At 43.0% G+C, this 72,089-nt stretch overlaps 1 protein-coding gene and 1 pseudogene across 2 annotated transcripts; one reads left to right on the top strand and one right to left on the bottom strand.

Annotated features, from left to right (window-relative positions):
• The first annotated feature begins 19,683 nt into the window (after positions 1 to 19,683).
• LOC307247627 (bcl-2-like protein 1) lies at positions 19,684 to 38,843 on the top strand (annotated as a pseudogene). The gene is made up of 2 exons: positions 19,684 to 20,087; positions 38,808 to 38,843. The product of its transcript is annotated as a bcl-2-like protein 1 (transcript).
• Positions 38,844 to 57,886: 19,043 nt separating this feature from the next.
• On the bottom strand, positions 57,887 to 58,262 carry LOC307247626 (histone H2B 1/2-like; the record flags this gene model as incomplete). Its single annotated transcript, XM_080024666.1, has 2 exons — positions 57,887 to 58,124; positions 58,159 to 58,262. 2 exons carry the CDS (start codon positions 58,260 to 58,262, stop codon positions 57,887 to 57,889), a joined length of 342 nt encoding a protein of 113 aa, XP_079880792.1.
• Between the last annotated feature and the right edge of the window lie 13,827 nt (positions 58,263 to 72,089).

The following is a 72,089-nucleotide window of genomic DNA, read 5'->3' as shown; positions in this document are numbered from 1 at the left end:
GGCAGTGCATCAACCCACCCCAACGGTCTCACACATCTCACCACATATAGACACACCTACTTCCTGTATCCGGCAGGACGGGTGAGCTCGACTACAGGCTGCGTCCTGCGATTCGCTCTCTCCCTCTCCTCTCATTGCAATGACTAACTCTTTTCCTCTAAAATAAATATACACGCAAAACAAATAATTTGTTCACGATCCTTTATTACAGAAATTACCACGACAACAGGTTTGTAATGTTCAAACAACAACAGTAACATTTCTCTTGTAAAATACAAGGATCGCCCAATATAACTATAATTGGGTTAAAGGAAATTAAGAGGAGAGACAGGCAGAACATAGGTTCAGTGTAGGAATAAAAATTAAGTGGAATTTGTATGAGACACAACCATTGTTGATCTTCAGAACTTGTAATTTCCAACCATGGCAGTGGAGGGATTTGAACCCACGCCCCCGAAGAGACTGGAGCCTTAATCGAGCGCCTTCGACCACTCGGCCACTCTACCACAACTTGTTTGTTTTGGATCACAGATGAGAGATGGGATGGGAGAGCAGCGTTCAATATATCATGCATAATTATATATCGTTCATTCCAATCTAAAAAGGCTTTAGCAAAATCTTTCTTGGCTCACAAGTACACATTTAAGGCTTCCACTGTTCGTTTGTCCAGCGGAATAATTCTTACTTTGGGTTCGAGAGGTCCCGGGTCCAAATCCGGATGAGCCCAAAGACTAAAATTGTGAAGCTTGTGAAGCTGTTAATTAAATTCCATGATACTTCTAATAACAGAGGAGACTTGTCATCATTGTTAGCTACACTTGCCTCTTAACAATCGCATGAATGATATTTGAGGCTTGTTGGTCTCTGCATGTGATTCACGCTTTGCGCTGGAACGGTCCCAGGTTCAAATCACAGATGAGCTCTCAGAGTAAATTTGTATCCTTCCTGGGCAGTGTTCATTGTCCAGATGGAAGTCACAGAATTTGTTCATGGCCATATACCATAACCTGATAGACACAAATGTAACACCAACTTTCTTGCGTTTATGGTAGGTTACAATGAACCTTGATTTAACCAAAGCCATCTTTGGTAGCATTCTGATCTTAACCGAGGCATCCGTAGAGACTGGAGCAAAAATACAGCGCCTTATGCCACTCTACCTACATTTAAAGACTTAATATGACAAATGTGAAGCTGGTGCTTGCCATGCATGGTTCTTCTAATAACAGAGGAGACAGACAAGGTGACAGGTCATGGTTTGTTACCTGCACTGGCTGGCTTGCTAATCAGCATTGTTGAACTAGGGGTTTAGGGCTTTGTTGGGCTAGACATATAATTCTCATTTTGGGTGTGAGAGGGCCTGGTTCAAACGCTGGATAGACCCACAAGCTTTGATCAGAGTTCTTCTGGACCGGTTTGTAATGTTTGAACAACAACAGTAACATTTCTCTTGTGAAATATATGGACTGCCAATATAGCTATAATTCTTCGAATGGAAATCAACACCACTTCATTGCTGTTTGAGTAAGATGTCTCCTTGGCAGAGATAACATGACGGAGGCCGCCACTGAAAGCTCGGATGATGTTGAGGGCAGCTTGGTGTTGTAACATATTACGCGTGGCTGTCATCAAGGGAGTGAGAGTGGAGAAGATGTTAGTGACAAGTACAGTGAGGTTCTCTCAACGCATGTCAAGAGCGTCGATGTTGTGGCCGTTATTGACTGCACCCCACCAAGGGAGGACTCCGGATAAGTATTTTGCGGTGCCTGACGTCAGTTCTCGTCTGGCGCTACGGTGGCCGATGTCTCCTTGGCAGAGCACCAGTACAACTTAAGTGGAAATTGTATGAGAGACCATGACCACCACCGCTGCTGATCTTCTGACATTGACAAACTCATATTCTAGGTTAGAAGCAGCAGTTGTATGTAAGCTTACAAACAGCATTATCAACCTTTGCAGTGGTGGGATTTGAACCCATTCCCCTGAAGAGACTGGAGCTTAAATCTAGCGCCTTGGGCCACTCGGCCACACTACCACATTTTGCTGACCTTGAACGACAGATGAGGAGTTAAATAAGCAAGATGACAAGTCAAAATTTGTAAACTGTCACTGGAGAGCAGAGTTCAATATAACATGTATAATTATAGATCCTTCATAAAAATCAAATGAGTTGTTGCACTTAACTTTGACGTCACTCTCACCCTACTGGCTCCCTGGACTAACCGCCACATTGTACTTTAGCGTTAGACGTTTTTACATGTCACAAAGTTGAATGACTGTCATTGTTCGCTACAACTATAGTCCATTGTAACCTAGCATAGCTTGAATTAGACTGAGGAGTCAAGAAGAGCAATGTAGGCATACTTGAGAACCTGCAGATTATTTAAAGTGTTTAAGAAATCCATCAGCAAGGAGAAATTTTAGTCTTTGGGCTCATCCGGATTTGGACCTAGGACTTCTCGCACCCAAAGCAAAAATCATTCCGCTGGACGGACATGAAATATATATAGATATATGTATGTATATAACGATAACAATAAAGATATATTTACATCTTTATTGTTATTATAACGGTTTTCATAAGATGTTTGTTTCCCAGTCTAATTCTATTTGAGATATAATTCTTAGGAGATCTTTGTCCTACAAATTGTATTGCATTGAGGTAATTTTGTGATCCCTTTGCCTCAATTATATGATATATTTTTATTAGTGTATTTTTCTTTTGTATTGTTCCACTGGGAACAAAAGGAGGGTGTGGTAGAAAAATGCTCATGAATGATATTACTTCACAACCAATTGATGTCTAAATGCTGAGTCGCATGTGTTTTGTTTGGTGATTACCTCAGGTCTTTATTGGGAAATCTCACATCACACAACTGGCACAACTGTTTTAATCCTTATCTGTGTTTTTCTAGCTCATAAAAGGACCGTTTGTGTAAAAACTCAATTTTTTTTAACTCAATTTAACCACATGTGTTTCATGTTTCTGTGTTAAAACAGTCCTCAGGTGTAACTGAAGGCAACAGCAAATCAAATGGCTGGTCTCAAGATCGGTCTAACTTTTCCTCTGCAAAAAAAGCTAGCTTCTTCAAATCTACAACTACGATATTCACTGTTTTTAAAGTGCATCTGAATCTTTCTCTTTATTCTGCGGAATAAATATCTTTTATACCCTCAGATATGGAGCTCAGATATATATATAGTCCCTTCTGCGCTCGTGCTGTGTGCTGGTTTGTCCATGGCAGTTGTCACGTGACCGTGATTCATGAAAGTTTCGCCAAAACATTTTGAATGGTTGACGTTTTTTATTAGTTTATGGAGTTATTTTCAATAAACACTGATGATAAATTTACATGTTAAATATGTGTCATGGAGTAGAGAACAATATGCATTATAATATAATGTCATTTTAAAAATATATATATGAAGTGAAATATTATACTATCACATCAACTTAAATAGCTGAAATGAATAATTAAATGAATGAACATTTAATTTTTATTTTACAGTTTATAAATATATTTTATATAAAAACGTTTTTTTTATTTTATATATATATATATATATATATAAGAATATAATTGATATTATTGTTATGTATTAGCAGTGGAATATGATTATTATGAATAATAACTGTCAAGTATTATTATATTATAATTATTTAGATGATTCTCTGTACCGGCTCCACGTCACTGTTGAGCCAACAATGAGTGTTATTTTCTTTTGAATATGGATTTATTATGATTATTGTTTCTAAAATGCCAATTTTTCCATCGATAGTTGTCGAAGAAGTGCTCTCTATGAGGGTGTGGGAGCCTCTACAAAAAGAGCCTTTGTGGGTTCAACGCAGGGGTGGGCAAACTTTTTGGCTCAGGGGCCACATTGAATTTGAAAATTTGACAGACGGGCCGGGTCAGCACAAGATGCAAACATATCAAACATAAACAGAAAAAAATCATGACAGTGTTAATACACTTACCTTTTAATGGGAATGGTGTTGTTATTCACCCATTTTTGCCAGTGCATCCAAGTCTGGTGTTAATTTTGTTGTGGCAATTCTCAGAACAGATCTGAGGTGTTCATCACTCAACTGGGATCTGTGGGGTGCTTTGTTTGTGTTAATCACACTAAAAGTCTGTTCACGCACATACGTAGAGCCAAACAACACCAGCATCCTCTGTGCCATCTTCTGGATGTTTGGAAATTTGGCTGCGCTTAATGAAGCATAAAACTCATCCAGTTTAAGAGAGTTGAACTTCTCCTTTAAGACGGTGTCACATTGGAGATCAATCAGTTCCAACTGCAACTCCTGTGTCGCTGTTTCAGGGTCTTGTGAGAAGGGACATGACACCAGCTGAAGTGACTTGTCAATTTTTCCAAAATCAGAGAACCGACGGCAGAATTCTTCATGCAGGTCATCCAGTGATTTCCTGTATTTTTTCACATGTTGAGGGGCCTCTTTCAACGTAGCCAGTGTGGGGAAATGAGCCAATGACTTGTTTGACATTTGATTTTGAGAATAAAGCTTGCTTGGTTTTGAAGGCTCTGACATTTGTATGCATTTCATACACAAACTGGTCTTTCCCTTGTAGCCTCACGTTCAGCTCATTCATGTGTGTCAGTATGTCCACAGCAGTATGTCCAGCGGATATCAGAATGGTAAAGCAAGTCCCTGTGATCAGCGTCAGTTTCTTCAAGAAACGTAATAAACTGACGATGGGGAAGTGCCCTTGCTCGAATAAAGTTAACAAGTTTTACAACTGGCTTCACCACATGGTCAAGCTGCAATACGGATTTACACAGTGCTTCCTGGTGAATTATGCAGTGTAGGAAAATGACCTCCTGCTCAGGGTTGTCCTCTTTCACCCTCTCCTGGATTCTTTTGAGCAGTCCGACTTTTTTTCCCGTCAGATTTGGCGATCCATCTGTGGTAACGTTGGCGAGCGTACTCCAAGGTAGCTTGTGCCTCTTAATGACCGCCGACACAATGTCATACAAGTCCTCTCCCCGTGTTTTCCCTTTTAGGGATTCCATGGCCAAAAACTCCTCAGTTTTCTAGAAATTGTTATTAATCCCTCTGATAAAAATTAAAAGCTGAGCGGTGTCCTTTATGTCTGTACTTTCGTCCAGTGCCAAAGAATATAATGTAAATTACTCCGCTTTTTTGTTTAGCTTGCTAGCTAGGTCTTCGTCAATTAGTTCAACAGGGCGAGTCACTGTCCTGCGTGGTAAGCACATTTTTTCAAACTTGTTCTTGCTCCCAGGACACAAGATACCTGCTGTCTCTACCATGCACTCTTTGAGAAACTCCCTTTCAGAGAAAGGCTTGCTGGCTTTTGCCAATTTGAATGCCAGCAAATAACTTGCCTTCGTCCTTGGTTCTTGGATGGGAGTTTGTCGGATAAAGGTTTTTTGTTGAGCCTGCAAGCCAGCTGCCAACCTCTGAGCGGTAGCCGTCCGATATGCGTTGATCGGTTGTTAGCATTATTAGCATGCTTGGTAGAAAAGTGAGGGCTGATGTATTCCTTTAAAACCGCCATCGTTTCTTGGCAATTAAGACATGCAGCCTTTGACCAGACCTAGGTAAAAAAGTATTTAGTTGTCCATTCCTTATTAAACACTCGACACTCACTGTGGACTTTTCTTTTCTTGGCCCACTCGTTGTTGCAGATGGGTTCAGAGTAGTAGCAGAGTAATAACAGAGAGTAGCTCGGGCTCCACAAAATCAAGTCACCGCGCCTAATGCGGCACCTGGTGAAACGCCAGGCATTACAGGTCAAGGTGAAATGAATGCAGTCATAATTATGAATTCTGTACCAATCTTTGGCGGGCCGCATAAAAAAGACCAACGGGCCGGATGTGGCCCGAGGGCCGTAGTTTTCCCACCCCTGGTCCAACGGGATGGAATTAATTTATTTCTTCTTTGGAGCTGTCTTCTTGGCTGCTTTGGGCTTTGGTCTTTGGACTTTGGTTTTTGGGCTTCGGGCTTTGGGCTGCTTTGGGCTTAGCGGCCTTAGCGGAACTTGGGATGGGATAAGGGGCCTGGCAGAGCAATTGGATAAAACTAGTTTGATGACGTGGCAAAATCGAATGGCATTGGATATTTTGCTGGCTAAAGATGGTGGTGTTTGTAAGATGTTTGGCGACGTATGTTGTACTTTCATCCCAAACAACACCGCTCCTGACGGCAGCGTGACTAAAGCGTTGGTTGGACTGACAGCATTGTTTGAGGAGATGATGGAAAATGCAGGGATAGATAATCCATTCACCAAATGTCTAGAGAGCATGTTTGGTTAATGGAGTGGCATGTTACAATCAATCCTTATATCATTAGCAGTAATTATTGCAATTATAGCTATGTGTGGTTGTTGTTGTATTCCATGCATTTGAGGGTTGTCATAAAGACTCAAACAGAACTCCATGACTAAAACTATGCTGTACACACAAGTTCCTAATGATGACAACAATGACAGTACAAATGCAAATAATGAATTTATGATCGAACCCAATCAGGAGGATTTTAATGATCTAACCCCTGTTCAGGATATGCTCAAGATTGTAGGTTCAGATGTCGATCTCAACTTTGCCAGAGTCTGATGGCCAAAAACGAAAGTTGACGCAAACCACACCAACGGAAATTATGACAATGACACAAAAGTTTAATTAGATAACAAGTTTTGATGATGACGATGGCGTCCTCCGCTCCATCTGACGACTGGACAGTTGAAATCGGATGCTAAAGGCAATGCACGTGCCGTGGTACGTCGTCAGCAGCTCTCCATTCCCATATTACCCACTCCGTTATTAATGTAAAGGGTAAAGATACAAGAGATTTTGTGTCAATCAGTTCGCCTTCCTGACGGCGAACTGCTGAAATAAGGTGCAATCCATCCAAAACAAAACAAGTCGGATGTCGCATTCTACAATACTCATTCTAATTAACTGGACGAATACAGAAGAGAAATTGAAATTCCCTCAGTGCTTGGCATTCTTTCAAATTTGTGTTTCTTCATTTCCAGCTCTTTCAGCGACTGCCAATACTTCCAGGACAGCCAAGATCCACAAAAGTAAATGTTTTCTTGTTCATGGCACCTTCTTGCATTCACTTTCAATTTGTGAATACTTCAACCAAAAGAGACATAATGTACAAAAGAGTGCTGCTTTGAGAAGTGGATCAGAAAATACCCAAAAAGAAATGGGTTACGGTTATGGTTAGGTTAGGGTTAGGGTGAGGGCTAGTAAAAGTTATCTCGATGACGTCCTCCGCTTCATCCGATGACTGGACAGTTGAAATCGGATGCTAAAGGCAATGCACGGGCCGGGGCATGTCTTCAGCAGCTGTCCATTCCCATATTACCCACTCAGTTATTCATGTAAAGGGTAGAGATACAATAGATTTTGTGTCCATCAGTTTCCGATGAATAGGGCATTGAAGTTCTGACTTGAAGGTTTTTGACCCCATTTTTGTCAACGTAGCTATCTGGATTTTAAGTCTGATTTGAAAGAGAGGCTGTATTTCTGTGGTTGGATTGTCTCTGATGATTTTACAAATTATTTTCACAGCTGGATGCGTCTGAATGATGTATCAGGACTGTATCCGAACCTTATTATCAGGGTTAGGGTTAGGTTAGGTTTAGGGTTAGGGCTAGTAAAAGTTATCTCGATGGTGCCTCCGCTTCGTCCGACAACTGGAAAAGAATGAAAATAGTAGTCCGCAATTTTTGAAACTACGCACCCCAACAGATTTCTAGTCTTAAGCAGTTGGCCACAGCAACATAGTTTGCGGTTTTAAAGCGCAAGAATATTCCAATGAAATGAGGAAGAAGCTTTACTATGTAATTGACAGCTGGAGATATTTTAAGGAGAAACGACTGTAACAAATTCAAACATCAAGAAAAGGTCATTTTTGCCAAAGGTGGTGGACAGGATCTGATTCCGCATGGGGACAATTGGATGGAAATCTAGCCCTGCCATGACCACTCAACAACAATCACATTGTTTGTGGGGTTAAAATGCAAGGACATTTTGACCAAATCAGGAAGAAGCTGCAACAAGACAAAGTATTGCGTTGTTGTTTTTTTTTGGGAGACAACAGCGCAATAAATTAAGACATCATGGAAGCAAGGATATATTTGTGAATTGAAGTCGGCCCTGTAGTTGAACCTGTTGGGGGACACCCCAATGGGTTTAGAGTCCATCGCCTTATCAACTCGGATGTTAAATACATGGATAGTCAATTTAAAACGCCAGGAAATTCCGATCAAATGAGGAAGAGGCTCAAAAAATGTATTTGTCTTCTGGAGATATTTTCAGGAGACACTCAGAGCAAAGAATTCAAACATAAATAATTGCAGCGGCTGCAAAAACATACTTAACTTTGAAATGTTTCCATCAGAATCTGGCACACAGAATTTCAAGACATTTAGAGTTAGAACAACCTCATGAATCGTAATCTGCAGGATTTGAACCCCCTAGGTGCTGCTGCTGCCAGTCGAAAGAGGGCTGGTGCTGGGGCCGCCTGTTAGACCAGTGGTGGCTCCAGGGCACCTTTGGGCAGCCCTTCCCTGTCCCTTCCCTGTGCCGGAGCCCCACATTGGGCACCACTGTCACAGTTTCACCACCACGCGCCACCCAAGTGACGTGTTCAGGGACCTATGGCACAGATTACGTTTGGTTGATAGCACCAGTTTATTGTAGAGCTGAGGCTAGGCGGAACTAGCCAAGAGCAGATGAAACATGTCATGACACAGGGCTCCTATTGTGACTGAGTGTGTGGACGGGGTTTTTAAACCGGATGCTCGTTAGCCCAACCAATGAGCATCAGGTGTGGCTACTTAAACCATCCCATCCACAGAGATATTTCCAGGAGACACTTGCGCAAAAATTCAAACATCATGAAAGCAGTGACATCCCTGATCATCGTAGTCAGCAGGATTTTATTTTGCGCTGGGAAACCCCAATGGAGTTGTCCACCGCCTTAACCACTTGGCCACGACTACATATCGTGGTTTGAAAATGCAAGGAAATTCATATCAAATGAGGAAGAAGCTGCAAAATGATACTTGACTTTTGGACATATTTTGAGAAAAAACTGGCACATAGAATAAAAATAGGTTCAGAGATAGGACAACAGCACAAATCGTAGTTGGAAGGATTTGAAATGACTCGGGGACACCCCATTGGATTTCTAGACCATCGCTTTAATCACTCACTTTAAAATAAAAGGAAATAGACACTTTGTGTTGTTCACTCGTATTCCTGTATCTGAATTACTGCATGGAGGTGTGGGGTAACGTGTACAAAAGCACATTACATTCATTCTGCATACAACAAAAAAGAGCTATAAGGATCGTTAACAATGTAGGATTTTGTGACTATGGTAACATGCTGTATTTTAAAGTCACAGACTTTGAAGTTCATAGATCTGGTAGAATTTATTACTGCACAAATAAAGCAAGAAATAATTTACTTCTTGGTAACACCCAAAAATGCTCTTTGATAGAGAGGGGAAACTCAACAAATATGTCGTAAGCATAGCGAAGGAAGTGAACCACGTCATGTCAGGCAAATATGATTCTGAAGAGGCCTTCAATTGCATGTTCCTTGGGGTGTGTATATTTTGTCCTCAAAATGTAAGTACTGTTATACTTCCATAATATCCCCTTTTATGACGAAATGATCTTGAAAAATCTAGATCAGAGATGTCTTCTGCGCTCTGGTGGATCATCCGTGCACTGCAGAGACAGTAGAGGCTTTCAATCCTTAAACCAATATTTCTTGACTTTATTTAACGATTTGTTTTGCAAGGAAGGCTTTGCTAAAATGTTATCGCCACAATAACAATTATATTGTGACTTATATTTCAAGATAAATATCTTCTGGTTTGGGGCAACTTATAATTGATTAACATCCCATAGCTTATTATTTTTAAGACTGTGTTGTGAAAATGTGTGTATCAAATGTGAAACACCACATATATAAGATAATGTATCTGTAAAACCCTCAATGGCGATTGTATTGCATTTCATGGTGCAATGTGCATTATGCCTAACAAAATGCCAATACATTGTTTTGATTAATTCACAAATTAAAGCTCTGCACAGGCAATCATTTCTCACATTTTTTCTGAGAAGAAAAAGTCTATATTACCCTAAACAATAACAGAAACTATGTTTTTGTCTCCCAAAATGAGGAATAAAAAAGGTTGTTGTTGAAAATAACCAAAGCATTTATTTTAAAATTTTGCCTGAGTAAAAAGGATCTAAAATTGCATGACAACATGCATGTGATCAATACATTACCAAAAATGACTGATATATCAAATATCTTCCATTCAGGCTAACTCTGCATTAACAGGGTTACGACATAATTTTCAGAATCACTTTTCGGACATGGATTCTGCCAGCCAAATGTGATCAATTTAAATTGAATCCAGCATGGTTGGATAGACACTTATAATAGTGGATGATGAAGGGATTAATGATATATATATATCTATATATATATATATAAAATTATTATTATTATATATATTTCTAATATGAAGATGAATATATATATATATATATATATATATATATATATATATATATATATATAGTAGTGCTTAAAAGGTTCTTCAAAGGCCTCAAATTTAATTTTCATGTGCAAATATGTGTATTTTACAGTCATTGTACATCACCTAACAGAGACTAAATAATGTAAATTACACAAAAAAAAAATTTATTCATTCTCTGACTAATAATGGCGGCGGCGAGGTGTAGCAGATCCAGTTCGTATGGTGATGTCCCCCACCAAAGGTAAAAACCCACGCGCCGCACAACGCCTGTACGGTGCACCAACATGCCTGGTGTAGTTTGGGCGTGAGAGTTGTTGACTATATAGGAAGGTGATCACAACAATTTAAAATAGAACACTAAATGCAACAACTTCCCTGACTGAAAGAAATTGAATAAATATATTTTTAAACAGAGATGTGATGTTCTGTCCAGTTTTCAATTGTATTCCTATTTTTGATTGATTGGGAATTATTGATAGAGATTAATGTGTAAGGTTTATTATATACTCCAAAATATATTTATTTTTGTTGATTTTTTCAGTAATTATAAATTGCCGTTTTTCCTATCACTATAGGACTGATCATAAGTGCCAATGGTGTAACATAGGTGACAGGCAAATCTGAATCGATGAATTCAAGTTCTTTTAACACTAGAACCGCCACACCCAGACTTTTCCTAAAATTGTGTTATGTAGCATCCCCTATTGCTAAAAACAGTAAGGATAAAACCAGATTTAAAATATGGGCAATGGGCATGGGCAGCAGGTAAAATTTACCCGCTATAGAATATAGCTATTTTCGAGCAGTTAATTTTGCATGTTTAAAGTCAATATGGTCAAAAGAAAGAGATTCATGGATGCTACACAAGAATCATTAGAAATGATTACTGCCATGAATGACAAAAAGTCTGATGGTGGGGAGGTGTCAGGACTGAGCGACGTGTCATGGGTTGACTCATCTGACGTGCCATCTGACAGCGATTAACCCCCGAGAAAAGTGAGGGTGAAAAAAGAGCATGTACTTATTGTCGATTACAGTGTATGACATACAGCTATTGCAACCACAGTCCGAAGAAAAACAAACACAAACTTGTTTTTTGATTTTTAAGATCACAAGACGCCACCACATTCGGGAGGGTCAAACTGGCCCTCACGGTCACAGAGTACAGAGTACTTTTATATTTCATCGCTGTAGAAGTCTTTGCTCACTCAACTGTGCCTATTTTGTTCTTTCTTTTAAAGATGGTGTCTCCGTGGCTGTCGAGGCGCCCCCCTGCACCTGCAGGCACCCAGGAATTACTCAGCGCTATAACTTAAACGTACAGTATATATACTGTTTGCCTTACTGTTTATAGACTTCTTAGACACACTTTATATTTTGAATTTCAGAGAAGACTAAAGCAGAACGAACGATGATGAGTTCATCCAGGATGTCGTGGAGGCCTGCGGGGAGGCTTTGCTTGTTAGTGGAAATGATACTGATGCTAATAATAATAATTACAATAATAATAACAATAATAATAATAATAATAATAATAATAATAATAATAATAAAAATAATAATAATAGCTGCAGGCAGCAATACACCGGGTCCAGTTTAGTCATTTTGGTATGTATTACAGTTTTCCAGTTTCTGTGAAACGCGGCACAAGTTACAAAAGTTACAAACACAGTGGACTTGCGTCTGTTGCTCTTTGGCGTTCAAGAATCAAGATTCAAGATTCAAGATTCAAGATTTTTTATTTGTCACATACATATACATACTTTCATACATATATGCAGTGAAATGTAATGCAACGCACCCGGTGATAGCACACAATATGTCCTAGGAAAAAAAGAAATAAAAGTAAAGAATTCCTTTCTAGTAGACCGACTAACTGACTCCTAAAGCGTAATACAGTAAGTTGAATACTTATAGAATAGGATAAATATATATAGAATAAAATGCAATAAAAATAAAATGAAATAAAATGGAATAGATAGAGGGAATATGCCTATGTATGTACAGATATGTGCAATTAAAGTGGCATGTGAATTAAAGTGGCATGTGAATGTGAATAGAGTGAGGTAGTGTTTGGGATAATACAGCACAGTATACAACAGTACGGCGCAGCAATACGGCATCATGAACAACCCTGCACAGTGACACAGTATGCGGTACAGTATGCTACATACAGTACAGTAGGTAGTGGAGCCTAGTGTATGGCTCGGTTAGGACCCCTGGTGAGGTCAGCGTTGACAGTTGTAATGGCTTGCGCGAAAAAACTCAGTCTCAGTCTCTCTGTTCTCGCTGTGTGACTGCGGAGGCGCTTGCCTGACCGCAGCAGCTGAAACAGTCCGCTGTTGGGGTGATGAGGATCCTTCATGATCCTGCGGGCTCTGCTACTACACCTCCTGGTGTATAGCTCCTGCAAGCGGGGGAGGGTAGTTCCAGTGGTACGTTCAGCTGAACGCACCACCCTCTGCAGGGCCCGCCTGTCCTGGGCAGTACAGTTCCCAAACCAGGCAGTGATGTTGCCTGTCAGGATGCTCTCCACTGCTCCAGAGTAGAAGGACTTGAGGATCCTCACGGGCCCCGAAATTTCCTCAGCTACCTGAGGTGGTAGAGACGCTGCCTCGCCTTTCTCACCAGAGTGTCTGTGTGTACAGTCCATGTTAAGTCCTCTGTGATGTGGACTCCCAGATATCTGAAGCTGCTCACCCTATCGACAGAAGTCCCATCAATCCACAAGGGCGCGTGCGTCCTCGATTGTGATCCACGCCTAAAGTCCACAATCAGCTCCTTGGTTTTGCTGACGTTCAGGTGTAGGCTGTTGTCCTGGCACCAGAGTGACAGGTCAGCCACCTCCTCGCGGTCGGCCTTCTCATCGCAGTCGGTGATCAGGCCCACGACCACGGTGTCGTCAGCAAACTTGATGATGGTGTTGGAGCTGGACCTGGCCACGCAGTCATGTGTGTACAGGGAGTACAGTAGGGGGCTGAGGACGCAGCCCTGGGGGGATCCTGTATTCAGGGTGAGGGAGCTTGACATGTACTTCCCCACCTTGACCACCTGGGGGCGGCGTGTGAGGAAGTCCAGGATCCAGGTGCACAGCGGACCATTCAATCCTAGCTCCACCAGCTTGACAGCCAGTCTGGTGGGAACTATGGTGTTTAAAGCTGAACTATAATCAATGAACAGCATTCTCACATAGGCCCCCTTCTGGCCATCCAGGTGCGTGAGCGTGGTGTGCAGTACCTGGGAGACCGCGTCATCTGTGGATCTGTTCTGCCGGTACGCGAACTGCAACGGGTCCAAGGTGCGGGGGAGGGAGGCGCAGATGTAATCCTTAATCAGCCTCTCGAAACACTTCATGACCACTGAGGTGAGGGCCACCGGACGGTAGTCATTCAGGCAGGTTGGAGAGGCGATCTTCGGGACAGGAACGACGGTGGACCTCTTGAAACAGGACGGGACCACTGATTAAGCCAGGGAGATGTTGAATATTGTGGTGAACACCGGAGCTAGCTGGTTAGCACAGGTCATCAGTACTTGCCCAGATATGCCATCTGGGCCCGCAGCTTTCCTGGTGTTCACCCGCATCAAAGCCCTCCTGACCTCGTGCACGGACACTGAGAGTGCGCGCTCATCCCCAGCGGTGTAACTCCAATTAGCCGGCGAGCTAGCGGTGTTGCTGCCAGACTCGAACCGCGCATAAAAAGAGTTCAGTTGGTTGGCCAGGGAGGCGTCCACACTCGTGGCTGGGGAGGAGCTGCTCTTGTAGTTTGTTATTGTTCGCAGCCCCTCCCACAAGCGTCTTGTGTCCCCCCGCGTCCCTCACCGCCCTCCGCAGATTGTACGACGCCGCTTTGTAATTGTCCATGTTACCAGATACAAGACCGTCGTTGTAAGCGGCCGTGCGCACATTCAGAGCGCAGCGGATGGATTTATCAACCCATGGTTTCTGGTTTGGAAATATCCGAACTTTCACCGTGGGAACGATTTCATCCGCCAGCGTAGCCACCAAACTTACTACAACCTCCGTAAACTCGCTGACGTCACTTGAGTTTGTTTGGAACATGTCCCAGTCTACGTCAGTCAGAGCGTCCTGAAGCGCAGCCTCTGATTGGTCCGTCCACCGCTTCACTTCCCTTGTCATCACCAGATCCCGCGCGATCAGAGGTCTGTAAACAGGAAGCAGCGAGATTGCGGCGTGATCTGATTTCCCGAACGAGGGAGCGAGACGGGCTTGTATCCGTTCTTGTAGGGAGTGTAACAATGGTCCAGAGTTCTGTCTCCCCTGGTGGCACACGTGATGTGTTGGTGGAAATTCGGCAGAACTTTTTTAAGGTTGGCCCTGTTAAAGTCCCCAGTCACCACCACAGCCGCGTCGGGATGTCTGTTCTGAAATCCGCACAACACATCGTGCAGAACCGACAGAGCTGCGTCGGTGTCCGCTTGCGGTGGGATATAAACGGCTGTAATGATGACCGTGCTGAATTCCCGGGGGAGATAAAATGGACGGCATTGTATGGTCAGCTGTTCCAGGTTCGGCGAGCAGGAGTGGGAGAGGAATTTGGTGTTGTCGGCGTTACACCAGCGGTTGTTTACCATTAGGCAGACGCCTCCACCTTTGGATTTCCCCGACTCTCGCGTTCTGTCGCCGTGGAACACGGAGAAGGCCTCGGCTGGACGTATGGCTTCATCCGGCACCAGTGGGGTCAGCCATGTTTCCGTCAGGCAGAGGACGCAACAGTTCCTTGTGTCTCGCTGGAATTGAATCCTCGCTCGAAGTTCATCCATCTTGTTCTCCAGGGACTGGACATTAGCAAGAAGGATGCTTGGCAGAGGTGGACGGTAAGGTTGCGTCCTCATTCTGACCCGAATGCCGCCTCGTTTACCTCGGTGCTTCCTCCGTGGGCCGGCTCGTGGAACAGCGACTCCATTTTTGTTGTTGTAGTTGTTGTTGCGAGTGTTCCCGCGTAGGAAATTTTTATTTATTTATTATTATTTTTTTGTTTTGTTTTGTTTTATCTTTTTACTTATTTTTATTTTTGTTTTCATTATTTTTCAGCGCTTTCATTTATATTTTGTTAATTCAGGACCTGGGGGATGAGTTTAAACCGTCCTTCCAAACGACGTCTTTCCGTGTCCCTGACTCCGGAGATTACCCTTTATATACTTGGTTCCCAGAACCAGACTCTTTACCCTTAATACTTGGTTCCCAGAACCGAGCCGCTCACCCTTTAACCTTTAAACCTCCGAGTTTTATTACCTTACTTTTCCTTTGAGAGGTAAGCACAGAGAAAAAGTATTGTATCTTCTTGACGCTGCGAGTCAGCAGTGATATCAAGGAGATGGTTAACCTACATATTCCCAATTTTGGAAGTCAAGGAGAAACTAATCCTGGAGTCAGTAGACGCACGCTTGTATCCTGATATTCCCTGTCTGTGTGAATCCTTGCTTTTCCTTTAGGTAATTCGTGGACTTTAACTTCAGACGTTTTCCTACCCGTCTCTTTTCCTCCGTAGTCCTGTCTCCGTCACTGCTCCACTCTCCAGGGGAACCTGACCTCTGTTGCTCGAAACGAACCTTTAACGGTCCGCAGCTGAGGACTTTCTTTAGGAGTCCCAGACCCCCCCTTGCAAGGTTTCAGGTCCGATGCTCTGGAGAGAAGACGAAGATATTGGAGCCCCACGTTGGGCGCCAAATTAATGTAAAAGTTAAATTGTTATAAACTTTGTTCGTGGACGGACTGTTACAGTGGAAATCAGAGACATATGCTCTATGTTAATAAAGTATTTAATCTTGTACAAGAGTAGCAGTTTCAGTGTAGCAGCACAACAGAGTGCTAAAGAGGAAGTGCTCAATTCTTACTGGAGATCTGAGTTTTTTTATACAGTTTCCTAGGAGTGGCAAAACTGACGAGTCGTTGAGATGTCAGTCAGCAGACGTCGCGACCCCTCCGCATGGGTCCTGCTGATGAGACAGTTTCGCTGATGGGGCAATTTCGTTGAGACAGATCATCTGTTGAGGTTCCCTTATCTGATGGTCGAGACATGTTGCCTTTCTCCTTTTCACATTAAGGTACATAAAGTGACTAGTTCATGTATTTTTTAAGACATGAACTCTATTTACCCTTTATAAGAAAAGCAAAGTACACATACCTTGTACAAAAGTTAAAAAGTAAAAAGTACATCAAAACATAGACGTGTAAAATTTTTATAACACTAGTCCAGCTCACTCTGTTAAACAGCATGTCCCCAGCAGGTGTAAGACCTCATCACTGATTACTACAACAACTTCCGGATGATGGTCTCTTCAGGAGCAACTACATCTAGTTGGCACAAGGAGATTGGCATCATCACAGGGTCCACTATCTCTGTGACACTGTTCTCCTTAGCCATGAATATGCTCACCAAGTCAGCTGAGCCAGAGTGCAGAGGGCCCCGGACAAATTCCGGACAATGACAGCCACCCATCAGGGTATTTATGGATGACCTTAGAGTCACGACAGAATCAGTCCCAAGCTGCCGATTGATTCTGAAAGGACTCGAAAAGCTGGCCGGATGCGTTCCAAACCTGCCAAATCAAGATCTATGGTGCTGAGGAAAGGAAAGGTGGAGGACAAGTTCCGGTCAACCTGTACTGAGTTGGCTGGCTGGCTGAAATCCGTGGATAAGTCCGGCCTACCTGGAAAATTCAAAGCCTGGGTCTATCAACATGGCATTCTTCCCAGGATCCTGTTGCCCCTCCTCGTCTATGCCGTCCCAATCTCTACAGTCGACACCTTAGAAAGGAAGGTGATCAACCACCTCCGGAGATGGCTTGGACTACCACGAGCCTGAGCTGCATTGCACTCTATGGGTTCAACAATAAGCTGCAGCTGCCATTCAAATCCTTGGAGGAGAAATGCAAGGTGATGAGAGCCAGAGAGGTGGTGCAGTAGAGGGACTGAAGTGATCTGAAGGTGGCCAAAGCTGGAATCCAAGTGAGAACTGGCAGGAAGTAGAGGATGCTGTGTCACAGGAGGAGACAAGATGAAACATGGGAGCATGTTGGGATGGGAGAACACAGTTGAGAGGAAGGTGACCTGGACTAAGATCTGGAGAGCCAAGCCTCACCGCACAGATTCCTCATCCAGGCAGTTTATGATGTGCTCCCAAGCCTGTCTAACATGCACACATAGGGCATAGCAGAGACACCAGAATGCTCATTGTTTTCCAAGCAAGGAACCCTTGAGCACACCCTCAGCTGCTGCATTACGGTACCACTGGAGGCATGATAAACGTTTACATTTAGCAGACACTTTTATCCAAAGTGACTTACAGCTATTCAAACACAGACGGACGCGGCCATCAGGAGCAATTAGGGTTTGAGTGTCTTGCTCAAGGACACTACAGCATGCTAGCAGGAGGAGCCTGGGATTGAACCAGCAACCTTTAGATTCCTAGTGTGAAGGAAATTCTTCCGCAATGATCGGTGAGGTTAATCTGCCCGCTACAAGAAGACAAAACTGAGAATATCCAAGATTATATATTCTGCAGAATAAAGAGAAAGATTCAGTACTGCTCCAAAGCAGCGCTCGGATCAATCTGATATCACAGAGAAAGAGAGGAGGCTTTATACAGAAGAAACAGGGTGTGGTTTGGGTTAGAGGTCTCCGAGTCTGCCTCCCCCCCTTAACTGTATTCCTGGGTGCTTCCTCCCCTAACTGTCTTCCTGGGTGCCCCCTCTTCCTAGAATGTAAATAACAGGTACTTGCAACCTTGACCTGGCAGAATGGGGGTTGCATGACAATGTGGTTCCCCAGGAGTGTCCCTCATCTCCATAGAAGGTAAACAGGCCAAGTGTGATCGGATATTGGAATTGACATTGTAGGAGCAAAGCATTTCTCTTTACATAAAAAATCTCTTTAAAACCCCCTTTTGGAGGTAGAAGCCTTTGTCCTCATTCAAAATAGTTGATCGTAATAATTTTTCCCTCACACTAGACAACCAGCTCTACCTCCTGAGCTACCACCCCCTGAAGGAAAAAGTCCTTAAGACCATCGCTGAAGCCGTCAGCACTGGACTTGAGTGGGCAAAGCAGTTCCGACACTCCAAGAAAACCATCGCCTTTGTCAGAGCTGGGGATCAGGCAACCCCTGCCAGAAGAACACCTGCAGTTAGCCGGCCACCTCATCCAGGTGGACGGCTGGGTCACCTGGATGAGGGTGTATTATTTTGAAAGGCCCGAAACACCCAATGATTCCAGGAACATCACTGATGATGTGTCCAGAGGCATCAGCAGATGTATTTACACAGCGATAGATATATATAAAGAAATGTATGATTAAGGCAATTATCATCATCTAACATGAAAGTATGTTAAATGTGACATCAAGGTTTCCACTTATTGTGCACAACATGGAATTTTGACGGTGGTAAGCTGAGCATTTCCCTCTCCAAATCCGGGTCATCCTCCATCACTGTAAGACAACATATTATAGATTTTTAATAATGGTCCATGGTGAAAATAATGTAATTCAAAGAGTAATGCACAACTTAATGAATATTATGAGAAAATGTCACAAATTACTTTAAATGACTAATGTAAGGGGTCAGCAGAGGTCAGACACTGGTGTAGAGAGAGACCTGTTTTCTCTCAACAGATACTCCTGCAGACGCTGCATCTTTGTACCTGAAGCACACCTTTTCCCCATGATGAATGCTGCATACCCATAAGCCCCCCTGTCCCACACTTCCTTCCTGGTGTCCTTCGCTCTGACACCAAAGCCAAAAAGGTTGTTTTCTTCTGACACAGGTGGTGGAGCACTGGACCTCTCATAAATCCAGACCTCATGCCCAGCAAAAAAGAGAAGTCATTCAGCTTTGTGACATGTAACAACGTCAGATGCGGTAGTTAGTACAGGGAGCCAAATGTCATGATGCCAAATGATGAATAATCCCCCATATAGCCCCTGCACCCCTAGGCCAGCAGCCCCATGGGATTTCTATGTGATGTCAAAGCTCTCCTCCAATGGGGATTCAGTGTTTGAACAATGCCATCAGTTTCCAACTGGCAAATTATTGCGCTACCCCACTGACTTACCAAAAATAACAGCAGAAAGAGGTCTACGCCCGAGCAGCTTGGCAGTTTTCAGCATGGAGCACAGCAACAGAGAGATTGTGGTCTCTTTCATCAGCTACAAATTGTCTCAGCAGAACTATCCAATTCTGCAGCTGGGGCCAGAGAGCACCAGTGAAAAGGCACTTTGGGAGTTGGCGGACGAGTTTGAGCTGCGCTATATGAAAGCCTTCAGCGACACTTTGTCCCAGCTCCACATCACTCCCGCCACGGCCTACAACAGCTTTGAGAACGTGATGGACGAGGTGTTTCGGGACGGGATCAACTGGGGACGCATCGTGGGCCTGTTTGCCTTTGGAGGTGCCCTCTGCGTGATTGTGTGCAGAAGGAGATGAACAACATGATGCCCCGCATAGTAGACTGGATGACCATATACATGGGCCACCACCTTGATCCATGGATCCAGAGTCAGGGAGGATGGGTGAGTACCTCGGCTTAAACAAAGTAACCTTGTTGCCTTAACATTTTGAGTAGAGACTTTGTTATTTCAACTAATGCATTTAAATTGGGTTAGGCAAACAAAAAGAAAAAAGAAACCGACCTGGTGTCAGTTGGCCTGGTTTCAGTTGGGCCGGTACAGGCCCAACTGAAACCCGGCCAACTGACAAGCAGTCCACCAGGGGAATGCCTGGTACTCCCGGTGGCCAGTCTGCCCCTCCTTCTGACGCAAGTGGATGGATAAATGGTTATTTGTCAAAAATTGTTCCCAATGTAGCCGAAATTCAAACAACATTTGATTTCGTCATATAGACTAAAAGCTAATTTCCCGAATAAAATAGTGTGGTAGAAAGGCTGAGAACCAAACTCAACCCTAACAGCCTGTCAGTGGTGATGTGTGCAGACCAATAAACTATGAATTTATAATCACAAATAAAAAAATCATTTGTTATATTAGAAAGTTTCTTTGTTCTGTCCTTCTTGTCACTGTCCAAATTAAATAGACAAACACCCAAACAGGCAAACTAATGTTGTGCACGAGTTGAACCAAGATGTTTAGCAGGCGCAAGTAGCCTTGTTCTCTTTGACTCTTTGAGCGAAACATTTTGAGTTCCAAGTTGAGTGCCAACGTTCCTTGACATTCAAAGTTGTTCAAGCGTTTTTGCTGAAGTTAGTTTAACCGACTCAACAACAACAACACATGAATAAATTGCTGTATGACACTCAAGACACAACCACTGTGGCGACTGCTGCTGGCTATGTAAAACTTTATTTCATTCTAATCTTCTTTTTTCTGTCCGTCTCGTGATCATCATGACAGCACCACTTTGCGGAGGTATTCAGCGAAGATGCTGTTGCCAGAGTCAGGAGGTCGAAGGAGTGTTTAAGGTGATGGATGCTGGTCGGGATCGTGCTACTCACAGGAGCGCTGTTCTACGTGGTCATTGTGAAGAATCGGCTTTAGAGCAGAGGACAATGGTTATTTGATTCTATTTTTCATATACAGTAGTTTGGAAAAAATATTAATTCATCATCATCATTATTTATTTTTCTATTTTGGAAAGGCTTGTTCTTTTTTTCTGTTGTACAGTTATTTCCATGCTTCAAACAAATGCATTTTAGAAATGTCATTTTTGATATCTATGATCTGTGATACTATTTTTAGAAGAGGAAGAACACAAGTACAGAAGGTTTTCATTTTGTGGTTAAGTGACATCTCTGAACTACCACAATTCAAGTTCAAGAGATTATTATACGGTCATACATATGTGCAGTGAAATGTCCCTTTGGGACTCTGCAATTTCTCTAGTTGTTAATGTGCCTTATTACTTAATGAAAGAATTTTTTTTTTTTCCTTAAAATTAACTTAACCACACCATTGCTCTGTTTAATTATTCTATTATATAATTATAGATCCAGAATTACGATTGGGGCGCTGCCCCTTGCAGCTACCTGCGCGAGCACCTTGTATCGATCGCGCACATTTTAGTATTTTTAGTATTTTTAGAGCTCATAGAGCTTATTGTGCATAGTAAATTCTGCAAAAGTGCAATAAATGTGTCAAGTGGAAATTTAAACACACAGTTCCAGTTCAGGTTTTATTTGTGTTGAGTTAATGCTGAAGTCTTCCCACCTGCCTAATTTTGAACATTGGGATGCTTTGAGCAATAATGGCCACATGAAGATGATTTCACACCATCTCTTACTGAAGAAGGTTAAAGGAGGTTTAATGCAATTAAGTAGTGTAAAGCAATAAATGCTTACACTCTATCAACAATATATCTCAATACAAATATAATTTTAAGGGCAGCGCCACTCACACACTTGGGAACCCACACATACAGTACGTACACAATTCACACTATGTACTGTAGAAGAAGTTCTCCTGCATTTTCTGTGAGGTTAATCTGCCGCTACAAGAAAACAAAACTGAGAATATTAAATATATTTATTCTCCAGAATAAAGAGAAAGATTCAGTACTGCTCCAAAGCGGTCTCCTGACCAGTCTGCTCCTGCTTCGGACGAAGAAGGCTTTAAACCGATGAGAGGTTGTGTACCTTTAGTCAGGTGTCATTTACAAGACAATGCCCCCCTCAATCATCCATTGATCAAATCAATTCAAGAGAGCTCATACAATGGGTTAACAGCCAAGGTCACAGGTATGCTCTGACATCATACACACAATGCTCTGTCAAGTTACCCTTATCTCCACACAAGGTTGAGTGAGGATGAAATGTGATCTCGTCTTTATACTACTTTTTCTTTTTTACTTTTTTTAACCTGTGCTGTCAGCATGCAATGGCATACAACACAGAGTATTTGTATTGCATTCAGGACAGAGTTAGTCTGCAAGTGGAGTTCAAGTTCTCAACCTGCAATGCGACTCTTTATTAATTCTTAAATCATCAAGAACTGCTGCAATAACTCTGTCCTGTGGATGACCTGTAGAATGACAAGAGCACAATTTTTGGCTATGGAGAGCCACCACCAACCCCCCTCTTTGGAGAACTATTTATCATGTTTGGGTATATAAACAACTGATCACTACTCCAAGAGTGGGAGAATCATCACGGTGAGACAAATAACCATGGAAACAAACAACATTTACACAAAAACATGAACATTGGACGACAACATGTATTGAAAAACTGAATTAGGTCCAGGAAAACTGGAACTACAACTGGTCACGTGGCCTCTTCCTGTCATAGTTATGGAAGCAAATGAGGGAGGAAAGGAGAGGAATGCAACCAGGAGGGTGCTGGGGTGCACTCCAAGCAGGCGTGCGTGCGTGCGTTCGTGCATGCGTGCGTGCGTGTGTAAGATGTCCACCGGTAAGTGTACATGACTTATCCCCATTGGTACTGGTGCAGAAGGTCGGTAATATGTTGCGGCACCTCCAAGCAGCGCAAGGGGCCATGAAGCCCCCCGAACCCCTCAGCCCTGAGGACAACCCTCGGCTGCAGGAGATCCCCGGGTACCCTGCCCTGCAGCCACGGAAGACCCCCAGGCCCCCAGAGAAGTCAGAGGGCTGTGGAGCAACTCCAACGCCCAGCCCCGAGGAGCATGACCCAGTCCCAGGGAGTACGAGGAGACCCCACACCCCAGGGGCGCACACATACAACCAACCCCCGGGCGCAGGCACAAGATGCAGCTGCTGGCACAGAACCCGGGCCACGGGCGCAGGGCACGGACCGCAGGCCCAGATCACGGTCCCACGGTGACAGACCGACACTCCTCGAGCCACCCGCCCCACGGGCGGGCCGGCAGGACCCCCACACCCACCCACGCCCCGCACAAGGGGGGAGGCCCGCCCCACTGCAGTTGACCAGACGCCCACACACCGCAGCTAAGCGCCCACACACGCAGCGAGCGTCCAGCGTGGGGCACCTCGATGCCACACCCCCCTCCCCCCCGGCAACGCCTGCAGGCCACCCGGCACACAGGCCCAACGCCATCCCCAGCACCCGGGGCCCTGCAGCAGAGAAGCCGCGCCGCAGAAGCAAAAGGCCAACAGCCGCCCCCTACACCCCAACCCACACCCACAATGACAAGCAGTCCCCCCAGGGGCCCCGGAAGGGCCCGACGGCGCTCTCCGCAGCCCCACCAGGTCGCAGCACATCCCAAGCCACCAGGCGCAAGGCCAGCGACCAGCCACCCCTGAGAAAAAAAAACCCCAGTGCAGTTAAAATTGCGGGGTTGGGGGTGCGAGTCCATCAGGCATAAGCGTTCATCGGATCACTCGCACCCCTTTTGTCCCGCAGGCCCTGGTCTGATGGAGTGTTGTTTGGAGTAGGATTGGTGTGCCAGTGTATGTGTTCTAAGCTAATGTGAGTGGGATTAAAATTTTGAGACGGACGAGAAGCTGCTTGGGCAGGAGTGTGACAGGCAAGATGGTAGCTGCCCGCCGCATCCCCAACCACATAGCCTGCACCCCGCCCATCTCGCAAGCCCTCGGCCTATTGTGTGGTGTATGTGCTGAGTATGAGTTTTGGCACTGAGAGAGATAGGCGAGTCTCGACCCGATCGATCCAGGGGCACAGCAGGCCGGGGAGCAACCACGCAGACCCCCTCCCCCCGGACCCGACCGCACCCCAGTCTGCCCACCTCCCATACCTGGTGGCAGCCAACCTACAGCGACCAGCCAAGGGCGCAGAGCGTCCACCATGCACCTCCGCCATGTCAGGCAGCTCCGCGTCCCCATCAGGGCCCTGGTCAGCCCCCAGCCGCCGAGCATGCAGACTACAGAATAGAGGGCGGCAGATGGCACCCCCACCCACAGCCCGACCCCCCAGTGACCAGCATCCCGCGCGTCGAGAGCGTCAGAGGGCAGGTACCTCGGCAGCCCTTTGTGATGACAGGAGACCGCCACCCATGATGGAGGCCACATGGTGAGTCCCGCGCCTAGCACAGCCAGTCAGGTGCAGGATTCAGATTGACAGGACCAGACGGAACGCCTAACCAGCCCATGCATGGCGGGCCACCACCCCCCAAGGGAGGCAGAGGGACACACAGGCCCAGCCACCCCACCCACAGGGCCGGTAACCCCAGCGGCGCGCCGACCCGCCAACCATGGGGCTCGAGACCCGAACCAGCGACCCACACCCCCCGCCCCCAACCCGAGCCCCAGAACCCACAACCACGCCTGGAACCCACACACAGACGCCAGCCGCAGGTACTCCCTGGTAGCACGTCCCGCCCCCCCCCCGCCCCGCCACCCCTGGAGACAGGCCAGCTCAACTCAGGAAAAGGAGCGGGCGCCACCACCCAGACCACCCACCTCCCCCATGGGGCCCCGGGATCCCCTAAGAACACTGGCCCATGCACCACGGATGTCCCCAGAGCCGCCTGGGCAGCCACCCAACCGCGGAGTCCCGGCAGACCAGGAGGACCCCCACATGCCGCGAAGCGCAACAACATTGCGCCAACTTAGGAAGACTCAAGTATTAAATAATGGAGTTATGTCAGTGATAAAAGTATCCCATATTTCATTCAATGAATTAACATGGTTTTGAGATATTGCCAATAGTTTTTCCATTGAGATGTAATCTATTAATAACCGCAACCATTGGAATGTGGTGAGATTATCTCTCTTTTTCCAATTGAGTAATGTTGTTTTTTTGGCGATTGTTAAGGCGATCAAAATGGGTTGGATGTGTTTCAGTGGTGGGTCGACTAAGGAGAGGTCACCGAGAAGACATATAGACGGGGAGAAGGGAATGCTGAGACCCAGAAGAGTTGATAGCTTCTTGGTGATGTTAGTCCAGAATGCTAGGTTAGGTGGGCAGAGCCAGAAGGCATGAAAGTAGTCATCTCTGGTATCAAGGGAACAGTGGGAGCAAATGTCTTCATCCACAAAACCCATTTTGAACATTTTGTGTTCCGTGATATGGGCTCTGTTCAAAATTTTATATTGGATGAGTTGAATTTTGGAGTTGCGGGTCATAGAACAGGTGTTGTTGCAAATAAGTTTCCACAGGTTTATATCGGTGGGACCAGCAAGGTCTCAAGCAAGGTAAAGATAAGGTGTCGTCTATTTTTAATAAAAGTTTGTATATTCTGGAAAAGGGATTTTTCAAGTGACCGATATGAGTGAGATGTTCAATCATTTCAGGTGGTTGTAGGATGTTGTGGGTCAATTTGATTTAAACTTTTAGAGACTGCTGTAATTGAAGGAATTGAAGGAAGCCGTGGCCACCGATATTATACCTTTGGGTTAAGGTTGGGAAGGATATTAGCAAATTGTTTTCAAAAATGTGTTCCAGATGAGTAATTCCTTGTCTTTTCCAAGACTTAACGATTATTGGTCTGTTTTTAACCAGGAAATCTGGGTTGTGCCAGATTGGGGTGAGTTTGTTTGGAGGTAGAGTGTGACCACTTAGTTTGAGGAATTTCCACCACGCTGACAGAGTTGTTGTGATAAGTGGGTTTTTAAAGCAGTTATGTTTCCTTAAAGATTCCGTAAGAAATGGGAGATCGGATAATGATAACTCCTGACATTCAGATTGTTCAATGTCTCGCCATCCATGGGCCAATTGTTGCTCTGGTTGTAACCATTTAATTATAAATTGAAGATGGTTTACTAGATAGTAGTATCTAAAGTTTGGGGCTGCTAGGCCTCCACAGTCTTTGTTTTTCTGTAGTGTTGCTAGTTTGATTCTCGGTTTCTTGTATATCCAATAAAATGTGTTGACCATTGAGTCTAGAGTATTAAACCAATGTACGGGTGGTTGCACTGGGGTCATTGAAAATATATAGTTTATTTTGGAAGTATATTCATTTTCACTGCTGCTATCCTACCAATTAGTGAGATGGGTAGGTTGTTCCATCGAATGAGGTCTTATTCAATGGATTTGAGCAATGGGGTGAAGTTAAGGGGTAAACAAATCTGATAGATTGGGGGAGATATCAATACCAAGGTATCTAATATTGCCCGTTGTGATGGTTAAGTGAAGTTTCTGGGTTGCAGCATTACAGTCCCCCCCAATGAGTGGTAAGACTGTGGTTTTAGTCCAATTTATTAAATAGTCTGAGAATTTAGATATAAGATTGTACACCTCCGGTAGGGATGATATTGGGTTCCGTATGTACAACAGAATATCGTCTGCATACAAACTGATTTTGTGAACAGAGTTTCCTGTTTGTATGCCAACAATATAACTGTTTTGACAGATACCCGCCGCGAGGGATTCGATAAAGATGACGAATAGTAAAGGGGAGAGCGGACATCCTTGTCCTTGAATCTTCGATGGCTGTAAAAAGTGATTTTTCTCTATCACGTTTCAATTGATTGGCAAGAAATTTACCTGATTTGTAATTGAAATCAAAATAATTTGCTCTTGTTCACGTCATAAGGAATTGTGTCTTTTGATGGATGATAGCTTCAGGTTGAGATGTATTTGTCCTGATCTCATTTCGGATTTGCTCAGAAGATGAGTGGGCTTGTTGGCAATGTAACTCCTTTAGTCGCTGTTGGAGTTTATTTTGGCATTCTTGTCCTTTCTTTTTCTTGTGAGTGGAGAATGAAATAATATTACCTCTTAGAACTGCCTTTGCTGTTTCCCAAAGCAAGGATGGTGATATTTCTGGGGAGTCATTCAGTTCAATGAAGGAAGTCCATTCTCTTGGAAATACCTTATTTTCCGGACTATAGAGCGCACCTGTATATAAGCCGCATCCGCTCTATTTAAAAAAAAAGAGATATACAAGCCGCACCGGGCTATAAGCCGCAGATTTCTCCTGTGTTTGAAACCACAAGTCACTTTAATCATCTTCGCTGAAACCCATGAAGTCGTCTTCTTCAGTGTCAGAGTTGAACAGCCTCAGAAGCGCTTCGTCACATCCGTCTCCATCAGTCTCGCTCTCCGTGTCACTGTCATCCACCGGTGAAGTTGACTCTGAAGGTGCGCCGCTCTCTTCGCGTAACAGTCCAGCCTTTCGGAACCCATTGGTGATGGTGGATTTTATAAATAATTACCAGTTGGTAATTTATCGTCCGCTTTCTATCTGCTAAAGAAAAAGTAACGTATTCTTCTTTGCAGTGATTTTTCGTCTATCTTATTTTTGATTTTAATTCCGGTTAGAGTGCCCCAAGCGGTGGAAGAAAAATCCACAGAATAGCCGCACCTTTGTATAAGCCGCATGGTTCAAAACCTAGGAAAAAAGTAGCGGCTAATAGTCCGGAAAGTACGGTAAATGGTTAAATTCTTTATCTGTTAAAAGTGAGGTGTTAAACTGCCACCTGCCGGGAGGGTTCCAGATTGTTTCATTTATCAGGTTGAAACTAATTGACCCGTGATTGGAAATTACAATAGGGTGGATTTCTGGATTAGTGATTTTGGACAGTGGAGTTACTTGTCAAGAAAAGGTAGATTTGAGAGAAACTTTGGTGATGTGGTGAATAGTATATGTATTCCTTAGAATGTGGGTTATTTGATCGCCAACAGTCCCCAAGAACAAGATCACTCAAATATTGTTTTATAGTGTCCGACGAACGCCAGGATTTGGGAATATTTCTGGTTTGAGAACGGTCTAAATTTGGATCCAGTACTGTGTTGAAGTCTCCTCCCAGTATGATAATTTATTCAAAAAATTCTAAAAGTTTTGAAAATATATTGTCAAAGAAATTTGGGTCATCCTCATTGGGGCCATAAATATTAGCTAAGGTTCATTGATGTTACCTAAAATCCCATTCATCATTATGAAACGCCCTTCTGGGTCTGATATTGTGGTTTTATTTTGATATGGGATACTTTTATTGTTCAATATACATAGATACACCTCTTTTTTTTGAGTTGTATGATGCGGAAAACATCTGATTAACCCATTAAGCTTTGAGTTTGAGGTGCTCAGATGCAGTGAGGTGGGTTTCTTGCAGTAGACAGAAGCTGGGGTTCATCTTGGTGAGGTGAGTTAGGATTTTGCTACATTTAGCAGGTGAGCCCAAGCCTCTCACATTCCAACCAACAAACTTAATGGGTGTCATTGAAGCTAGTTAGGGGGTGATGGCACAATGCATCTAAGGCAATAGCTATACTACCGTTCCCATGCTTTTCCATAGATAAGTCTGGGGTTTCCTCCTTTATTTTCCTTTTCATTGCCATCATATTGTAGGAAATTTGTAGGGATACATAACTACACAAACAAATGACGAGTAGACAAAGATAAACACAGAAAATTGCCGGATTAGACATACATAAAGTGAAACATTATAGAGTGAGAGTGATAGGAGAAGTAAGGAGAGAGGGATTAGGGAGGTGAGATGATGAGAGAAGTATGGAGGGGGAGTTAGGAAGATGAGATGAGAGTGAGCGATATTTTAAATCCTGACATAGATAGCATGCCTACTACTGCATCTTTAAGTATATAATAACTGGAATTACAAGAATACATACATTATGATTAGAATAACCAGGGTGTGGTGGAGGAGTCTCCGTATAACAGACCGTCTATATAAAATTTGCCAACAACCATCGATCTGCATTTACCCTTCTGTCGATTCTCCTTCAGGACAAGATACAGCACCTTCCTTCGGTTGTTGATCTCCTGGGGGAATTGATCGTCCATACGCAGCGTGGTTCCTTTCAGCTCCCGTCCTTTGCTTTTAACCAGCTCCTTGTGCTTGAAGTGTTCAAACTTAGCAATGATGGAGTAAGGACGGATCCCCACGCGACGTCCCAGTCCATGAACTCGGTGAAAGGTCATCTGCTACACTGGGTCCATCGGGAGTTTCAGGGCATTGCGGAGAAAGTCTTTCACCATATATTTTGGGGACTCGGTGTTGTTCTCCGGGATCCCAGAAAAGATAAAAAATCCAGGATGGTCTCTTTCATTATTTTATTTTATTTTTTTACAACTTCCATCTCATCTGTGAGACACTTCGCGGAGGTTTTGGGGAGGATCCACGTTGTCTTTTTGCATCTCGCCGACCGTGTGATGTAGGAAATCAAGGCTGGCTTGGATCTCGGTAATGTCTCGGAGAAGTGGACCTAGCATGTCCAGCTTCCTGTTAATCTCATCCAAGACATTTACCTCTACTGCGCCCGGTATGAGATCATCAGTGTCCATTGCTGATTCGGTCTTCTTCCATTTTTTTTTGATTATTGGGGTCCTGGTCCTCTTCCATCACGTATGCGTTATAAAAAAAACCTATATAATCCTCAAGGTCCTCCACTTTGGTTTTGGGCGGTGTTCCCTTTTTTATATATATAATATATATATATATTATTTGCAATTTGCTTTGTTATTTTGTCTGAGGTGGGGCTAGTGTAGCAGGGAGCCACCATGTTGGGTCTCCACTCACTACTCACTTCCACTTCCGTCTTCTCGCGAGATCACAGCATGCTCCCCCCCGAGATCTCGTCTTTATACTCCAATACACATTGTGAGAAAGAGCAGTCTCCTCATGTAAAACTGTAAGAGACTCATTTCAAAACCCAGAGGCAATGTATTTTAAAGGCTAGGTAACATACACAAAAGGCAATTGTCCTAGGTAGACATCTTTCAAATTGTTGATCATATGCATTTTTCACTCACACTAAATTTTTCTCCTACTGGAACAACACCTCAAGGGAAAATGCAATAATGTTAAAATTTCATAAACTTTCGGCAAAGGGATCAGAATATAACTATAATGTAAATTGGATACAATACAATTATACTGCAGAGGTATCCTTCAATTCTATCTTATTGGAATCTACTGGGAAAATAAACATCTTATACTAAATGTAACTATATAAACTCATAACCAAATATTACAGATATTCTTCAAGGATATCTTCACCTCAAGTTGGGCAAACCTCTCTTCTCACATTTGGCTAGAGAAGCGTAAAAGACCAGTAAGGGTTATCTACACTATACAATGACAACGCACAAGACAAAAACCCCTTAGTTGTGCAGGAAAATCCTGTGTGAAGCCATCTTCTAAATTCTTACTAAAAATTTAAAATCATGAATCACATTGTGAAATAAACAAAACAAACAGAGATTCCACGATTACATAATACTATGTAGAACTATTAATCAATGGTTAACACTTAATAATGACATCAGCAAAATTCATTGTGCACGTAATGACTAACACATCCTATAAGTAGGGAAAAACATAATTATACAAACATCTTCACATTTCAACATCTCAGTATCCCGACATCTCCGTGATCATCATGAGGTGGTTTCCAATCATCTAGTGGTGTGGAGACAAACTGTCCCGCCGTCATATTAGTAGTCATCTTACGAAGGATAGGTACTACACATTTTAGACAGCAACATAGCATTAAACACATTATCACTACAGGTATCAATATTTTTATGAACGTTCATTTCTCACTTGGGGCTCTTCTTCTGTATCTGATGTGAGTGAGAGTGGGTCGGAGCAGCGGCTATTTTTTAAGTCTCGCTGTGGAACTGTGTTCCAGGGTTGGATGATTATCAGGGCGATGGCAATGGCAAGAAGGATTATCACACAGACGTGACCAATTTTTTCCTGTTGACGGGGTGTCATCTTTTTCAAGTACAAGTACTCTAGTGGCATATCCTCTTCGTGGAGATGGAGGTTACTCGCACATATCCCACTAGGATCGTGATCTCAGTTCACATCCGATGATTTACCGTTGTAGTCGTTTATCTGGTCCTCTGGAAGGTTGCAGACTTTCTTGAAATGAGATGCGTGTGCCCACGTAGGTCATTTTACCACCTTAACTGCTGCTGCGGTGGTGAGGAGGATCTGGAACGGTCCAAGGAATCTGGCAGAGTTCCAGCGTTCCCTCCGGAAGTTGTAGATCACCACCCAGTCACCTGGTCGGAGGTCGTGTAGTGGTCCTTCAAGTGGGATGGCAAGGGCTGCTTTGACCTGGGCACATACATTTAAACACTTGGGTGAGAGACTTACATTATGACAACATTGTTTGCTCAAGGTCCAAGAATGTAAAATAGGGTATGGGGAATAGTTCTGTGTTTTTCCAAACAGTTATGTTGAATAGACAACTATAGTCTCAGTACAAAATAAATATATGCAGTCACCCTTGCGGAACAACAGAATAATATTATCACATTGTCTAATATGTAGGAGATAATGTTAATAGAATATAGATTAGGCTACAAAATAACCGACAATGTGTAAATCATGCAAGGTTTTTTAAATTGTCCTAAAATGCATTTCTCGAATGTTGCCTGAACATAATCCCATCTACACAATCCATTAATAAACGCAAGTCTAAAATGATAAATCCTAAAACTGGACAATCTGATCACTACTGATTTACATGATGTAATTCATATGTGGCTTTTGTCGACAGAAGATAGACCTAAGCGGTCTCCCGGTCAGCACTTCATGCTGGGACAGTGCTCTCGCACCATGTGATCGCCCTCACATTCCCATCATCACTAATGGCAGGAATGAAACTCAGTCAAGCTGACCTTCATTGGGATCCCATTAAGAAAACCATGTCAAGCTCCCCAAACAATATTTTAACCATGACAAAGCGTTATGGTAAGCGTCTGTATGTCTCATCAATCAGCTGCTCGTCACATCACACTTGCCTGTACATTTCATGCAACCAAATAAAACAAAAGACAGTTTACAGCAAATAGATACACAAACACAACCAGTTGTACCAAGAAAGACAAACACTGTTTTCAACAAAAAAAACAGATGATGAACAGACAAATCAAACGAAAACCCTCCTTTTTGTTGTACTCATGAGTTTAAATTATTGTGGTTGAACTTTTCAAGAACTTCAGTAGCAAGATCTGGGCGGGGCGAAGCCACAATGGCAACGCTGTCAAGTAATCATGTGAATCACCAAAAGACGGAAGAAGAGAAGTTGGAGTAAGCAAAGTGAGTGTTGCACATGTTGATGATGGAGAGGTGCTGCCTGAGAGAAATGAGCCGGTTTGCTTCGTAGCAAGATAAAGGCTACAGAATGTAATCAACCCAATAACCAGACGCAATTCATCTCCATAAGATTACAACAACACAGCTAACATAAAACCATCTCCCTCATCCACAGTTAAAGAAATCCAGCAAACCCAACATGGAGCTGGTGTGAAAAGATTTATTTGAAGAGCAACAAAAGGTTCTCCTGTCTAATGGCTTGGCAAGCATTGCCTCATTCCACGATCCAAAAACAACAATTACCACAACAGCCAAGAAAGGCCATGCCAGGGTGTGACCCTGAGGAGACAAAATTAAAATATAAATGTCATGACTCAAATAATGACTTATTTTGTGCTGGCTGGAGTTATAGTGGAGAAGAAAAGAAAAAACATCAAACTAAGAATTTTAGGAAGTCCTGTGTATCCATGACACAAGCAGATGAGTAAAACATCAATATTGCAAAGTGTGCTGCCATTGATAAATTCAAAATCAGTCAAAATAAATTTCCGTAATGTGGCAGGACAAAAACATTACCGACCCGAACCCTAAACCAAAACCTAACCCTAACGAGTTAAGCAACTAAAGAGGGTAAGGAAAAATGTGATCAACATACTAAAACATTTTAATATTTAGCCTTCATTACTATTTTTTCTATTTTAAAATTAAAAAACATTGAAACGGTCGACGTATTTCACATTTATTTTAGTGTTTCAATTTTTTGAAAGTGAATGTACACAATCCATTACCTCTCTTGTGTACAAAACAAAACAATTATTCCTCTTTGTTAAACTACTTGTTAAGTTTTATTGTGTATAAGAACATCTATCTTGTTCAATGTAAAATTGGGATAAAAATAATAATAATAATAATAATAATGTTGTTTGATTATACTTAAACAATCACCAGCCTTACTGAGAAAAACAAAGTAACCGGTAAGGATATGAAGCACATATTGACATATGTATTATATCACATTTTGATGTGATATACAAACACAGTTGTATATCACATCAAAACTAACGATTCACTCATGCAAGATCATGATTTCATTAATAGTGTTTAATCAATACTATTTAGTTAGTTATCATATCCTTTCATTTAGAATTACAAATTTACTAATGCTTTGTGCCATTGTGCCAATTTGTTACTGTTTTAACACTGCAGACAACCCACTGTGGGAAAGATAAAGGATTATCTTATCTCAACCATCACTTTGACAAAAGAACACAAAAGGGAAAAATAAAGTATCTAAAAAGAATAACTCTTTATAACCCAAAAAGTAATTCATTTCTGCTGCTACTATGCATCATATCTGTGCTCCGCAATGTCTTAAAACATATTTTGGAAGCAGCAATTATTATTTTTTTAATATTGATATTTTTCTTTTTAGCAATTTGGAATGCTTTGTGATGGGCGCAGCGGAAGCATGCTGGCCCCATAACCCAGAGGTTGACGGATCGAAGCCCTCTTCTGCGAAGGTTTCGCATTCGGTAGCACTTGATGTGGACTTGTGCTAATTTCATGTTACAAACAAAAAAGCTTCTTACCAACTGTCCACATATTGAACAGGTGGTCATGCATTACAGTCCATTCATGACAGCTTTTAAACACTCATGAACAACCAGTTATGACAATTTCCCCCTCCGAAAGAATGGATTGTGGGCCGGAGTCCCACCTCATGTGCTTATAAGTAGAGTTGCCAGCAAAGGCATGCTGGCCCCGTAACCTAGAGATAGATTGATCAAAACAGTTCTCTGTTCATGCCTCATTTTTACTATCGGACCAAATGCATTTGGACCTGACCACTAGCTAACTATATGTTGAAGAGGAAACTGCTTCTTATCTATAAATCATCTATTTACCAGGTGTTGATGCTGATTGCAAACATATTCCAACCATTCAGGAAAATGTCCCTCCACTCTTGACGATTTCACCTCCTAAACAAGGGATTGTGTGCTCAAGTACCACATGACGTTCTCGAAAGCCGAGTGGCGCAGCGGCCGCATGCTGGGCCCGTAACCGAGAGGTCGATGGATAGAAACCATCCTCTGCTAAGGCCTCAAATTTGGTACCATAGGACGTGTACTTGTGCTAATTTCAAGTTACAAACGAAAACGCTTCTTACCCTCTCTCCATGTGTTGAGCAGGTGGTCATGACAGCTTTTAAACACTCGTGAACAACTAGTAATGACAATTTCCCCCTCCTAAAGGATGGATTGTGCGTCCGAGTCCCACCTGATGTGTTTATGAGCAGCGCTCACCGCTGAGGCTTCCTGCCCCTAAAGTCCAGAGATTGATTGATCAAAACCATCCTCTGATAAGACCTTACTGTTACAATAGGAACAAATGCATTTGGACCTGAACTCCCGCCAATGGTATGTTGACGAGGAAAATGCTTCTTAACTTATAATCATCTATCTACCAGGTGTTGATGCTGATTGCAGAACATCTTCCAACCATTCAGGAAAATGTCCCTCCCTTTTGACGATTTCACCTCCTAAACAAGGGATTGTTTGCTCAAGTACCACATGCTGTTCTCAAAAGCAGAGTGGCGCAGCGGAAGCGTGCTGGGCCCATAACCCAGAGGTCGATGGATCAAAACCATCCTCTGCTAAGGCCTGGCACTTGGTACCATAGGATGTGGACTTGTGCTAATTTCAAGTTATATACTCTCCATGTGTTGAGCAGGTGGTCATGACAGCTTTTAAACACTCGTGAGCAACGAGTCTTGATAGTTATCCCCTCCTTCAGCATGGATTGTGCGTCCGAGTCCCACCTGATGTGCTTATGAGCAGAGCTCACCGCTGAGGCTTCCTGCCCCTAAAATCCAGAGATTTCTTGATCAAAACCGTCCTCTGATAAGGCCTTACCGTTACAACTGGACCAAATGCATTTGGACCTGAACTCCCGCTAATGGTATGTTGAGGAGGGAGATGCTTCTTAACTTATCATCTATCTACCAGGTGTTGATGCTGATTGCAGAACATCTTCCAATCATTCAGGAAAAAGTCCCTCCACTTTTGACGATTTCACCTCCTAAACAAGGGATTGTTTGCTCAAGTACCACATGTGGTTCTCAAAAGCCGAGTGGTGCAGTGAGAGCGTACTGGCCCCATCACCATGATGTTGATGGATCCAAACCATCCTCTTTTTAGACCTCCGTTTGCTAGAGGTATTGATGCTCATCACACAAACATGCTTGACAGTTTCACCTCCCAAACCAGGATCTGGACTCGTGCCAGTGTCATCCTACAACCAAAAAAGCTTTTTACCAATTTTCGACATATTGAGCAGGTGGTCATTCTGTCAACAAAACAATTACTATCCAGTCACGTCAACTTCCAAACACTGATGAAGATTTCAAGACCAGTCATGACAATTTCACCTCCTCAACAAAAGATTGTGGGCTCAAGTCCTATCTGGGGTTCTAAAAATTAGAGTCACCCCGATGTTGATGGATCAATACCATCCTCCACAAAGGCTTCCGCTTTGCTACCACAATATATGATTCAAGATGTGAACTCATGCTAATTATATGTTGAAAAGGAATCAGCTTCTTATTTAGACAACATTTAATGAACAGGTATCATGCTGTTCACAAAACAATTTCACATTTTCTTACCAGTCGTGACAAGTCTCCCCTCCTAAACCAGGTATTGTGAATTCAAGTCCCACTTAAGGAGTTTATGAGCAGAGTTACCAGCGGATGTGTCCTGGGCCCATAATCCGGAGGTCAATGGATCACAACCATCTTCTGCCAAGGCCTCATGCTCAACTCATTCTAACATATGTTGACATGGAAAAAGCTTCCTACCAACGTGTATTTAACAGTTGTTGATGCTGATCGCGAAACAATTTCAGACCAGGCATGAGAACCTTTGATCACTCATGACAATTTTCCCTCAGAAATGTTTTCTTTGGGATGTGACCTCATGCTTATTAACAAGAAGTGTATACTTTGTAATCTAGAAAAAGTATTTGCTTGCTGTTGAAACTGTTCACAATGGTTTTTCCTAAGCTGTCAAGAATTGAGCAATTTCATAACAGTAAATTGCCAAGAAATTGTTTCTCTACCTTATTGCCATTGTGCATGAAAATTGAGCACTTTGTTCAAGGTGCAGGCCAAAGTACCGGCCTAGTGGATAAGGCACTGGCCTTCCAAACAAGGGATGAAGGGCTCATGGGCTCAGGGCCCTACCTGGGGCTCTCAAAAGTAACGTGGTCCATTGTGAGTGTACTGCACCCCAATCCCTGATGTCAATGGAGTAGCCTCTTCTACCACCTCCCATTTGCTGGAGCAGTTGATGCTGATCACACAAGCGTTCTTGACAATTTCCTCCCACACCAGACATTGTGGGTGAAAGTCCTATCCAGGGTTCTTGAAAGCAGAGTAACCATAACCCCAATGTTCATGAATCAACACCATCCTCTGCAAGGGTGTCCCCTTTGCTACAACCACATATGATTCAGGATGTGAACTCATGCCTATTATATGCTGAAGAGGACACAGCTTCATATCTACACAATGTTTAATTAACAGGTGGTCATGGTGTTCACAAAACAATTTCAGACCAGTCATCAGAACTTTTGACCACTCGTGACAATTTACAACCAGTCCTGACAATTTTCCCTCAGAAATGCATTCTTTGGGATGTGAACTCATCATGTTTGCCATAGATTTCCTGTCACTGTTGGACTGTTTTAACATTATACAGCACGTTCAAGAACCCACCCACACCAAAGGCCACACGCTCGATTTGGTGGTCACCACATATCGCTCTGAATAAGCCCGATGTCGTCCGAGATCTCGTCCCACCTAAAACATGCACACAACATCGTCTGACCAGCGATGGACATCTGGAACCAGGTCCCCGGGCGCGTCATCGAATGCTGCCCACTGCTCCTGGCTGCCCCCCCGGATGAAGGACAAGCCAATATGGGTGAAATGCAGAGTCTGCATTTCACCGGCCACCATCAAAAAAGCATGTGCATGTGTTGTCCTGTGACAAATAAAGATTCTTCTTCCTCAATTCATTCACCCTTTAGTATCTTTTGGTGGCATATTGTACCAGCACTGGGGGAGAGTGGTATCTCCTTTACTCAATATTTCCCCACACTTATTTAATTCATATAGCGTGTAGGCAAGATAATACTTATATTTTACCATTGAATGTTATAGTAAATTTCTCCCATATACTTCCCCTTTGGGGCTTACTATGTCCCAAACATCAATTAACATATATTTGTCAATTCACAATCATATATGGCTACTTTCCGGACAGCTAGATAAATCATCAGTATTCACATTTGGTTATCAGAAAAATGTTTTTTTCTTTAATCAGAATTCACAACCTGATTTCCAAATGTGTTATACCTTTAATTGTTTCCATCCCATCAATCAATTAGCCTATATTACAAAATATATGATTAGAAAAACACATCATAATATAAAAGTAAAAAACCTTTGGTATGATATTAAAAATATGACACATTATATGATTATAACAAAGAATACATGACACTAGAATAAAAACTTGAAAAACCTGACCATTCAATTTGTTTCAACATGCATTGATTCATCATGGCCTTTCAAAGCTTAGGCCTTTGTGAGTCCATATTCTTCATCATCTTCATCATCACTCTGGCTTCCTTCTCCAACATGTTCCCCTATTCCTTTTGACTGGACTATGTCCCATGACGTGAGGATCATTTGTTTGCTCAACCTTGACGCTATCATGGATCTCATTATGGGAATAGAACAGAAAAAAATTAAACCCATTATTATTAGTGGCACCAAGAGTATTATACCTATTTTGGTGAACATCATTCCCCATCATCCCATTTTTTAATCTAGCCATGCAAACCAATCTTTTCCATATTCCATATTCCATATTTTTACCTGCGTTGTCTTTGACCTCCTGTCTTAGCTTTTTAAGTTTATTTATTGCAAGAGGGAACAATCCATCTGGCGAGATATTATTTGGGATAAAAGTGCAACACACTTCGCCTATGAATGCACACACTCCTCCTTTTTCTGCTAAGAGCCAATCTAAAGCTTGCCTATTTTGCCAAGCCACAGCTCTTGTGGCTTTCAATTGTTCCCCTAAGGCGGATAAAGCGTCATCCGTGTAATTAATAGACCTTTGTGATTATAATGGATGTAATTGATCCATTCTGTGTTTTTGGATATTCCTCTGGCTGGTATTGTTTCAAATCCTGCCGCTACTTCATCTCGTGCTTTGAACTTTTTGGGGTATACCTCTAGGTTGTCCTATGTTATCAATTTTTACACTCTCGTCTAATTCGTATGCTCTTTTTCGCCTTTTTAGCTCCTTGGTTTCAAAGTTACCATCAACCCCATCTAATGAGTGTAATAACACAATTTCTGTAACCATTTGTACTCTTGCGCTTCTACCTCTCCACAGTTTAGATAGTACGGGCAACAAATCCTATTACCGCAGATCCAAAATTGGTCTGCCACCACTTTATCCTTTTTTTGATATACACTATCACCCAGCAGGGATGACACAAATGACTTCTTAGCCATTTGACCAGGGTCTTTTAGGTACTGGTCACCTTTTATAACAGGTGATTGTCTTCGTAGTTCGATCCGCTTGTTATCATATATGGTGACATTCCAAATTATCCCACATTGCGCTTCTTCCACACTGCCCACATGACTAGCAGTTGCGCTTCCTTCGTCATTTTGATAAAACTCTCATCCTTCCTCTATTTGAAAATCTGTTCCTATTGGTAATGTTACTTCACCTACTGCGTTGGATAGACTTATGTCCATATCTCAACATCTTTTCATAATTAGGTTATAGGACTTCCATCCCATTTAGCTTTGTAATACTTGTTGTATACACTTGATCCTAGGTACAGTAAACATTGCATTGAACACACTACTACCTTATTATGATATGAGAATATACTGTATTACTTGTTGTTCGTGTTTTATTCAGTTCGGCCTGTTTCCTCAACTCTTTCTCTTCTAAGCCTCTGATTTGCTGCCTCTTCTCTTCTCTACATAATTCACAATTGTATTTAGTGTTAATTACGTACAATGCATTCTGACGACTTGTACTACATAAATAACAGTTGTCTGCGTCTTATTTGTTTTCCGGTGAACTCCACCCATTTATACCAACTATTTGCTTTTGCTCATTCATACAACCGGTCTTTTTTTCTTACCCTAATTGTGCGTCCATAGGGGTCAAGTTTATACTGCCTTAAGGTTCTTGCTGTTGAGAGGGGGTCAACACTCCCAGTTGCATTGAACACTGATTTTGCACGTGAGGTGTCTGGAAGGTTTGAAGTGAATAGGTCAATGAGCTCCCAAAGCTGAGATATAGTGTGGGAATAATAGTAACGTATGTTACGATTAGATTTATTGCCTCCATGTCATACGGAGAACGGAAATAACAACGGGTTAGGGTTAGGTCTATTCAGAGGCCCTATGGGAGAGGAATTTTGTTGATTTCTTCAGCTTGTCCAGAGGAGGAAATGTTTAGATTTATGGCAAGACAGAGCCTGAGCGGGCACCTATGTGTTGGGACAAGATATGGTATGTTATCTCTGTACAGCTTTGAAAGCGAGTGCAGAGCGTCGCTTGGCAGAGATTCCATCCGGCTTGGGTCTCTCCTGGACATCCTAGGCAAGTCTGGTTTGATGCTGATTTGTGTAATAAAACTATTATTTTAATCAAGTCAACGTCAGCGGTCACTCCTTCATTCATCAACACATCACATTCATTCAGAAACTACACACGTATCTCGGATATAGGTGTTGGTATTGTTGTTATGATTTTAGTCATAGTAGTCACATTAGAGATTGTCGACATTATCGTCTTATTCAGAGTATTTTCAGAATTGGCCATCGATATCCTAGTCACCTTTGTGCTTAGTATATTCTCTTTTGGGGTCATTGTTGGGCTCGTCTCTGCCTTTCTTTGCATTGTTGTTGTACAATTCACTTCACTCTGTAAATTGGCTGCTGTACCATTTGTTGTTTATATTTTAACCTATAAGGTGTGTCTTGCATTGTTATCATTACCAATTGTTTTTAAGGCGTTTGTTGGTTTGTTCGCGGCCATTGTTTTCTCCACAGTCATAGTTAAGTTATTTTTGGTTCTATTGTCACTGAAGCTCTTTCTAATTTGTTAGAAACCAAAGTTTGTGCTAGCTTATTGGCTACTGAAGTTTCATCTTTTTTAGTAGTAACTGGGGTTGGGCCAACTTTACCCATAATCAGAGTTGGGTCTATGTTATCAACCAATGGAGTTGCGTTTACTTTATCAAAAGTTGTGTTTACTTTTGGCTTACTTTTTCCGACTGAGAGGCCTTGTCGTTTTGCTGTTGTGTAATACAAGAGGCTTCCGGTTCTTGTTTACGATCTGTTGTTATTTCTAATTTTATTTGCAGAAACTGACCTCTTCTTATTTCTAATTTATACTTATTTTTATCGTGGTCCCATTGTTTTTTTGGTTGTATCCTAAAATACCAGTAGGTTTGTTCTTTCCGGATATCTATTTTACACTGGTCTGGTCCCCAGGTGAGAAGTTTGTGTTTCTGGTGCATAGCTTCCCCACATAGCTGTTCTCCTTCTACCTTGACAGTAAAAGTAATTTGTTCGTCGGTGAGTTTTAATTCTTGCGGTGCTATCTGAGCTTGTAAAACCATTTTGTACAACCTCTATTCTCTTGCTTTGTTTAGTCTTCCTGAATATCTCAGGATTGGCCGTTGTTTTGCCACATTCATGAAGAAGAAGCAGTAGAAGCCTTAAATGTGTACTTGTGAGTTCCGACTGAGCAAAAACAGATTTTGCATGTTGCATGTTAGATTGAACTCTGCTCTCCAGTGACAGTTTACAAATTTTGACTTGTCATCTTGGATATTTTAACTCCACATCTGTGATCCAAAGCTGACAATTGTGGTACAGTGGCCTAGTGGTCTACGATGCTGTATTTTGGCTCCATTCTATTTATTTAAATCCCACCACTGCCAAGCTTGACAGTGCTTTTCTCAAGTTAACATACAACTGATGCTTCAAACCTCAAATATCAGTCCCTCAAATTACATGTCCAGAAGTCATCAACAATGGTGGTGTCTTATACAAATTCCATGTAATCCTAGGCCAAACTGTTGCTCTGCCAAGGAGACATCCTACTCAAACAGCAAAAAAATTGTGTTAATTCTCTTTCAAAGTATTATAGCTATATCGGGCAATCCTTGTATTTACCTAGAGAAATGTGACTGTTGTTGTTTAAACATTACAAACCTGTCCAGAAGAACTCTGATCAAAGTTTCTCAAAGCTTGTGGGTCTATCCAGGGTATGAACCAGGACCTCTCACACCCAAAATGAGAATCATATGTTTTGCCCAACAAAGCCCTAGACCCCTAGTTTAACGATGCTGATTAGCAAGCCAGCCAGTGCAGGTAAAAAATGATGACCTGTCGCCTTGTCTGTCTCCTCTGTTATTAGAAGAACCATGTAGGCAAGCACCGGCTTCACATTTGTCATATTAAGTCTTTAAATGTAGATAGGGTGGCATTAGACACTGTATTTTTGCTCCAGTCTCTACGGATGCCTCGGTTAAGATCAGAATGCTGCCAAACATGGCTTTGGTTAAATCAAGGTTCATTGTAACCTACCATAAGAGCAAGTAAATTGGTCTCTATCAGGATTTGGTATATGGCCATGAACAAATTCTGTGCCTTCCATCTGGACAATGAACAATGCCCTGGAAGGATACAAATTCACTCTTAGAGCTCATCTGTGATTTGAACCTGGGACCGCTCCACCTCAAAGCGTGAATCACACGCACAGATCAACAAGCTCTTCTTAAGTGAACATACAACTGCTGCTTCTAACCTAGAATATCAGCCTCTCAAATTACATGTTCAGATGTCATCAACAATTGTGGTGTCTCATACAAATTGCACCTAATTTGTAACCCTAGACCAAAACTTTGCTCTGCCAAGGAGACTTCATACTCACATCAAATGACAACAATGATGAAAAACAGCAACTCAAGGATGACCTGTCTCCTCTGTTATTAGAAGCACCATGCAGGGGAAGCACCAGCTTCACATTTGTCATATTAAGTCTTAGAATGTAGGTAGAGTGGCATGAGGCACTGTATTTCGGCTCATGTCTCTACGGATGCCTCGGTTCAGATCCAAATGCTGCCAAACATGTCTTTGGCTAAATCAAGGTTCATTGTAACCTACAATAACAGCATGTTAGTTGGTGTTAAATTTGTCTCTAACAGGATATGGAATATGGCCTATCATGGAGAAAACCCCAGTCTTAGGTTCTTTAAACAAATAGGCAGCACTTCAGGTAAGTTGGATACACGGAAAATACTTTTCATTAAGAGAGAACCAGCCTGAGTGAGGTCTGCAGTGTACACTGAAAGCTCTTTGCTTCACAAAGTCATATATTCTTTTCAAAGCATTTACTCCTCCTTGTCTTCCAATTTTTCAAAGTTTTCCACCATATGGAGATAATTACATAGGAGCCCTCTCTACCTCTGAGTGAGGTCACAGGTCACTCAAAGTGAGCCCCTCACCCCTCTGCCTTTTCAGAGGCCTTTCCTTTGGGACATGCATCCAAGTGACATGCCTTTGCTTATTCTCAGGTGCTGCATCACTTGTTTCACTGCCTTCTGTATAAATGATTTTCCATTATCTGAGCTGATCTCTGTTGGAAAACCAAATCTAGGTATTTCTGCTGTAGTCATGAACTTAATTACTGTCCTTGCTCCAACTCTGCTGACGGAACAGCTTCCACCCATCTACTGAATCTGTCTACTGCTATTGGACGTCATGCATGTCTGCTATTCCTGGTGAATAGATAGTGTAGATAATAACACAATGTACCGTAAGGGATACAACTATTTCAAAATTATATTAAAGTAATAGTCAATCTTACATTTTCTGGCTGGTATCCAGCACTAGTTTTATTGTATTTATGATTGTCTGATCATCATGGTATTCTAAATTGGCTATTTATACAGGCGATGGTACACTTAACCGTATTAATCTTGCTACCTGTATCAAAGGACGACCCATAGGTCCAAGGTAATTATGGTATTACCATAGTGGTATAACCTAAATGGCATGAATTGTTGATTTTCCCTTTAACCAGTATATGAAGTTTTCAATCATCAACCAGCGATCGACGTGTTAAAAAGGAGTGATCACTGGTGTAACCTGAGGTTGAATGAAATGCCATTTAAAACGTGATTATTTCCTGAACGTTGCTCTTGTGTTTAAAGTCTTGAAATCCGTTTAAGTGCTGGGATCGCAACTTGCTCCCCCCTCTTTGACACCCACTTTGTGGCCAAAAAGATATTACACCCATCTGTAACATAGAGAATGCATTGAAATTGTTTAGGGAGTTTTCGCGAAACAATCCCCGCCAGCCGCAAGCCAGGCCCGGTTTTAATTCCCAGCCAATGCAGTGGTGATTAAAAGACTGTGCCAATCGAAAAAGAGAAGCCATTCAACTTGGTGACATGTAATAATGTCCAACGCAAAACCCGAGTGTGGTAGTTAGAACAGGGGGCCCGTTAGGTCCACGTTAACTGCATGACTGGTTGGTTGAAAATGCCACTGTCGTGCTGGGGCAAAGCAGATATTTAGGATAAGATCTAGTCAAAGAGTTTGTGAGAAGTGGGATTTGAACCCACTGCAAACTGAATGCAGTGCCTTAGACCACTCGGCCATCCTGACTGGCAAGTGCTAAAGGAAGGCACAATCCACTACTACACATTCTAATTAACTGGCTGGATACCTCAGAAAAAGTGGAAATCCCCTTGAGTTTGGCCTTCTTTTAAATGTCTTTCTCGATGTCTAGCTCTTTTCTCAATCGCGACTGCCAAGATCCACCAAAGTAAATGTCTTCTTGTTCATGGCGTCTTCATGTATTCACTTTTGATTTGTGCATACTACAACCAAAAGAGGCATAATGTACAAAAAGAGTGATGCTTTTACATGTGGATGAGACAAAACCCAAAAAGCATTGCTTAAAATAAATAATACTCCCCACGAGACGGCTGCTCCATCCGTGGCGGCACCTGGGGAGGTGCTCCCCGCGGTGGTCCAGCCTAGAGCTGCTCCAACTGCTGTAGGGTCTCCTGTGGCAGCTGTCCATGTGGCTGTCCCTCCTCCTGTGGCGACTCCTCCAGCGGCGGCTTTCTCGGCTGTGGCTTTTCGGGCAGTGGCTCCCCCAGTGGCATCTCCATCAGCAGATTCCTCAGGGTCAGGGACCCTGGCAGTGTCCCAGAGGAAGAGGAGGGATCACTGCCAGTCCGGCAAGAAGGCCCCCAAGAAGCTGAGGGAAGTGTCAGGGGGGTTTTACGGGGGGTGCGGCCCTGAAGCAGGGAGTAGGGATGGAGGTCAGGGGGCAGACCCCCTCCTTGGGGGAATGTCTCTCCCCTTTGTGGAATGATGGGCAAGGGGGCGCCATGGAGTTCCCCCGCTTCCCCCAACAACATGCCCTATTCCTGGGCTGGCCTCATGGACGAGAGCTTGGAGGACATGGTGTTGGGGTTGTATGACTGATGTTGGGTTTGTTCTGTGTTTAGTTGTGTGTAGTTTTGTGTTTTCATAGCATATTCTTTTTTTCACATTTTGTTTTAAATTAATTATATAGGGGATGGTGGCTCAGGCGGTAGAGCTGGTGTTCTAGTGATCCAAAGGTTGCCGGTTTGATCCCAGGCTCCTCCTGCTAGCATGCTGTAGTGTCCTTGAGCATGACAATTAACCCCTAATAGCTCCTGATGGCTGCGTCCGTCGGTGTTTGAACAATTGTAAGTCACTTTGAATAAAAGCGTCTGCTAAAAAATGTAAAAAAAAAAATGTAATTGTTTGGGGGTCATCACAATTTATTCACGGGGAATGAGGGACTCAGTGAAGAGAATGTTTTTTTTCTATTTTGTTGGGGCTTTGGGTTGTATAATTAGTTTTATATATATTATATATTTGTATTATATATTTTCGAGGGACTGGGACAAGGGGGGGAGTCAGTCTGGAGTGTGGGGGGGGTTCACGCTTCAGGGATGGGTATTCTTTTCGGCAGAGGTGGTTTAAGGGTGGAGGGTTTTTTGTTGTGGTGCAGGGGAGGGTGCTGGGGGTGGATATTGTTTATGGGCGCGTTCCTTTGAGGGTTTTTGTGCGGGGGGAGGCTTTTTTAAAGCGTGTCACCCGGTGGGTGCCACCTGACTTGGCAGAGGCTATGGAGACCCCCCTCACTCTGGAGGAGCTTGAGGGTGCCATCTGAAGGATGGGAAAGCGAAAGAGTTTTGGGGGTTGCTTGGTCCGGGGGTGCTGGAGGTGCTGACCAAGGTCCTCCGTGCAGGGGCTCTTGGAATGTTGATGGCTATGGGGGTGATTTCCCTTCTTTTCAAGAAGGGAGACGTCTCTGACGTTAATAACTGATGGCCATTGACCATGCTGTATGTGACAACAAGCTTCTGGCTAAGGTCCTATGGTTCCTATCCTACCAGGCGAGGAGGGTGATGGGGGCTTTGGGCAACTTGGGTCCTCGGTCAGAGCAGGTGCCATGTCACTACGGCCATGCAGCGAGGTGGCTTCAGGCTCACCCTGAGGCCTTGAACAGGGGTTTGGGGCTGGACCAGAGGAGGCTCCATGCCCAGACAAGGCGGGGGGTGACCGTTCTGGCTGTTTTGGGCATCCTCGAGGCTGTCTGGCTGGCAGTCAAGCCACCAAGCCTGGATAATGGGCGTAAACTGGTCCTGCCTCCAGAAATCACTGCCGGTGTGTACCACCTTGTACCGGCGACGCTTGGCAACATCCCCTGGTGCCCCCGAGCCATGTGGCCAGAGGGGTGTGGGTAGAAGGGGGAACCGGAGGGAAGGCATCCTGCTTTGGCTGCTCATAAGCCTATTCAAAAAGGGCTTGTGGGTGGCAGGGCAGGACCTCATAAGGCTCGGGAGGGATTGCAGAGTCAGGGCTGACGTGGGCAAATGGGGACAGCACGGTGCCCTAGAGAGGTGGAAGGGGTATTTGGTTTGGTGTATGTTTTTAGGGGAGAATGTAAATGTTTGTTTTTGTTCATGGTTGGTTGTATGTATTATGTTAAATATCATATGTAACCGTTTGACTGTTGTTTTTCTCTGTTTGGTCTATTCATGGTTTGTCCCAAAATGGTTTGGGGGATTGTATGATTTGTTGGTGATGTGTGGAATAAAAAACATATCAACCGTGTTTTACAAAAGACTTCCGTGGAGAGGAACAACCAAGAGTTTCACCTCATTTAAACTTTGGCAATTTTTCCAACAGCATTGTTCATGTCAATCACGGAGTGGTTAACACTAAAATATCTGCCTTGCTAGCAGCAGAAGCGCGAACCAGTGAGCTTTTGTTTTATTCATTGACTATTTGATATATTGATTATTTATTTAAACATGTAACAATACGTTAAAACAATTCAAGAATAGCAATAAAAATTAGCATTAAACATATAGTGGAAGACGTATACACTCATGTAGTCCTCTGCCTTCTCCATAACTTGAATAAGTAACTAAATATTTATCACATATGCAACTTAGAAACAACTATCCCAATGCTATTATGTACAACCCAGATATCTACCCAGTGTCAATCAGATATAACATAAACAAATACCTCAACATTCATCCTACCAACCTTTCCTCATCCCTATACCTCTTAAAACATATTTTTATTGTAAATCTTCTTGAATTGAGTTACATGAGGACTTTGCTTGAGTTTAATATCCGCACCATTCCAGAAATCCCCCTGACAATGTGATATACACATACGTGCTGATGGTGGTCAACATGGTATGAACACAGTGTTTTTATGAATTCAAATTTCCTCCTTAACAAGAAACCCCATCTCTATCAAAGAACATTTTTGCATGTTCCCAAGAAGAAAATAATTTCTTGCTTAATTTGTGCAGTAAAAAATTCTACCAGATCCATGAACTTCAAGTCATGTGACTTTAAAAACAGCGTGTGAGTATGTTCACAATATCCTACATTGTTAACTCTCCTTCTGGCTCTTTTTTGTAGTATGCATAATGAATGTAATGTGCTTTTTTACATGTACATGTTACCCCACACCTCCACGCAGCAATTTAGATACAGGTATATGAGTGAACCATACAGAGTGTGAATTTCCATTCACTTAAAAGTGAATGGTTAAAGCAATGGTCTAGAAATCTGAACAGGTGTCCCTGAGCAGGTTCAAATCCTTCCAACTCTGCTTTGTACGGTTGTCCAATCTCTGAACCTATTTTAATTCTATGTGCCATCTTCTGCTCAAAATATGTCCGAAAATCAAGTGAATTACGTTTTGCTGCGACTTCCTCAAATAATCGGAATTTCCATGTAATTTTCAGATCACAAAATATGTGGTCATGGTTGAGTGTTTAAGGTTTATAGGTATATCTCCAAAATTCAAGTGCGTGTTTCCAGCTTCTTCCTCATTTGAATGTAGTTTCCCTGTCTTTTAAAATCACAAAATATATAGTCGTCGCCATTTCCTTGTGCAGGTTCAAATCCTGCAGACTACAATTTATAAGGTTGTCCAAACTTTAAATGTCTTTTACTGAACCTGAACTTCTTGCGCTAGTGTCTCCTTAAAATATCTCCGAAAGTCAATTACGTTTTGCAGGGTCTTCCTCAATTGATCAGAATTTCCTCCCATTTTCAAGCTCAAACTTTGTAGTCATGGCTGAGTGGTTCAGGTGATGGACTTGATATCCATTGGGGTTACCATGTGCAGGTTGAAATCCTCTAGACTGCAATTGTCACAGATGACCCTGCTTTTATGTCATTTGAATTCCTTGTGCTAGAGTCTCCTGGAAATCTCTCCAAAATTCCAGTGCGTGTTTGCAGCTTCTTCCTCATTTGAACGAAGTTTCCTTGTGTTTTAACATCACAAAGTATATTGTCGTGGCCATGTCCCTGTGCAGGTTCAAATCCTGCAGACTACAATTTTTAAGGTTGTCCTACTTCTAAATGTCTTTTAATTCTGTGTGTCAGTTTCTGCTGAAAATATATACAAAAGTCAAGTATGTTTTTGCGGTTTTTGATGATGTTTGAATTCATTACACTCGTGTCTCTTCAAAAAATCTCCAGATGACAAATACATTTTTGGAGCCTCTTCCTCATTTGAACGGAAGTTCTTGGCATTTTAAATGAACTATCCATGTAGTGGCATCCGAGTGGTGAAGGCGATGGACTCTAAATCCATTTGGGTGTCCTGTCACAGGTCAAAATCCTGAAAACTACAATTCACAAATAGTTCCCTGCTTTCATGATGTTTTGACTTATTGCACTGGTATCTCCTAAAAAAAAGCTCCAATACTCAATTATCTTGTTGAATCTTGCCACTGGAGGTGCACAAGCCAGTGTATCATCAGTGCCGGTCCCAAGGCCAGATGAATAGTGAGGGTTGCGTCAGGAAGGGCATCCGCTGAAAAACGATGCCAAATCAAACATGCAGACAACAAATCTGATTTCCATACCGGATTGGTCGTGGTTCGGGTTAACAACGACCGCCACTGGTGCCGTCAGCCAACAGGGTGCCAGTGGAAATTGTGCTACTGTCAGCCGAAGAAGAAGAAGAGGGGGAAGTGTGTCCGGAGACAGCAGGCGAGGAAGAACGGTAGGAGAGTAGGGTTGAGAGTAGGAACTTTGAACGCTGGCAATATAAAAGGTAAAGAGAGAGCTGGCTGACATGATGGAGAGAGGGAAGGTAGATGTACTATGTCTACAAGAGACCAGGTGGAAGGGGAGTAATGCCAGGAGTATCGGAGCCGGGTACAAACCGTTCTACCATGGAGTGGAAGGCAGGAGAAATGGGATAGGGATAGTCTGAAAGGAAAAATATGTCAAGAATGTTTTGGAGGTGTCGAGAGTGTCGGACAGAGTGATGAGCATGAAGCTGGAAATTGATGGGGTGATAATGAATGTGGTCAGTGCATATGCTCCCCAAGTTGGGTGTGAGATTGAAGAGAGAGAAGAATTCTTTAGTGAGTTGGATGTAGTGGTGGAGAGCGTCCCATGGGAGAGAGAGTGGTCGTTGGAGCAGATCTCAATGGGCATGTTGGCATGGGATCAGAGACATAGATGACAAGAAGGTGATGGTTAGGGATGGTGTCAAGGAGAGGAATGTGGAAGGACAGATGGTGATGGAGTTCACCAAAAGGATTTAATTGGCTGTTGTGAATACGTATTTCAAGAAGAGGGAGGAACACAGGGTGACATACAAGACTAGAAGAAGGTGCACACGGTGGACTACATCTTATGCAGGAGGTGCTGAAAGATTAGCGACTGCACAGTGGTGGTAGGTGAGTGTGTTGCTAGGCAACCACGGATGGTGGTCTGTAGGATTTCTCTGGAGGCCAAGAGGAGGAAGAGAGTGAAAGAGCCAAAGATTAAATGGTGGATGTTGAAAAAGGAGGAGTGCTGCATGCATTTTAGGGAAGAGGTAAGGCAGACAATAGGTGGGAATGAACGGTTACCAGATGACTGGGAAACAACTGCAGAAGTGGTGAGGGAGAGGGCCAAGAAGGTACTTGGTGTATCATGCGGGAAGAGGAAGGAAGACAAGGCCTCTTGGTGGTGGAATGAGTATTTACAGGAGAGCATAGAGCAGAAGAGGTTGGCAAAGAAGAAATGGGATAGTCAGAGAGATTAAGAAAGTAGACGGGAGTACAAGCTGATGCGGTGCAAGGCAAAGAGAGAAGTGTCAAAGGCAAAGGAAAAGGCATACGACGTGTTGTATGAGAGGTTGGACAGTAAGGAAGGAGACCGATTGACAAGACAAAGGGACCAAGCTGGGAAGTATGTGCAGCAGGTTAGGGTGATGAAAGATAATGAAGGGAATGTGCTGACTAGTGAGGAGAGTGTGTGGAGGAGGTGGAAGGAGTACTTTGAGGAGTTGATGAATGAAGAAAATAAGAGGGAGAGAAGAGTGGATGATGTCGGGATAGTGGATCAAGAAGTGCAGCAAATTAGCAAGGATAGGGTGAGAAGAGTGGAAAGGCAGTGGAAAGGCAGTTGTCCCAGATGACATACCTTGGGAAGCATGGAAATGTTTAGGTGGGATGGCAGTGGCATTCCATTCAGAGGCTGTTTAACACCATCCGGGAAAGGGAGAGGATGCCGGAGGAGTGGAGAAGAAGTGTACTGGTACCCATCTCTAAGAATAAGGGAGACTTTCAGAGCTGTAGTAACTACAGGGGAATAAAATTAATCAGCCACAGCATGAACCTATGGGAAAGGGTAGTGGAGGCTAGGTTAAGAGGAGAGGTGTGGATCAGCGAGCATCAGTATGGTTTCATGCCAGGAAAGAGTACTACAGATGCAATGTTTGCTTTAAGAATGCTGATGGAAAAGTATAGGGAAGGCCACAGGGAGTTGCACTGCGTCTTTGTGGATTTATAGAAAGCATATGATAGGGTGCCGAGAGAGGAAGTGTGGTATTGCATGAGGAAGTCGGGGGCGGCAGAGAAGTACGTAAGAGTGGTACAGGACATGTATGAGGGCAGTCAGACAGTACTAAGGTGTGCAGTAGGCGTGACGAAGGCATTCAAAGTAGAGGTGGGATGGCTTCAAGGATCAGCTCTGAGCCCTTTCTTGTTTGCAGTGGTGATGGACAGGTTAACAAATGAAATCAGGCAGGAGTCTCCGTGGAATATGATGTTCGCGGATGACAATGTGATCTATAGCGAGAGTAGGGAGCAGGTTGAGGAGAGCCTGGAGAAGTAGAGGCATGCATTACAGAGAAGAGCAATGAAAGTCAGCAGGAGTAAGACAGAATACATGTGTCTGAATGGGAGGGAGGGCCGCGAAAAGCTGAGAATACAAGGAGTGGAGGTGGAGAAGGCGGATGAGTTCAAGTACTTGGGGTGGACCATTCAAGGCAGCGGAGAGTCGGGAGAGAGGTGAAGAAGAGAGTACAGGCAGGGTGGAGTGGATGGAGAAGAGTGTCCGAAGTGATCTGTGACAAAAGGCTTCCAGCAAGAGTGAAGGAGAAGGTCTACAGGACGGTAGTGAGACCAGCTATGTTGTACGGTTAAGAGGCTGTGGCACTGACAAAAAGGCAGGTGGCTGAACTGGAGGTGGCAGAGTTGAGGATGTTGAGATTTTTATTGGGAGTGACAAGGATGGACAGGATTAAGAATGAGTACATTAGAGGGACAGCTCAGGTTGGACAGTTTGGTGGAAAAGGGAGAAAGGCCAGATTGAGATGGTTTGGACATGTGTAGAGGAGAGATGAGAGTTACATTGGGAGAAGGATGGTGAGGATGGAGCTGCCAGGCAAGAGGAAAAGAGGAAGGCCAATGAGAGGGTTAATGGATGTGGTGAGGGAGGACATGTAGGCGGTTGGTGTAAGGGAGGAAGATGATACGTTGTGGTTACCCCTAACGGGAGAAGCCGAAAGAAAAAGCTCAATTATCTCGTTGCAGCTTCTTCCTTGTTTGGTCAAAATGTCCTTGCATTTTACAACAACAAACAATTTACTTGTGGCCGAGTGTAAATGCTGATGGGTTGGATTTATGGGCATGGATTTAGGGCCTCCATTTATGAGAATGTGATTCCAGCACGAGTAAAGGAGGGTACTGTACATTAATGTACTGTTTCGCCTCCCTGTCAGGAAATTGAACACTGGTCTCCAGCGTGACAAACATGGATTCTGGCCACTATACTAACGAGTATGCACAAGCAGTTCCTTCGCAGAGCAGAGTTGAAAAGGGCTTATGTTGCAAGGAAAAAAGAACTCCAGACAGATGGTTAAGGAGCTGTTCTTCCTGCTTTGTCAGCTCATTTTAGTCTGGTATAATTTTTGCCATAGAAATCCTCAGCATAGCACGCACATGTTTTCCTAGTAGATGTAGGTGGATCCACACGGGACCAACCTACTTTGGGCCAGTTGTCTTGTGTTTGGATACTTTGCCTCACTCAAAGAGGTGTATAAATCAGGCAGCGTGGATGTCTCAAACTTGTCTCTGACCTTAGAGTCGCAGAAATGTAGATACTTTATATTTCCTAAAATTTTGACACAGCAATCGCCACTGGAAACAACTAATGTCATGAGCAAACCACATGACTTTTACAGTTGTCAGATGGCTGGAGTGTTTACACTTCACAACTTACTGTATTGTATTCAGTAATCTTGCACTCTTGTGGTTCGCAAACTACATGACTGATTGGCAACAGGGCGTCACACATTACAAGATCTTTCGCTAGGAGGAATCCCTGTCAGGTCTCCAAAATACATTTTGTCACGAAAACACACACAAGAAGTGACACCGGAAATGACACGATACCTTGCGCTGGACTGGTTTATTTATTTTTTATTGTATTCTTGATTCCCGTAAAAAAATGAATAAAAGCAGAATTTAAATACAAAATATATTAAGAACCTAGAGAAGAAAAGTGAAATAGGTATGTTGTGTTTGTGGCAGCTGCTCCGCTGCACTCCCATTTCTCAGTCTCTCCTTCTCGACTCCTCTATCCGCCTCACTCCATGTCTGTTCTCATTGGATCACTCCCCACTCAATTCCAACACAACCTGATATTAAATCTGCTTGATATCTCGCCGGCGTCTGCGAGCAATCGGCCAACGCTGGGCGAGCAGTCAGATTGCATTTTGAGCAGTCCATACCACACTCCCGTCATTCACGGGAGAATGCTATGATTTTACTCCAATCTGTAGCTTTGCTTGGCAATCTCGAAAAACCTTCCGGCGAGTGGAAAATTAGGCCAGAATGACATAGTCTGAACTCAGGCCTAAAGACACGCAGGAAAGCGTATTGGTACCAGCAGGGGGCATCTGCCTCTCCTCCTGCTGCGTCGTGGCCCATTATACAGACAATGGTTGGAAAATGGCTGGAGAAACTGATAATCCTGAGAAAAATAATACTTATTTTTATTCATTTTGATGATGAAATAATAATAATAATAATATGGAATACATTCGGTTTGTGATATAGCAATATATAATACAATCTGATAATCAGTTGAAGCTCTGGATGGCACGTTGAGGTGCAGAGGAGGGATCAGGTTAATCAGGGAATTAGAGAAAGATTTAGGTTTACTTAGTTTCCTGATTTTCTTGGATTGAAAATTCAAGGTTCAAGATGTTTATTTATCACATATGTATACAACTGGGCATACATATATGTAGCAGTGACGTGCGGTGAGGTTCGTGGCTGGTGAGGCTCTGACTTTTTCAGAGTCAGATTTACAAATATATGAACCCAATAGAGTAGCTTAAATTCACCATTCAGTTGGCAGCTTGCACATTGGCTACTGGTTGTGTTTCATATCTCATATAAGCATTCTTTACACACACATAGTTAAGTTTCATATTTGGCCAAGGAAGAACGTTAATTTTATAGCGGCTCAGAGAAAGAGCGCATTTGCTCTGCATCCTCCGTGTGTTCTTAATTTGCCATTCCTCAAATACTATTAGTATTTAATTGATTACATACTCATTCAATACAAATAAAAATTACACTAATCTTTGTCGCTTGTTACACTAATCTCTGTCGCTGTTACACTAATCTCTGTCGCAATGTAGCTGAATGTTATTCTCCCTTGAAAGTCGCTTTGGATAAAAGCGTCTGCCAAATGACTAAATGTAAATGTAAATGTAAAAGGACATACTGCAGTGGATGCATGGTCTTACCTTTACTTGTAAATTAAGTCCATTCTCCTATCATTCTGGACAAATATCTCCGTTAGTTTGTTGTAAAAGTCCTCCTTATCTTCCTATAGTTTTAAAAGTCTCTCGGTCTCAAAGGAGATTATTGACGCACACGCCCCCTTCAGTGAGGCAGAGTTGGCTGCTGGCTGCCTCACCTCGTGCTTTTTCACTGCAGTTTTATGTCAGATAAGCAAGACTAAATATGTTTTACACATACATTTATGGAAAGTGAGGACATACAATAAACGTGTCTACAAACATTACCTTGGTGACAAACAGTGAGAAAGCAAAAGGCGCATGCGCTCAACCCAGTTTGTGAGGGATTGCGCAATCTGAGATGAGGCTCCGGCCCTCGCTGCCTCACCTCGTGCGTCTCCCTTCTAATTGAACAGGAAATACGCAAATTCAGCGATTTTGAGAATAAAAATGATTGAAATTATTGGAATCGTACATGAATTACATCTATAGCACAGCTCAGAAGAGAAATATTAATGTTTATTTTATTTTATCCTCATTGTTTTTTTTCTTTTCACGATGACAGCCTCCCCTGACCGCATGTCCCTGATGTGATAGTGTGTTCATACATGTGTTTGGGCTGGATGTGGAAAATTTGGATTCAAAACCATAATTGGGATCTTTTTACACGGAGCGAAACCTTGTGCTGTTCTCAGGAATCTTGGTGAAATCGGGTTGAGTTTCTCTATAAAACACAAGCTACATGGAGACAAAGGAGCTAGAAGAAATTTTTTGCCACAAGTGGTTCCAGCGGTCCCCATCGAAATGATTACTAGTTAAAATGATTCCTCTGGATCTCAAAGACTAAATCTGATCCAAAGGTGTCTGTGGCAAATGCATCGTATCTATTTATAAAACATATTTTTTAGTAATATTATAAACTTGGATTCGCAAACGTTTACTAACAACAATAAATTGTTTGTTCTAGTCCTAGAAGCAGTAGTGCACCGTTCCAAGTGGATCTGGGCCTTCTGCAGAACGACACAAACCAGAACTTCACTCAAATAGGCCCTGGTCCATTTTAAATTAAATACTCCACACACAAATTCATTATTTTACAAATTCATCCCCCTCACCCTCCTACCATTTTGCAGTTCCATTTCAAACACCATCACTGTCCTAAAATAAATACTTGTCATTTCCTTTATGTAAGTTACATGTAGTTACGCATCTAAAAAATAAATCATGTAAATCATCGTGGACTGGCCTCAGAGGCTTCAAGCTCTTGTGGGAAAAAATATCAAAGTTTGTCATCAAACTGAACTCATTAAGACAAAGTTCTAATATGTTATATAATACATCTTAATGGTAAACTGTTTAAAATGTAGAAAGAAAAGAAGGAAACAGTCTTTAATCGTCACACGACACTCCACAACACATGCTTGCACACACACACATGCTTTGATGGTGGCCGGTGAAATGGCTCCTCTGCTTTTGACCCATCCTGGCTTGTCCTTCCTCCGGGGGCACAGCCAGGAGCAGTGGGCAGCATACGTGGACGCGCCCGGGGACCAGGTGATAAGTGTCCATCGCTGGTCAGACGATGATGGGTGCATGTTTTTGGTGGGGGTCCTTACTGACGTGAGGTGGAGGAAACCCCATGTGAACACGGGGAGAACATGCAAACTCCACACAGAAAGGCTCCTGTTTTTTGGAAGATAACCCGCCGGAGCACGGTGCCAACAGCGCCCCAGGCGGGAATCGAACCCTTCTTGGTGTGAGGCAGCAGTGCAATGCACTGCGCCACCGTGCCACCTATGTATGTAGGGTGTAATTATATATTTAGTGAAATTAAATGCATCTGTGGAATAATGCCTTATATTTTATATTGTGAAGTTGTCTTCTACATTTGTGTGGTTCATATAATTAAGTCATGTCTTAATAAAATTGTAGATGGATCGGGATCCTATACTTTGGTTTTCCATCTGACCTTATCTGATTTGTTAAAAAAAACATCACACTGGAAACAAATAACTCAGTTCTGCAAGATAGAAATGTTACAAATGAAACGTGAAATGAATCCACTTCAATTGGAACAAAGAACACAGTGAAAATGTAAATTGTATTGTGAGTTATTTTTAAATGAAGTGGCAAAATACCTAAGGAAAAAGAAGAGCAACTTGTTGAAAAGAGGTAGACCTGCATTTTGTCTGTAATATTATCATAATAATAATACATTGTTTATTTTTCAAATATTATTGAATTTAATTTTCGAGCAGAAAGACTAAAGCATGTTTGTATGACTTGCAGCGTAGGGCCAGTGTGGCCTCCTCTACGTCCACTGTGAAGCTTTAACACCAGGACTGAAGCACAGGGAGTCATTGCAGCTTGTTCTACTCGTCCTGCGAACATGAGCGGTCGTGGCAAAGGAGGCAAGGGACTCGGGAAAGGAGGCGCCAAGCGCCACCGCAAAGTTCTCCGCGATAACATCCAGGGAATCACCAAGCCCACTATACGCCGTCTGGCTCGCCGTGGCGATGTGAAGCGTATCTCAGGTCTGATCTACGAGGAGACCCGCGGTGTTCTCAAGGTGTTCCTGGAGAACGTGATCCGTGATGCCGTCACCTACACTGAGCACGCCAACAGAAAGACGGGCACCGCCATGGATGTGGTCTATGCTCTGAAGAGGCACTGACGCACCTTGTACAGCTTCGGCGGTTAAACTGCAACAGCTCCACTAAACAAAGGCCCTTTTCAGGGCCCCACGTCCACTGTGAAGAGCCTCCTTCTTTAAGCTTTGAGTGGAACGAGGCACATACTCAACACAAATACGACATGCTAAACGGCCAGAACAACAAACCACCATCTGCTGTATGGCAATTAATTACACTTTACTATAAATACACTATCGTTTTATAACGTCGCTGATCACAATACTATAATATATTTGTTCATATATTGTATATTATGCTATTGCCAGAATGCAATTATGATCAAAGTATCCAGAGTTTCTTGAGATTTGTTTGCATGTGTTGAGGCATTTATGTACACTTCACAATAGATGCATTTTAATTGTGTATAACTTGTCCACATACCACATTGTATATTTATTATATTTATGTGAATTGATTTAGTATTCTATTATTTAATTTCAAACATGGATGTAGATGAGTTAAGAATTCCGTATTTGTTGAAGCTGCAGCTTTATATTTATGCTTTGTTTTCTATAAATCGAAAAGCCAAGGAGCCTGCAGAGATTTGAAGGAATGCATTCAAGAGGTTAATTCACCCATTGGGAATATTTAGGACGTTTTCCACATCTATACATGGTTCTCCTCCCAGTTCTCTTGTTTGATGGCATTAATTATGATAAAAATGAATAAATTGTAAAAAATTAAATCAGAATTATGTTTTCGTTAATACATATAATACTTCCAATTATACATAAATATGCAATAAATTATGCTGACCAAGACAAACTAGTGTGTAACTATACATCATTAATGTATATTAGAACAAAAACAAAAATATAACATTTCTATTGAATATATGACCAAGTAAATCATCATCACGTGACCATTGTGTAATAGAAAAGCCTTTGTTGGACAGTGTGGGCCAACCCAATGAACATATGCAGAGATTTAAAGGATTACATGTTGTTTTAACATAACCCATCGATTGACACAATAGTCCTCAGATACTGCTTTCATCCTTTGGTTTGAGAAGCTGAGCGCTCAGATTACTTGGAGCTGGTGTACTTGATAACAGCCTTGGTGCCCTCGGACACGACGTGCTTGGCCAGCTCTCCGGGGAGCAGCAAGCGGTCGGCTGTCTGGATCTCCCTGGAAGTGATTGTGGAACGCTTGTTGTAGTGGGCCAGGCGACAGGCCTCACCGGTGATGCACTCAATGATGTCATTGACGAAGGAGTTCATGATGCCCATGGCCATGGAGGAGATCCCGGTGTTGGGGGTGGACCTGCTTCAGGACCTTGTACACGTAGATGGCGTACCTCTCCTTCCTGGTCTTTCTGCGCTTCTTGCTGCCCTTGTTGACTGTCTTGGATACGGTTTTCTTAGAGCCCTTCTTGGGCGCTGACTTGGCAGGTTCGGGCATGATTACGGTGCAGACACACACGGAACCAATGACACGCATGGGATGGTGCTGCTTTTTTTTTTTATAGATTCCTGATGCAGTTGATGCTCTGTGACTCCCTCAAAGTGATTCGGTAGAATCTGCATGTGACAGTGGGCATGTGCCAGTTGCTTTCGAGGACTAGAACACAGAGACTGAGATTTGAAAATAAGTATCCGTAAATTTACTTTTATTTTATTATTAAAAAGACTTTTATTGTGCCTAATATAGTGAATGGTTTTAATATGAGAGCAATTTAAATAATACGCTCCTTTTTGATTGAAAAAGAGAATGAGAAACTAGATTTAGGATTCAAGAGGTAAGATGGGACATTATAAAAGTTTTTGTTTTTTTTCTGTAATACTACTTAACTACAAAAATGACTTGTCCTTTATACTAGTACGGGGATCATCTCGCCCACCTGGTCACAATGCATAGGTCACAGTTCTGGCCAGGCTGGAGGCATCAACACATTTCCTCTCCCATAGGGCCTCTGAATAGACACGTTATTTTCGTTCTCGGTATGACATTGAAGCAATAAATTAAAAGAAACATACGTTAGAAATTATACCATACAATCACTATACAATGGGCTCTGATTCTTGAGAACCCAGGGCCCTCATTCAGACACCTCATATTTCCCCCTTTGAGACTATACAAAGTCTTGACAGAGAGAAGAGTAATTGAACTTATAATGTTAATTGGCTTAATATAAATCACTTAATAATAAACAAAATTGATTATAAAATACCCTTCTGACCATGCTTAGTCGTAGCAATACATTAAATTTGTGGAGTGTGAGAGCGAAAAACCCATCCGGCAGCTTCCTTTCTTAGTGCATCCAGCAAATAATCAAGACAGGAAAATTCTCCCACGGTCCCTCTGCCCCAGGCAACCCCCTAAGGTATTACAAATCAATAAACAGAAAAAGCCGAAGGGTTTAGAAAACTGTATAGGATGTTATACATATAAGTGCGTACAATTAGAACCTCAGAAAAAAATCAAAAATTTGTCCAAAGTCAGGCTGGTCGACCCATTGGACCTTCCAGTGGACCTTTCCCTGCCTATCACCAATGTCCTAAAAAAAACAGCAAAAAATAAAATACCTGAGGTCCCAATGTATTCACTTCATCCTATTACAGACAACTTAAAGAAAACAATAGCAAATCAAAGTAAGATGTCTTGCTAAAAATATCTAGTGTAGAGTACAGGAATATTCATCCTGTACTGTAATGTAATGTAATGTAATGTAATGTAATGTAATAAACAACTTCCAATATTATAAAAAACATTCAGGACACATATGTATGTATTGAACTGTTGCTTTTTGAACACCATCATTTTTAATGATATTTCACTCGACACCCCTGATCATGATGTCCTCATTCAGGGTCCGCCATCCATTTTCATCCTCCATTTTGCAGTGTCCATGTTTGAGTGCTCAAGTCCATCAGGGTGTAGGATCTCTGGACACAGCCATCCTCTGACTGGTCCTGAAAGAAAGAATCACCAGCCAGTATCTTGCACAAACATCAAATACAGTATAATAATTTCCCTTTTGCATTATACTTTAACATTATTCCAATATATGATTAACCAATTCGGATCTGTGTGTTGACAAATTTTAACAATGCGGTTTTTTCAGCACACCATTCATTTTATCACAAACAACTTGGCTTTGCGGATGATAAACAGCTCCTGAGCGTTGTTTAATTCCCAATTTTTTTCTGAATTAATTTTACTGCTCTATCCACAAACTCTTTCCCATTCTGAGGATATGCGATCTGGAAGTCCCCACCTGCTTATGACCTTACGACACAAGAACTTGGCTTGGCTGAGCATCTTTACGCTTGGTTGGACATGCCTCAGGCCACCGTGAAAATCTATCCACGACGACTAACATGTATCTTTTACCTCCTATTGATCTTATCATGTCAACAAAATCCACAACCAACTCACGTATAGGACCTGTCGGAGTTGGAATGTGACCAGGTGGCCTCATCACACCCCTCCTAACATTGTTTTTAAGACAGATTGTACATCTGCCTTTGACATAATCAATTTGCTCAAGCAATTACAGTGACCAAAAACCATTCTCTTTCGTGTTTTTTCTCCTTACCTCCCCCCTTGCAACATGGGATAACCCATCCATAACCCTTCCTGAATCATCAGACCTAGTAGGTCGGGGGGTGCTGCCATCAGTCCTTTATGATTTCTCAAACAGACCAGCAGAATCTTGTGTGGCCCCTCGGTCCAACCATAATTGTTTATCTATGGCTAACGCCTCTTCTTGCATCGCAATCACATCTTTGAGCTTGATTTTATATTCCAGGTCCACTTCATGGGTGACCCGAAGAACCTTGCCTGCTTTGTTTAATCCTGTAACTGCTTTTGCAGCCTCATCAGCCGCTTTGTTATCTTGTGTGACCCTTGATGTGTCCATTTTGTGTGCTGCACACTATGCTACAGCTATTTCCTTTGGATCCCTCATTGCATGCAACAGTTTCCTTACTGTGCATAATGCTGTATCGGAGAACCATCGGTTTTCTTAAATCCTCGATATTTCCACACTGATCCAAATTAATGACACACATGTGTGCATATGCAGAATCTGTATATATTGTCACTCGCTTGCCTTCAGCCAATAGACAAGCTACAGTCAGGCCCACAAGCTCAGCAAGCTGTGCAGAAGCAGGTTGTGGTATTACTTCTGCTTTCTCAACAACAAATTCAGTTCCCTGGGCTTTGACTACTGCGTAACCAGCACTCAATGAGTCTCCTATTCCATAGCAGGACCCATCAGTCCAATACTCCACATCTGACAGATGCAGTGGGAAAGCTTGCAAGTCTAGATCTGAGCGTTGCAAATCTCTCTACTTCCTGAACACAATCATGTGGCTCTCCATCCTCTGGTGTTGGTAAATTCTCAGCTGGATTTACCGTGACACACCATACTAAGGTGACATCTTCCTGCTCTAAGAGCCTATGATAGTCTCTTAGCCTAGACATAGTCAATGTACATTTACCGAAGTTCAAAAGATTTCAGAGACTATGATGGGTTACAATTTTCACTGGGTAACCCATAGTTACTGAGGATGCTTTATCATGCATTAGATAAACTCCCACCATTGCTCTGTAGCACCGTGGTAGCCCCAATTATACTTCTGAATAGGCAGTAGAATAATACAAAACAGGTTGAGGGATTGTTCCTGTACCTGTGGGCTGACAAAGAACTGCACATGCATATTTGCCCCCAGTGGACGTAGCCACATACAGAAAAAAGTTATTAGAGTAGTCTGGCCGCGCTTGCACTAGAGCTTCTTGTAGCCTCTGTTTGATCGTTTCAAATGCTATAAGACCTTCCTGCGTCCAGGTGAGGTTGCAATGGAGTTGAGCATTCCCAGTCTCTTTTTTCATGACTCTCAAAGGCCTTGTTAGGCAGGCATAATCTTCGACCCAAGCTGAAGAATATCCCGCAATTCCGAGAAACGTCATCATCTCTCTGACTGTTCTCGGATTTGGTGTCTTTCGAATGGCATCCAAATGACTCTCAGAGATGCGTCTGTGTCCATTGGTGATTGTTTGACGCAAAAAAATAACTTTTCTTGACAATACTGTAGCTTCTTCTGAGAAGCCTTGGGTCCTTTGCCTGCCAATAGCTGTAACAGTTTGATTGAGTCCTCAAGGCACGTTTCCTTATCTGGTGAACAGATGACGATGTCGTCCACATACTGACAGTACTTTTCAAAATTTGATCAATCCCAGTCAAGTCATCCTGCAACACTTTATTGAAAATGTGCGGGCTATGTTTGAATCCTTGGGGGAGCCTCTTGTATTTGAAGGTTTGTCCTTTGTATGTGGATCCAAACAACCCTTGACTTTCTTCGCTCAATGGAACACAGAAAAATGCTCCACACAAATCCAACACTGTGAAGTATGTAGCCTCAGGAGGAATTTGGGCTAACAAGGTATGTGGATCTAGTACATCTGCTGGAAAATCCTGCACCACTTCATTCATCGCTCTTAAATCATGTACCAAGCGATAGGACTCATCTGGTTTCTTTAAAGGCAATATAGGCGTATTTCTATGAGGATCCAGACATATTTCCACTACACCTGCTTTTAACAGTCCTTCAATTTGTGTTCAATCCCTTTGATTGCCTCCTCCTTTAGTGGGTATTTGTTCTTCAAAGGAGGTTTGGTTCCTGGTCTCAGTTCAACTCTCACCAGTTGGGCTGACTTCACAAGTCCGATGTCAGTACTATGTGACCACAAACATTGTAGAATTTGTTGCAGCATCTCCTTTCTCATACTGTCTGAGTCCAATTTAGCGCTGAACATTGACTCATGTGTTAGCTGTATCACTTGTGGTTGTCCTTGTCCTTGAGCTGAAATCATGATTTTCATGAACTTCTGATCTTCACTTATCCAGATAGCAAGATTCTCCTTTATTGGTGAAAAAATGGCTTCCTCAGCTTATGCCATCATTTCTCCTATATGCTTCTGCACAAAAACTTCAGCCACCATTAAAGTCACATGTGGCACTCTCCATGTTTGCGGTTGATCAAAAACTGGCTGTGGAAAGGAGACAGTGAGGACCACAGGTGGTAGAACCTGAATCTGTCCTTGCTGTGGTTGAGGTGGTAAGCACAAGAGCAGCTCCTCCCCAGCCACGAGTGTGGACTTCTCCCTGGCCAACCAACTGAACTCCTTTTATGCGCGGTACGAGTCTGGCAGCAGCACCGCTAGCTCGCCGGCTAATTGGAGTTACACCGCTGGGGACGAGCGCGCACTCTCAGTGTCCGTGCACGAGGTCAGGAGAGCTTTGATGCGGGTGAACACCAGGAAAGCTGCGGGCCCAGATGGCATATCTGGACGAGTACTGAAGACCTGTGCTAACCAGCTAGCTCCGGTGTTCACCACAATATTCAACATCTCCCTGGCTGAATCAGTGGTCCCGTCCTGCTTCAAGAGGTCCACCGTCGTTCCTGTCCCGAAGATCGCCTCTCCAACCTGCCTGAATGACTACCGTCCGGTGGCCCTCACCTCGGTGGTCATGAAGTGTTTCGAGAGGCTGATTAAGGATTACATCTGCGCCTCCCTCCCCCGCACCTTGGACCCGTTGCAGTTCGCGTACCGGCAGAACAGATCCACGGATGACGCGGTCTCCAGGGTACTGCACACCACGCTCACGCACCTGGATGGCCAGAAGGGGGCCTATGTGAGAATGCTGTTCATTGATTATAGTTCAGCTTTCAACACCATAGTTCCCACCAGACTGGCTGTCAAGTTGATGGAGCTAGGATTGAATGCTCCGCTGTGCACCTGGATCCTGGACTTCCTCACAGGCCGCCCCCAGGTGGTCAAGGTGGGGAAGTACATGTCAAGCTCCCTCACCCTGAACACAGGATCCCCCCAGGGCTGCGTCCTCAGCCCCCTACTGTACTCCCTGTACACACATGACTGTGTGGCCAGGTCCAGCTCCAACACCATCATCAAGTTTGCTGACGACACCGTGGTCGTGGGCCTGATCACCGACTGCGATGAGAAGGCCTACCGCGAGGAGGTGGCTGACCTGTCACTCTGGTGCCAGGACAACAGCCTACACCTGAACGTCAGCAAAACCAAGGAGCTGATTGTGGACTTTAGATTAATGGGACTTCTGTCGATAGGGTGAGCAGCTTCAGATATCTGGGAGTCCACATCACAGAGGACTTAACATGGACTGTTCACACAGACACTCTGGTGAGAAAAGCGAGGCAGCGTCTCTGCCACCTCAGGCAGCTGAGGAAATTCCGGGTCTCGGTGAGGATCCTCAAGTCCTTCTACTCTGGAGCAGTGGAGAGCATCCTGACAGGCAACATCACTGCCTGGTTTGGGAACTGTACTGCCCAGGACAGGCGGGCCCTGCAGAGGGTGGTGCGTTCAGCTGAACGTACCACTGGAACTACCCTCCCCCCCTTGCAGGAGTTATACACCAGGAGGTGTAGTAGCAGAGCCTGTAGGATCATGAAGGATCCTCATCACCCCAACAACGGACTGTTTCAGCTGCTGCGGTCAGGCAAGCGCCTCCGCAGTCACGCAGCGAGAACAGAGAGACTGAGACGGAGTTTCTTCCCACAAGCCATCAGAACTGTCAACGCTGACCTCACCAGGGGTCCTTACTGAGCCATGCACTAGGCTCCACTACCTACTGTACTGTATGTACCATACTGTACCGCATACTGTATCAATGTTCAGGGTTGTTCGTGATGCCGTATTGCTGCGCCGTACTGTTGTATACTGTGCTGTATTATCCCAAACACTACCTCGCACTATTCACATTCACATGCCACTTTAATTCACATGCCACTTTTAATGCACATATCTGTATATACATAGCCATATTCCTTCAACCTATTCCATTTTATTTCAATTTTTTTTTTTTTTTTATTGTATTTTATTCTATATATTTTTTATCTTATTCTATAAGTGTTCCACTTACTGTATTACGTTTTAGGAGTCAGTTAGTCGGTCTATTAGAAAGGAATTTTCTACTTTTTATTTTATTTTTTTTTTGTACTTTTTCCTAGGACTTATTGTGTGCTATCACCGGGTGCGTTGCATTACATTTCACTGCATATATATGTATGGAAGTATGTATATGTATGTGACAAATAAAAATCTTGAATCTTGAATCTTGAATCTAATTGATTTAGTTGTGATTGGCTCTGCATTACCACAGCTTGTTTCTTTTTCTTCTTATTATTATCCACCAACTGTATTTGGTTGAGTTTTCTGAGAGTCTCCTTGTCCTGTTCCTCTTCTTTGTTCTGTGGGAGCTCGGGTACATCTTTAAGGTTGTTTAGCCTTGCCCATCTCTATTATTTGTTCATCCTCATCTTTGAAGAGATAGTTGCCCTCCTGGGTAATCACTGGGAGCTTGGGATAAACATCAGTGCACTTCAGTTTCTGTACAGATGCTGTATGTGAGAAGGGTGCGGAATCTTCTCCATCAATTTTCTGTTTCCTTTAAATTTTTCTTTATTTCTTGTCTACATTGTTCTCTTTTTTCCATTGCAGCTTCGAACCATGTCTGTACCTCCTTTACGAACAGCTGCAGAATGCCAAGTTCTGTTTGTCTTTTCTCCGTGCATCTCTTTCCTTTCTTGCCTTTATTTTGATTTATTTTATATGTGGACACAAGCACCTGCATTGTTTTAATCACATCCGGGTTAAGAGTTCCTTCAACTGGCCATGGTTGTTCAATGTCAGTCCAACGCTTGCTCCATTTTCCTGATATTTTGGAATATCATTAATAAGGGGATTATTCTTTCGCACTACATCATTAGGAGTGATTACTTTTGTAATTTTGGTATACATTTTTGACATCCTAATGACCCTCTTATTTTTATTTTATTGTAAATCGAATTGACTCATTTAAAAATTTGTTTATTAAGCACCGTGTTATCACACTCAACCAAAAACAGCTGAATTTGCTAACCACAAAGGAGACCAAATCGCTTACCACTTGTGAAAGCCAATTCACTTGTTCACCATCTGATGCATCTGATCACACTCATTTATGTTAAATTATCAAAATTATATCAATGTTCACTCCCAAAACAGCCAAGATAAACCATACTCAGATAATGAAACCAATATTCACAGCACTCGACAGTTTTTAAATCAAATCAGCTTTTCCACATGTGATCAATCAATCGATAATACTCCATTAATTAGGCAAATGCCTTGATTAGTCAGTCCGTTGCCACGTCTCTCACTTAATAATTGCAAATGCAATGTATGAAAAATAACTACTACAAACCTATAGGTGAAAACAAGCTAAACACGTATATTATAACTAAATGAATAGACATATAGGTAAATGCAGGTGAGGTCTGTTGAAAGAGTTTGTGGATAAAAATGTACTGGCCTTTAACTGGTTCAACTGGATTCAGGATTCTAAAACGTTGTCATCCGCAAGCCTCAGTGTCTGTGAAGATATGCCAGATGTCTTGTCATCTGCCCTTTGGATGATTCAATTCAGCCTCATTCCATCTTCTCTGTCTTTCCCCCACCTTTCACTCAGCATAGTAAAAGAGAGGAAGAAAGAAAAAAGAAAAAGAACAACAGAAGAATTCAGTGTCTTAGGCTCACTCTAAATTCTTATACACACTGTAGTACAATTCAGTGTGACATACATTATCAACTTTATTATTTCGCACGCACTTGAAATAAAGCAATGGTTACCTTTAATCATGCAATGTATTTAAAGTCCAAAGAGTGTATTAGTCAATCTGATATCACCTTTAATGAGTTATTTTTATTCTAATTATCTATTTATTTTTATTTTATTTCATTATTTTTATTCTATTTATCTATTAAATTTATTTTATCTTATTATTCTTTCTTCTAACTACTGAGAGAAAGGAGTAGGGGGGGGGGGGCTCAACACAGCCCATCCTGTCAAGAGGAGTTAATTAAGTTCCATTCTGTATGAAGCCCCACCCCTTGCTCCGCCTCTTAAATTTAGCAAAAGCTTCCAGTATGGACTGGTCGTCAGTGAGTGAACATCCTGTTTTGGCTCCCATAGGAACAGCCCAGCTCACTGCAGTTACGCACAGCCGAAACATGAAACCTCTTTTCTTGCATAAAAAAACAGCGTCTCCCTTCACCCCAACAAGACTATCTGCTCTTTTAAGCAGACAGGACTCACAGAAATCACCGCCACACACACCCCAAGCATTAAAAGAAAAAGAAAAAACCCACACACTAATCAAACAATTCACAAATCCTACTTCCAATTGAGAGCAGGAGATTTTCTTTTATTTTCTGGATGTGTACATGCATGTGTAGGCAGACTGGCTCTAGTCCTTCAGATGGTTCATTTTGTTATTAAATATATAAAGCCCTGTAAAGGTTCATAGCCTTTATCAAATGTACAACCGTCCTTGGAAAAAAGGCTCATATATATTTATCAAACGTCCTTAAAGAAAAAGGCTCATATATTTATCAAACGTCCTTAAAGAAAGGCCCATAATCTTTATTATCAACTTTACAAAGTCTGTAAACAGGCTCATATATGTTTATCATTCGAGGGGAAAGAAATGTTTCATTTTATGTATTATTCAACTGCTCACCACATATGTATACATATTTAATAACACATTTATTCTATATATCACTTACACATAGACAAAAAAATACACAAAGCTCTTCACACATCTCCAAATCTCAGTAATGACGCACCGCGCGCTGTGACCGGATTGGTCCAGGTCTGGGCAGCTGGTGTTATTCGGACAATAAGCAATGGCATCGAATCTTAATTTTTTTTTTAACTCTGCTTAAACAAATACATAATATATGAATGATGTCAATATAACAATACTATTCACAGAATGGCTGTTATTGGTGTCAGGGAATTGCAGTTATTGAGTGTACAAGCGAGCTGGATTATGTGATGTTGATGTGGTGTATGACAATAACCGTAACTTGATTTATAGGAAAGTTAAGTAGGTTCACAAGATTTACTCTCTACAAAGATGTGGGTGGGTTAGGGTTAGGGTAGGGTTAAAATAACCTTTGGGTTGTATTTGGGAAGTGATCCAGCAGATTTACTTTGACTTGGCAGCCTTCTCAGTCTTCTTTGGGAGCAGAAAAGCGTGGATGTTGGGCAGGACGACGCCCTGAATGATGGTCACTCCACCCCGGAGCTGGTTGAGCTCCTCGTCGTTGGGAACAGCCAGCTGCAGTGACGGGGGATGATGCAGGTCTTCTTGTTGCCACGGGCAGCGTTTCCAGCCAACTCCAATATCTCAGCGGTTACTCCAGCACGGCTGCCAGGTAGACGGAAGAGCCGGCACCGACGCGCCGGGCATAGTTGTCTTTGCGCAGCAGCCTGTGAACGCGGCCGACGGGGAACTGGAGACCGGCACGGGAAGAGCGAGTCTTGTCCCCCCCAATGATCAAAAAGAAACCTAAGCCACCACACACACACACACACACACACACACACACACACACACACACACACACACACACACACACACACACACACACACACACAGGCACACACACAGTTCCGACTTTTACCCCTGAAAGATAGTGGACGTTCAAAATGCTTTATCAAAAAGCATGTCCTATACTTCTGTCTTGAAAGAATTAAAGATGGTATACTTAAATCTTTTTCTTGCAATATTGTCTTCTTCTAACTCGCTGAAGGTCATCTGAGGTCTTCAGACGTTGGTTTTAATTGTACAAGGGTCTGATCAGAGAGGTGCTAAGGAGAAGCTCTCTGAGTGGATGTATAGATATATTTCTGAGCAAACCAGAAAAAAAAAACATTAACACAACAAATTCACGAAGATAGAAGAATAGAGTCTGTCATGTGTGGTTTTAAACTCGGGTGTCATGTGAGGAGGTGGTGTCTAAATTGTGGTCAAGGCCTACATAAGCAGGAGACCAAGATTCCAGAGGGGGCTCAGGGTCGTCAAAAGGGATGGCAACAAAGGTTTTAACGATTTGGGTGGTCAAGCGGGGTAGTAATGGTATTATACTGTAGTTTCGTTTCTTGATGGGTGTGATGTGTTGAAGAATGAAGGAGTGACTGCTGACGCTGACTTGATTAAAATAATAGTTTAATTACACAAATCAGCATCAATCCAGACTTGCCATGGATGTCCTGGGAGATACCCGAGCCGGATGGAATCCCTGCCAAGTGACGCTCTGCATTCACTTTTAAAGCTGTACAGAGATAACATACCACATCTGGTTCCAACCCATAGGTGCCCCTTCAGCCTCAGTTCTGTCATAAATCTAAACATTTCCTCCTCTGGTTGAGCTGGAGGAATCAACAAAATTTCTCTCCCATAGGACCTCTGAATAGACCCATTATTGTCTTCGCTCTTCGTATGAGATCGAGGCAATAAATCTACAGTAACATACGTTACTATTATTCCCGCACTATATCTCAGCTCTGGGAGCTCAGTGACCTATTCACCTCAAACCTTCCAGACACCTCAATACAAACCAAACAAGTCCATAGAAAAACAAGGACGGCGACTAAAGCGGTGGCACTAAGAGTGAGCCAGTGGCACCAATTCATGAGAAACCACCAGGACCCACTCTGAGTGTCGGTGACCTCCTCCTTAAGAGTGACTTCACAAAATTGGATAAGCTTATGTAAAGCTTTGTCTATGACATGGCCGTTGGCGTCGTTGTTGGGGACAAAAGTACAACAAGCCGTTCCAACCAGGACGCAGACCCCACCTTGTGCTGCTGTGAGCTGGTCCAGCACTATACGGTTTTGTAGGGAAAATTGTCGGAGCACGCAAAGTTTTTGTGTCGTGGTCTTGGTTATGTGTAGAGATTAGTTCAAAAAGGCGGGAAATTGATAAAGTAAAGTTAGCATAGTATAGCATAGTTTTACCAACCCTGGTCGAAGGGAAGAGCGAGAGTAGGACCTTTTGGCCCACAATCCATAATTTGTGATCCTCTGGGACGTCGGAGGCCCGAACGGGGTCATGGGGGCCGAAGGTGGGTAGCGCGTGTTTAGTGCGAGTGGTGTGGACATCAGCACTCATGTGGAAAACTGGGACGATAAAGGTGTGATTGGCTGTGGTGCAAATGCTATTCCAGCCAACTGGGAGATGGGTGTATGCACTATGGCCACATAACCAGAAACACAGTTTAGTAGACGAGTGCCATTAAGGCCGGGAGCTGAGTCAGTGCTATGTGTCGTACTGCCGGGAACATGTATTTTATTAACTGTGATTGGGGCAGTTATATTCTCAGGAAGTAAAGTATGTGACGTAAAGTATGATCATGGACAATGTATATGGGGACAACAACAATTATAGCAATGGTGAGTAGGAAACAAACAGTACCGCGTAGGCAACAAAACCCTGTAAGGTGAAAAGAGTGCCATGGCCGCAGGTGTGGTTGATGTGGTTCCATTGCAGTTGCAGTGTGAGCAGCGTTCGGTGTACGCTCACGTTGTCTTCTCAACGAGTAGCTCGAGGGGAGGAGGAACTTTCTTACTGTGGGAGGCGTGAACCCAGGAGGCACGGCCTTTGACCTTGAGGGCGTTGTTGGTGACAAGCAGGACTTGGAGCGGTCCCAGGAAACTGGGATTTTGCCAAGATGACCGTCGTAGGTTCTATACGAGGACCCAGTCCCCATGTTGGAACTGATGGAGGGGTTTGTACTCAGGCGGATGTTGAGCTGCTTTTTCCTTTTCAAGGGATGTCGGGTAGCGGGTGAGACAGTTCTGGTGATTTAGTTGGGGTCAGGTGGGTTCAGTCGGGTTCAGTCAGTTATAAGTTTGTCAAGGTTATATGTGGGTATTAGTTAATAATCAGCATTATTATCTTATTCTAAATGTGTGTAGTTTGGAGTGGGTGGAACTACTATGATTTAATTATGATGTCGCTGTGTCGTGACAGAGCAGTGGATCCTGGGTGGGGTTAGCCACACACACACATTCACACGTCATCAGCAAAGCGCATGCAGTTGGAATCTCTTCCAGAAATTTCCCTCAGTATGCTCCAACCCTCTAGCAGCTCACTTCCCTTTATCTCTATCCAGTACTTTTAACAGTCCTTTTCTCATCCTTTTTTCCCTGTCCTTCGGTTTCCCTCACAATACAATAATTTTTCCGTCATCTTTATCCAAACACTCAAACAACATAAGTTTCAGCAATAATTCTGCAACACAAAATACAATTCACACGAGGAGGAAACAGACATTGTACAACTACCAAAGTCTTACCACGTCCCAGACAGTCAACACTAATACAGATTTCAAAATGGCTCTGTGAACCTTATTTCCGATGGGCCCTGTTGACTGGGTCAGATGATGGTCCGCGGTTCAGACCATAAACAAACCTGCATACTCTCACATATTTACATTTACATTTACATTTAGTCATTTAGCAGACGCGTTTATCCAAAGCGACTTACAAGGGAGAATAACATTCAAGCTACATTGCGACAGAGATTAGTGTCACAACAACATTATTAACAACAACTTATTTGACTCTTTTGGCACAATGAGGGTATAGTTAAAAGACCACTGACTGTGGACCTGAGAGTTCTTGCTGGTTCGTGTAGAATTAGCAGTTATTTTATAAACTGAGGTGCACGGCCATTTATTGCTTTATTTACAAGTAGCAGAATTATTTTAATCTATCCTGGTTTTAACAGGTAGCCAATGTAGAGATAAAGAACAGGTGTGATGTGTTAAAATTTGTATTTTCTGTGATGTCAGTGGGGGCGAGAAGTGTGGCTTGATTGAGTGGGGAACAGCATTGGATTTTTATGTTTGGCATGTCAAGCAGATGCACATGATAACGCAAAAGTCTTTGTGGTGTCATTTGTGTTGGTTTATCAGTTTGTAGGATCAGTTCTAATTTATAAGAGAAATATGCCACCGGGCGGAATCTTCCCCCATGATGCTGACACAGCACCGATAGCATATATCCACCCTTTTGATCCACAAACCAAGTAAACGGGAGTCCATAGTCAGTGACGGTATGGGAATGTTTCAGATCAGTGAAGGCCCCTGGAGCCTTCTGTACCGAAGGCAGGAGGATGGCAAGCTGCAGACTGCACTCTTTGACCATCTTGAATTGGGGCCCTCCGCTGTCGTTACACCACCACACACACACACACACACACACACACACACACACACACACACACACACACACACACACACACACACACACACACACACACACACACACACACACACACACACACACACACACACAGGGGCGTGTGTGTATGTGTATGTGTATGTATGTGTGTGTGTGTTATATTATTTGGG

The sequence above is a fragment of the Zeus faber genome (genome assembly GCF_960531495.2).
Source record: "Zeus faber genome assembly, contig: SCAFFOLD_34, whole genome shotgun sequence".
In the NCBI taxonomy this organism is placed as follows: Eukaryota; Metazoa; Chordata; class Actinopteri; order Zeiformes; family Zeidae; genus Zeus; species Zeus faber.
Note: the sequence above shows the minus strand (reverse complement) of the source record. Positions and strands in the feature narration are given on the sequence as shown.